Source organism: Andrographis paniculata, unplaced genomic scaffold, assembly GCF_009805555.1.
Source record: "Andrographis paniculata isolate CXL003 unplaced genomic scaffold, ASM980555v1 Contig98END, whole genome shotgun sequence".
NCBI lineage: Eukaryota > Viridiplantae > Streptophyta > Magnoliopsida > Lamiales > Acanthaceae > Andrographis > Andrographis paniculata.
Genome location: NW_026137637.1, coordinates 1,634,401 through 1,706,489, shown reverse-complemented (window position 1 = coordinate 1,706,489; position 72,089 = coordinate 1,634,401). Strand labels below are relative to the sequence as shown.

At 29.6% G+C, this 72,089-nt stretch overlaps 2 protein-coding genes across 2 annotated transcripts; both read left to right on the top strand.

Moving 5' to 3' along the window:
* Positions 1-44,451: 44,451 nt before the first annotated feature.
* LOC127243704 (acyltransferase GLAUCE) lies at positions 44,452-50,559 on the top strand. Its single transcript, XM_051263854.1, has 2 exons — positions 44,452-45,003; positions 49,500-50,559. Exons 1-2 carry the CDS (start codon positions 44,548-44,550, stop codon positions 50,394-50,396), a joined length of 1,353 nt encoding a protein of 450 aa, XP_051119811.1. The 5' UTR covers positions 44,452-44,547; the 3' UTR covers positions 50,397-50,559.
* Positions 50,560-66,616: 16,057 nt separating this feature from the next.
* LOC127243879 (protein HEADING DATE 3A-like) lies at positions 66,617-69,107 on the top strand. The gene is made up of 3 exons (XM_051264101.1): positions 66,617-66,916; positions 67,163-67,224; positions 68,592-69,107. Exons 1-3 carry the CDS (start codon positions 66,716-66,718, stop codon positions 68,854-68,856), a joined length of 528 nt encoding a protein of 175 aa, XP_051120058.1. The 5' UTR covers positions 66,617-66,715; the 3' UTR covers positions 68,857-69,107.
* Positions 69,108-72,089: the final 2,982 nt, after the last annotated feature.

The following is a 72,089-nucleotide window of genomic DNA, read 5'->3' as shown; positions in this document are numbered from 1 at the left end:
GGAGGGATTTGGTGCTCCATAATGCTTTTGGCGGCGTGTCCCTTTGACTTTTGGATCGAAGAGGGCCTGGTTTGCGCCTTTTATGAAGAACGCGACGAACATCTTCAAGCTTTGGGAGCGACTTTGGAGGCTCTTCCTTGGCTTTGATGGATTCCTCGATAGCTTTGAGAGATTTGATCCTTCCTCCGGCTCGGACATACGACGAAGAACGTTAACTTCATCGATTCGTCAACCAATATTGGATCATTTGTCCAAATCGGTGACTTTTCGACGAAGAACGCTTCGAAGGACACGAAGAACAATGAAGAACATTGCAGAGAGTCTAGAGAGACTTACCCTTGCGCGAGTCTTCAAATGAACTTCGGTGTCTAAATGAATTGGCCAAGGCTCCTATTTATAGGGGAGGGTGGCCTTGGCTTCCTTTTCGGATGGTGCCACGTGGATGGAAAGATTTTATAATCTTTCCTTTTCCCTCGGATGCCGTTTTCCATTTTTGGCGGATTTGATTATGCACCTTCCTTTCTCGTCAAAATCTTTATATCATTGCCTTTTTTGGAAGATATTAATTTATATACTTCCTTTATTGACAAGATCTTTATATCATTGCCTTGTTTGGAAGATATTAATTTATATACTTCCTTTATTGAAAAGATTAATTTATTTTGCTGCCAAATTTATTATGGCTCTATTTATGCACGTAATATTTGTACGATATCTTCCATTTTAAGCAGATTTTGCACTAATGGTTGATATTTATTGTACAAAAATTAACATATGTGCATAATTAAATACCATATATTTATTTTATTGAAATTTTATTTTCTTCCAAAATACATGATATTTAATTGATTTTAGACATATATTTTTAGTGTCTACAAAATGCCCCCTCGAGACTTGTTTAAGCCGACACAAAATATTTAAGGCGTGAACGAGTCTCGAAACATAGAAAAAGAATTTTTTTTTCTTTTTTTTTTTAAATGGCCCTTTTTTTTTTTGCCATTCTTTTTTTTTTTTTGTTTTGCATTTTTTTTTTGTAAATGGCGTTTTTGCCATTTTTTTATGCAAGTTTTTTTTTTTTTTTTTTTTTGCAAAATTCTTTTTTTTCTCTTTTTTTTTTAATAATGGCGTTTTTGCCATTTTTTTTTTTTTTTTTTGCAAAATTGACATTTTTTTTTTGCAATTTTTTTATTTTTTTTTTTATTTTTTTTTTGCAAAATTCTCTCTGTTTTTTTTTTTTTTAATGGCGTTTTTGCCATTTTTTTTTTTTGCAAAATTGACATTTTTTTTTTGCAAAATTCTCTTTTTTTTTTTTTTTTTTTTCATCTTTTGATCTTTGCTTATATATATATATTTTTTTTGTAGGCGAGATGGCTTACTTCAAGGATGTCTCCTCCCCCTCTGGAAACGCCGAGTTGGTGATTTGCGAGTTTGAAGGTCAACCGCTGGACAAGGCGACTCGTCTATTGGTGCATCCACCACTCATAGGACGCGGAGCTGCTCGCCCTCGCTTGGAGGTCCCAAATTTTCCAAAGACGTGGTCTCGGAATGTTGCTGGCGGAAAGCATACTTTGCAATCCTCACTTCATCAACACGTGTCAAACGATGTTCTTCCACTTCCAACCTTGGGGCGGCGGATCATGGATGGGGCGTGCGTTTGGAATGGTCTTCCTTCTTTTGATGGCAACTTTTCGTACGTGGCCGGCTATTGGGAATGGGCGGAGGATGTGCTGGATCGATGCGAGATTCCACTAAAGAGAGGATGCATTTACGATGCGGTCTATGCTTCCTTGTTCTCCTACGACTATTCTCCGGAGATCGTCAAGGCCGTTTGCGAGGCGTGGTGTCCCAAAACCAACACCCTTTTGACTGCCGCCGGTGAAGTGTCGATCTCTCTCCGTGACTTGGCGTCCTTGGCGGGCCTCCCCATACTCGGCTCATTTTACGAGGAGGTGGTACCAAGCGCAAAGGAGCTATATGGCAGTAAAGAGGATAGGAAGCTGGTTCCCCGTTCGTGCCGATACCTGTTGCATGCCTATCACCTTCTTCGGAGGCGTGACAAAGGTCGACGTGGCGTCCGCGCAACCGACTGGATTTCTTTTTGGTGCGAAAAGACCGTCAAATACGAGCGTCCTCAAATTCGTCGTGGCATGGAGTCTACTCGTTCTTCTCGGCCTGATGCGACTTACAATCCTACCGGAGAGATTGGTGCCCACGAGCCATGGTCGAAGGCGCAAGAGTCATCTTTTGCCAAACTCAAAGTTGGACGGGAGCACCTTGAGGAGACTTTTCTCGCAGCGTTCCTTTCTTGTTGGCTTTGCATCTTTGTGCTTCCGCTCGACGATGTTGGTTTGATACGTCCTTCTACTTTCAAGATGGCAAGTGTCCTAGCGTCGGGATTTCCAGTAAGCTTGGCCATTCCAGTCTTAACCAGTATTTATAGAGGGCTAAACCAGATCGCGGATTCATCATGTCCTGGGAAAGTTCGGTCGACAATTCCTCTCCACTTTTTGACCGGATGGATCGCTGAGTATTTTCAGACCCACTACGGCGTATGGAAGGGAATCCGTGGTCCGGGGATGGTGAAGTACTCCGGGGCTATTAGTGCTCGTGCTTATAGAGCAGATGTTGCATGCCGAAAGATCTTGCGCGGTGACTACTTTCGTTGGGCTTGCACCATGATCACGAAAGATTTCGATGTACGGTTTGTTGATGACGGGAAGCGCGAAGACTACGAGCAAGAATACTTCATCTCCATTCGCTCTTGTTTTCTGACTTTGCGGGATGGATTTCGATGCTTCGTGGAGCCGTATAGTCCCCACCGTTTTTGCCGTCAATTTGGTTTTTTCCAAGAGATTCCCGGAGTTCTTTTGAAAGACATCCGTTGCTGCGCTTTTGAGGAAGGCTATCAACATTGGCACCAAAGTACTTACTTGAAATCTTCAGCCGAAGTTATTCTTCCACGCATTCCTGCGATTCCGAGGGGATTTTCTTCCGACGTATACAAGAAGTGGTGGACTCAAGTTTGCGGGTCTTTCTTGGATAAGTATATCCCGCCGGTACAAAAGACCACCGATCAGACCAAGCCATCGGATAAAGCTCGAAAAATGCCGCTACTTATCTCGGGTGTTCCTGAGAGGAACAATGGAAATTCAAGTACTCACAATGTCGGTTCTTCAAAGCGGACGGTACCCTCGGTCTCTGAACGAAGCAGTAGTGAGCATGATGTTCATTGGAAGCGAGCTCGTCGAGATCCTCATATCATCAACCCGTCAAGTCCTCGTTCGAGCCGACACCATTCTTCGAGCGATTTCGCGAGAGAGGTAACTTCTATCTCTTTTTTTTTTTTTTAACATGATCCGTTTTTTTTATCCCCTTTTTCAGTTGGAGCAAAGAATCCCGAGTATGGATGAAAAGATGGCGAGCCGAGATTCTATTGTTGAGGTGATTGGAGAAACTAGAGGTGTTTGCAATAAGCAAGTAAAGGATGCTCCAACCAAGCCAATAGTTGTTCATTCCGTTGTGCCCGCGGTTTCAGAATTCTGTGGCGCGAATTTTGTGAAAGAGATCCAACGCGAATATATAGGAAAAGTATGGTCGGATCTTCGGGGTAAGCTTTTGAGGACACCAGCTCGTTTGCTTTCCTCGATTAAGGACGAGGTTGATGTAGTGCTCCAATCAATGAAAAGCTTTCAGTATTCTGACATTTCTCATATTGAGGGCCGAGTCAAGGCCCTTTTTGATGATGCTGCATCTTTTGATGAGGCATGTTCTGACTCGATCGACGCCGTATCCTTAGCTGCTCGTAACCAACAGATTTCCGAGATCAAAGATCGACTGTCGCACCTTGAGACGAGGCATGTTGAGGAGTGCGAAGCTATTAAGGAGTTAGAGGGGTGTGTGGAGAATATTGACGTGAAGCTTCGCTCTTTACAAGAGCAAAAAAGAGAGAATGTTTCCCTTATTAAGCGACGTCAAGGAGTTAATGAGAATATCACCATTCAAATTGCTGAAGTCAAGGATGAACTCGCCGCTGTAGAGAATGTCCCCGCGCAAGACGAAGAATACTTAAAAAGCTTAGAAGAGTTGTTGGATATTAGCAAAGAAGAGTTGTATAATCTTAATGTTTAAGATCAATTTGTACTCTTCATTTTGATTGCCAATCAATAAATTTAAATTCTCTCTTTTTTTTTTTATATATATATATTTTTTTTTTGAGCATTTTTTTTTTCACCCAAATCCTTTATCACTTATTTATTTATTTCTTTATTTATTTGACTGAACTTGAAGGTATATCTCAAGCTGCCTACGTACCCGGTAAAGGGATCAAGTCATAACGTAGTTCAAAGCAACTTGAATTTGCTTTTATTGTTATTTTGCAGTTTATCCTCATGCTAAGGAGTCTTGATTTGATTTGAAGGTCTCACGCATAATATCTTTTGAGGAACCTCCCGTTGATTGGCCCTATCCGGAGTCCGTCTTGAGATGTCAACTTGTATGCACCATTCGTGTAAACCTGAGTGACAACGTAGGGTCCATCCCACTTGGATAAAAATTTATTTCCCGAACGAAAGTTGATCACAATGGGCCTTCTCACAGCAAGAACCAAGTCCCCAATTTGAAAGGATCGTGATTTGACTTTTTTATTGTAAGCTCGAGACAATCGTGCTTGATAACACTCCAGTCTTTGTTGAGCTTGTAGTCTTTTCTCGTCGAGAGCCTCTAGCTCTTCGAGTCTTAATCTGACATTTTCTTCAGTCGTCAATTCTTCCTGGAGAGCAATCCTTAGTGAAGGAATTTGTCTTTCCAATGGGAGGACAGCTTCGACCCCATATACAAGTGAGTATGGTGTCGCTTGTGTTGGAGTGCGGAATGTAGTACGATAGGCCCACAAAGCTTCACCGATGCGGTCATGCCAATCTCTTTTTGATTTGGAGACAACCTTTTTCAGCAAGTTACAAAGTGTTTTATTGAATGCCTCTGCGAGTCCATTTGCCGGTGCATAATACATCGAGGACTTCTTTTGTTGAAAGCCAAACTTTTCACAAAGCTTGTCGATGTGAGTATTGGCAAAAGATCTTCCATTATCAGTGATGATACACCGAGGAACCCCATAACGGTAAATGATGTTGACTCGTATGAAGTCAGCTACCGTCTCCTTTTTGACTTCTTTCAAAGGAACTGCTTCTGCCCATTTGGAGAAGTAGTCTGTTGCGGCCAAGATATAGAGATGTCCAGCGGACGACTTTGTGAGTGGTCCTACAACGTCCATGCCCCAGGTATCGAATGGCCACGAAGCAATAGTTGGGTGCAATGGTTCCGGTGGTTGATTGATAAAGTTAGCATGAAATTGACACGGTTGGCAGCTCCGTGCGAATTCTATACAGTCTTTAACCATGGTTGGCCAATAATACCCCATCCTCTTTATTCGGAAGTGTAACTTTGGGCCAGCTTGATGAGCTCCACAGATTCCGGCATGAGTTTCCTCCATAGCTTGTTTGGCTTGATGATTGCCGAGGCATCGAAGGAACATGTTCTCGAACGACCGACGATAGAGTATGCCGTTGAAGTAGGCGTAGCGTGCAGCTCTTTTCGGATATCTGCTCGTCTGCGCGGGTCACTCGGGAGCTTGTCATATTTTAAGAAATCTAATATTGGTTGCCGCCAATCTTCTTCTTCTTCTTCAATTTCAAACACCTCGATGAGGTGATTTACTTCTTTTTCAACACATTCTTCTTCTTCATACTTGCAGGAATCCACCCAAACTTTGCGTATCGGAATATACACCTGTTGATCCGGGATGGATAGAGTCGATGCCAATTTAGCCAGGGCGTCAGCTTGCCCATTCTCTTTCCTTGGGACATATTCAATAGAGACATCCCCGAGCAACTCAATGAGTGCCTTAGCATACTTTAAGTAAGGCATTAGTTCTGGTTTCTTCACTTCAAACTCTCCAGTGATTTGATTTACAACCAGCTTGGAATCCCCGTATACTTGAAGTTGGCGTTGCTTGATATCTACCGCCATTTTTAGGCCGAGGATGAGTGCTTGATACTCAGCCACATTATTTGAACACTTTTCTTTTAAGGCAAAAGAGTATGGAAGGACTTCTCCTTGTGATGTGACAAATATTACTCCGGCTCCAGCTCCATTTTTGTGTGATGAGCCGTCAAAATACATTTTCCATGGTGGGGTGATTTCGAGAAAAAGCGCGTCTTCATCAGGGAAGTCGTCAGACAACTCCCATTCAGCGGGGATGGGATGATCAGCAAGGAAGTCAGCCAATATTTGTCCTTTTACAGCTTTCTGTGGTACATATATGATTTCGAATTGTTGCAGCTGCAGGTACCACCTCGCAAGTCGATCAGAAAGGACAGGCTTTGACATGACATATTTCAAGGGATTTGCTTTGGACACCAACCGGATAGTGTGCGCTTGGAAGTAATGCTTCAACTTTTTTATGGCGAAGATGAGCGCCAAGCATATCTTTTCCACCGGTGAATAATTTAGTTCATTTGGTGTCATCATTCTGCTGAGGTAGTAGAGGGCATTTTCTTTCCCTTTATTGGCTTCCTGTGCTAACAAGGCTCCAACTGAACGCTCTTGTGCAGCGATGTAAAGCGTCAACGGATGTCCAGGAATTGGGGCTGTCAGCACTGGTGGTTTTGTCAAGTAGTCTTTGATACTTTGGAATGCCTTCTTGCATGCTTCATCCCAATGGAAAGGCACTCCCTTCTTCATGATTCGGCTGAAAGGTTGACATCGTCCAGCGAGGTTAGAGATAAATCTTCTTATATATGCTAATTTTCCTTGTAAGCTTTTTAGCTCGTGGATGTTACGAGGCTCAGGCATTTTTGTGATGGCATCTATCTTTGCCTGTTCAATCTCAATTCCACGACTATGGACAATGAATCCGAGGAATTTTCCGGAGGTGACTCCAAAAGCGCATTTGAGAGGATTCATTTTTAATTGGTAGCGCCTCAACCTTTCAAAAACCTTTCTTAAGTCTTGCAGGTGATCTTCTTTTCTCTTGGATTTGACAACCAAGTCGTCAACATAGCACTCTACATTTTTGTGTAGCATGTCATCAAAGATCTTTTGCATTGCTCTTTGGTAGGTTGCCCCAGCATTTTTCAATCCGAAAGGCATAACTTTGTAACAGTAGATACCTTTCGGTGTACGAAAGGCGGTTAACTCTTCGTCTTCAGGTGCCATACGAATTTGGTTATATCCAGATGATCCATCCATAAAAGAAAGCGCTTCATGTCCTGTCGTTGCATCAATCATCAATTCAGTTATGGGTAAAGGAAAATCATCTTTTGGGCATGCTTCGTTTAAATCTCGGAAATCCACACAAACTCGGATTTGTCCATTCTTTTTCTTTACAGGCACGATGTTGGAAATCCATTGGGGGTATTTGACTTCCCGGATGAACCCCACTTCAATGAGTTTGTTGACTTCATTTTCTATTTGAGGGATGAGTTCAGGACGGAATCTTCGTTGTGCTTGCTTCACAGAGCGAGCTCCTTTCTTCACACCTAGATGGTGGACCGCAACTTTCGGGTCTAAGCCGGGCATTTCTTTATATGACCAAGCGAAGACATCTTGGAATTCGTTGAGAAGTCGGATGTAGGCATTCATATCATCCTCACCCAGCTCTTTGTTGACATAGACAGGTCTTGGGTGATCTTCATTTCCCAAGTTGACTTCTTCTAACTCGTCCACTGCAGCTTTGATACCTTCTTCGAGCGCGGCGGGTGCATTTCCTGCATCTTCTTCAATCATTGTTTCTTCTCCCCCTTCAGTGATGTAGCAGGATGATGCAACACTTTCTTCATTATCTTCTTTGGGTTTGGTGAAGACAACGGTTTGCCATTTAGCCTTTAAAACTTTACCGCAATGTATCGTCATTTTTGTTTGACGCGTCATGCGGGATGGAAAGCGGCTCTTGATTTCTTCATCCATCTCCACATATTTTGTTGATGTGGAATTCGTCTTGTTTTTCTCTTTATTGATCTTTGGTCCTAACCTTGTGAAGACAGAAGGTTTTAGCCTCTCGAAAACCGATACTCTTGCATTCTTCCCCTTTTGAGGTGAATTGGAAGACAATGTCTCGCTTTCGGTGATATGATGATTTGCAGCCCTTTTGATAGCGATGCGTACGGGAGCTTGTGGCATGTACCCAAGACCAGCCCTCGAACCTTGGGTTGTCTGTGGTGGTAACCTTCCCAGCAGTGATTCCTCATTTGGATTATATCCAGCTTTTGTGAGAAGTTTGTAGGCTTTTGGGCCAAAGCTTTTGTCCTTTTGCAATCGCATAGCCTCTATTTTTTCTTCTTTTCCATTCCTTGTCTGTGATGGGGAGATTGGGTTGAGTGGGGTCTTCGGAAGAGTCAAATCTTTCAGAGGCTCAATTAATGAGTCTGCAGAACCTGAGGCAGGTGTTTTTTCTTTATCTCTTAAGTTTGCCCCCAAGTTTGGTTGTGGTGCTTTGACATCTTCATGTACCTTGGATTTTTTTGCTTCTGTAGAGAAATATTTGGCGTCCGCAAAGTGTGACTCGGCTTCTTCATATGGCTTTGTGTCTCCAAGAACTTTCTTTGTCACTCCATTTTGAGTGTATTTGAAGCATTGGTGCCACGTTGATGGAACTACACCATTCTCATGTATCCATGGTCTTCCCAAAAGAACGTTGAAAGATGTCTTTGCGTCTATCACGTAGAACAAAGGGTTAGTTTCCATTTCATCGATTAAGAGTCTCAATCTTATGGTGCCAAGTGCTCTTTGCCCCTCTTGATTGTATCCATGTATTGTCATACGACTCTCAAACAACTGATCTACTGGTATTCCCAATTTTTGCAATGTGTATAGAGGAAGGACATTGACTGCAGCTCCTCCGTCTAAGAATATCCGGTTAATCCTTTGTTCATGGATATAACCCACGACCAGTAATGGACGATTATGGGGTTTGGATCCTAACACCAAATCTTCATCAGTGAAAGTTATCGTGGCACATTCTTCACTCGATTTGTCTCTGATCGCCTTGCCACCTTTCTCGGTAGTGAGACAATATGATTCTTTGTCTTTTATGTCAACTTCGAGAGACCCGAACATGATTGAAGTGACATTAACAGAAGCAGAATCGTCTTCAAGGGTGATCTTTCCTTCATGAGCCAACTCCATGACTTTGTCTTTAAAGATGAAACAGTTATGGATGGGATGTCCTACGACACGATGGTATTTGCAATATCTTGGGTCATCAACCTTTCCAGCTTCCTCCGGTCTTTTTGAATTCGGAAGTTCAATGAGGTTTTCTCTGAGTAGATCGTCAAAGATTCCCGAGACGTCAGAATCCAGGAAAGGATAAGTTTTGGATTGCAACTCTTTAAGGGTTGGCCTTGGCGGTCTTTCTGTCTGAGTTGATTGTCTTTTCCTTGCAACTTCCTTTTCTTTACTTTGGATCTTCATAGGTGCTTTGGTCGTCGCTTTTATGGCCAAGGCTTCTTTTCCAAAAGACTTGATAGGGGCGTTGTTCCCCTTCTTTGCGGCATCATATCTTTCGTATCTTTTTGCTTTTGAAGATTCTTGAACTGGTGGTCCGTGCATCCCGCTTGAAGCCATACTTAACTCCATGTCATGAGCGCGGGTAGCAAGTTCTTCGAAAGTGTGGGGTCGGATCCCTTGCAGGATGTATTTCAAACCCCAGTGCATTCCTTGGACGCACATCTCTATACCGGAGGCCTCAGACAACCGGTCTTTGCAGTTCAAGCTCAAACTCCTCCAGCGGTTGATGTAGTCGATTGCTGGTTCATCTTTCCATTGACGAGTATTGGTGAGTTCTGTCATACTGACGGTCCTTTTTGTGCTGTAGAACCGGTTCAAGAACTCGTACTCCAACTGCTCCCAACTGTCGATGGAACCAGCCTCCAGGTCGATATACCAGTCGAAGGCGTTGCCTTTTAATGACCGTACGAACTGCTTTACCAAGAGATCGCCGTATGTCCCAGCGTTGTTGCATGTTTCCATGAAGTGTGCCACATGCTGCTTTGGGTTGCCTTTGCCATCAAATTGTTGGAACTTTGGTGGTTGATATCCCAACGGCATCTTGAGGGCGTCGATCCTTGAAGTGTAAGGCTTGGCATACATATTTGTTGGCCTTGAACTTCCTTCAAACTCCCTTTTGAGAGCTCCTTTGATATACTCGTCAAGTTGGGATAGATGGATGAAAGAGTCAGATGATGTTTGAAACGGCATTGGTCCCGCCATTTTTTCTTTACCGTGGCGTTGATCCATGGATGTTTCTGCTTCATTTTGGGCCTCCGAAGCATTCTGGTTGGTTGGTTCCGGCTTGTCCAATTTTGCAAGCAGTTTTGCGATGACATTGTCTTGTTGCTGCATGTGTTGAGACATCCCTTCAACAACTTTGGCCAGTGCAACAAGTTGGTCTTCTATGTTTGAAGCGTTCGTGGTCATCACCGGGGCATAACTCGATGCGGTCGAACGAGTTGCAACTTCTTGAGGGGTGCCCGGTGCGGAGGTACTCTTGAAGCTTTCGTCCTCCTCATAGAGTGAGTTTTGCTCTGTGATTTTCGGATGTGCATCCTCGGAAAATGACAGTACTCTTTTAGCCATACTTCGTGTCATCACTCCAGCATTCATTGAAGCACTTGAGGTTCTTGATGTAGTAGCAGCGACTCCTTTGGCGGTGGCGGCTAGAGCAGCAGCTTTCGACACAGCATTGGAAGTCTTGATTTTGTAGGAAGCCATTGATCGTTTGAGAATTCGACGGAAAGAGAGATGAAAGGTAGAGATGTCCCACTGGGCGTGCCAAAAATCTGTAGACAAAAAAACTGTGTTATATTTTTATAAACACAAAATTTGTACAAATTATATTTGTATTTAAATTTAATGCGGGTCCTATTCTCTATTCGGATCCTTTGATTCTCTCTCCGGGTCGATCCATTTTTCCAATTTGGATTTGGATGGCTTCTTTGATCCGAAGGGATTTTGGTCTTCGGTTTGACTTCGCCGGCTTTTGAAGGACTTTGGTATCCACGTGGCGATTTTGATCGTCGGCTTTGGATTGATGCCTCCTTTGGATGATCCGACGGAATTTGATCTTTGAGGGAGGGATTTGGTGCTCCATAATGCTTTTGGCGGCGTGTCCCTTTGACTTTTGGATCGAAGAGGGCCTGGTTTGCGCCTTTTATGAAGAACGCGACGAACATCTTCAAGCTTTGGGAGCGACTTTGGAGGCTCTTCCTTGGCTTTGATGGATTCCTCGATAGCTTTGAGAGATTTGATCCTTCCTCCGGCTCGGACATACGACGAAGAACGTTAACTTCATCGATTCGTCAACCAATATTGGATCATTTGTCCAAATCGGTGACTTTTCGACGAAGAACGCTTCGAAGGACACGAAGAACAATGAAGAACATTGCAGAGAGTCTAGAGAGACTTACCCTTGCGCGAGTCTTCAAATGAACTTCGGTGTCTAAATGAATTGGCCAAGGCTCCTATTTATAGGGGAGGGTGGCCTTGGCTTCCTTTTCGGATGGTGCCACGTGGATGGAAAGATTTTATAATCTTTCCTTTTCCCTCGGATGCCGTTTTCCATTTTTGGCGGATTTGATTATGCACCTTCCTTTCTCGTCAAAATCTTTATATCATTGCCTTTTTTGGAAGATATTAATTTATATACTTCCTTTATTGACAAGATCTTTATATCATTGCCTTGTTTGGAAGATATTAATTTATATACTTCCTTTATTGACAAGATTAATTTATTTTGCTGCCAAATTTATTATGGCTCTATTTATGCACGTAATATTTGTACGATATCTTCCATTTTAAGCAGATTTTGCACTAATGGTTGATATTTATTGTACAAAAATTAACATATGTGCATAATTAAATACCATATATTTATTTTATTGGAATTTTATTTTCTTCCAAAATACATGATATTTAATTGATTTTAGACATATATTTTTAGTGTCTACAACATATATTAATATACACTTCATTTTATTTCATCACATCATTTAAATAAAAAAAATAAATAATAATTTCTCTTTTCAATCATATAACTTAATATCCAAATTATCTCAAATTACAATACTTAATACTCTCCATCTAAATTTTCGTGCTAAACACAAATGTTGCACGGTATTTGGAACGGAGGGAGTATCTTTTTATAATATTTATTGGGAATTGTACTAGTATGTGAGATATAGTCAACAATTCTCATTCGAGATGATATAATCTCGAAATCCAAATATGATTAATACTCAATATGGGCAGCATAGCTTTGTTTTTATAATATTTTTATTATATTAATATTTTGTTGTACTCTTATAATTAATATTTTGTTTTTATAATATTATTATTGTTGTAGGAAGTGAACGGTACGAAGCACAATAATCCATTAATATTATTGTTGTGTTTTTATGTAATTAATATTTTGCTTTTATAATATTATTATTGTGCTTTTCTGTAATTAATATTGTATTTTTATGATATTATTATTGTGCTTTTGTGATATAATTAGTGTGCTGTTCATATAAATTTTTAAGTTTTTTTTTTATTTGTTTTTCTTTAATAATATATTATATTTATATTCTTCTATTTTTTATTTTTATTTTATTCTTTTTAAATCTCAATTGCTTCTTAAATTCCAATCTCTTTCTATTTTTGAATTGATCCTCGTCGGTATGTCTACTGTTTATTTTTAAAATATTATTACTGTCCAATTCTAGAATTAATATTGTGTTTTCGGATGTAATTATTGTGCTTTCGCGATATAATCATTATACTTTTGTGCTATAATAATTGTGTTCTTGTGATGTAATTATTGTGCTATTATGATATAATTATTGTGTTTTTCATATCAGTTCTTGAATTTCTTTCTTTTTCTTTTTCTGTTATGTTTTGTTTTGTTTTGTTCATTCCCAAACTACCAAACTAGTGTGAATCAATGTCCAAATATGTAGGTGATTTATACGTTGAAATCTAACTTATTGTGTTCTTTTAAAGTACTCTTTGTACTTTTTAAATATTATTATTGTATTTTTTCATAATTAATATTGTGCTCTTATGATATAATCACTGTGTTTTCATGATATAATCATTGTGCCCTCCTATAATTTGTTTTTATATTATTATTGGTGTAGTTATTGTTGTAGGAAGAGAACTGTACAAAGCACAATAATTCATTAATATTATTGTTGTGTTTTTCTGTAATTAATAATGTGGTTTCATAATATTATTATTGTGTTTTTCTGTAACTAATATTGTGCTTTTGTGATATAATAAGTGTGTTCTTCGTATCAGTTTTAAGTTTTTTTTTTTTTAATAATATATTATATTCTTCTATTTCTATTTTTATTTTTATTATTTTTTTAAAATCTCAGTTGTTTCTTAAATTTAAGTCTTTCTCTATTTTTGAATTGATCCTCATATGTATGTCTATTGTTATTTTTTTAAATATTATTGTTATCCTATTTTAGAATTAATATTGTGCTTTCGCGATATAATTATTATGCTTTCGTGCTATAATAATTATGTTCTTATGTAATTATTATGTTATTGTGACATAATGATTGTGCTCTTTCACAGTTAATATTTTGCTTTCTTGATATAATCATTTTATTTTTCAAAAATTTCAATAAAAATATATATTGTGTCATAAATATAATTTGATTCATTGATTAGAACTTATTAGAGCTTTGAATTAATTCTTTTTGTATTTACAATTGCAGTTAGAAAAACAAAAAATATATATATATTGTAAGAAATCAAATATAATTTAATTAAAAGCACTGCTATTAAATAACGAGAGCATATAATACATTAATTAATAAAAAGCAGTAATGTGTTGTGTCTGGAGGATGATATTGTGTTGCTGTAGAAGCGTCTTTGCTGTTTCACTGTTCAAAATTATTGGGTAAACTGATTTTTTCTCCGTAAATAAACGTTTTATTATTTTAATCTCGTAAGTGGAGGCTGTCTTAAAATAGTTTTATAAGTGAAATTTTCTCAATTTAGTCTTCAATGCATAGGTGACATCTGGATGGTAGACTGGCGGACACGTGTCGGCCAGATCAATGTGACACGTGACGTGGATTATTTTTATATTTATTTCTTAAAATATAAAAAAATTACAATTATAAAAACAAAAATAAAAATATAATATAAAAATATAAAAATAAAATTTAAAATTTAAAATAAATAAAATAAAAAATAAAATAATTTATATATTAATATATTTTTTATATTTTACTTTTTATTTTTAATATAAAAAATATAAATTATCCACATAGCCGACACGTGTCTGTCACGCAAATGCCATAACTAAATTGAGAAAAAAATTTATAAAAAAATTCAGTTACGAAACTAAAAAATAGTTTACCCCAAGATATTTTATCTTTCGAGAGTATATAACAAAATTATAAAATTAACCTTATTTAATATTGATTATTAGATGCCAAATTAAATAAATCTGACATTGCATATTTAATCAGCACCTACTGATTCTTTAGACATCTAACACCATAACTGATCACAACTAAAATACTTAACAAACACAGTATTAAGAACAAATGTTGCTATATATATATATATATATTTTAATAAATGGTAACATCATAGTCATATGATTTCTAATTTGTTGTTGTGTGTCTATGAATGGTTATTACGATATTTTGTGAAAAAAAAAAAAAATATGATACTTTTATTTACGATATTTTGTGAAAAAAAATTGATATGATATTGTTAAAATAAATTAAATATTAATGAATAAGGAGTTGAATAAATCAAAGTCACGCCCCTATATACTTCATACTTAAATGTAATATGCAGTGTGTGGTTGGGAGTCTTATTTTAATTATGGAAATATACTGATGGGACTCCACTAACCCCCTCCACCCCCACCCCCACCCCCACCCCCACCCCAAGTAGTAATGGTTGTTCAATTTGGAAGGTCCAATTTTTATTTTTATATTTTAAAAAATAATAATAATAAAATTATCATTATTAAGCTATTAAATAAAAAGATATTATTTGCTATCATAGAATATAAAATAAATATATTATCTAAATAAAAAATTAGAATAAAAAATTCAAATAAACTATATAAAATACTTATAATATGTAAAAAAAATGAATAATAAAAAAAAAAAACCATCAAAACCTCCAAAAATATACATATAATCATAACTACAAGGCATTGGAAAATGACAAATTTCAAAATATTGGTGATTTAATAGAGACTAGATGAAAATGCATTGAAGAATTTTTGTGGAATTGTGAGACCAATGTGATAAAATAAAATTATTTATTTATTTAATTCAAAAAAAACTATTTAATATATTTGCCTATTTGTATAAAACTTATATAATTATTCTTGGAAGTCGCGGAGAGAGGCGCGTAAGAGGTCCAATGCCTCCGACTACCTTGCACAGAGGAACTGTGAAACGTTCGACGTAATCACAGCTTTACAATGTAGTTGTCTCGTGGTTATAACAGAGGTGTGTGTTAATGCACAAATTGATGGTTGAATAAGTGCAGAAAGAAAAACAACTCACCAAGTTTGTTTATCCAGTTCGGTTTTCCAATCTACTTCTGGGGGATTCCAATCCAGGAGTCTTAACTAAACCAAACACTTGGTTTACACCATATAAGACACCAAACCGAACTACCCAACCTATCTTTTACCCAAATTTTATTTAGTTTTACAAACTCTCATGGACTGACTGTTACTCTACCGCAACAACTCCAGCAGGCCAACGACCAAACTAAGAATAAGATTGTTTACCGGATGAATATCTTCTTCGGCTTCGACTCCAAGAATCCTTCTTCTCGTCTTCAATCGTCCATGGATGAGCTCTCTCAACACTCTAACAGGTGGAGAGAATACTTATTCTCTAAGTTCTGGTTGCTCACCCACGAAAACAAACAAACATCCATACAAAATATATACACACTACACAAAGGACAAAAGTTGACTATGACAACTTTTGGGGTAGTGTGTTCAAAGTCATTTAATGTCATTCAGTATGAGAGGACAATACATGTAGTATCTTCTACACTTCTGTCAAATGCATATTCATTTGTCCTATTTCATTGAGTGTATGACACACAAGATGCATCCAAAACCTGTAACTCCGTCAATTCTGCAGTTGGCAGATTTCCCGAACTGGTGTCAAACAAAAGCTACATCCTGCATACTTGCTCGTATACCAAAAATAGAAATAAAAGGGTTTGACAATTTTGAATATGCCAACAATTATTTTTGTTTTTACACCAAAATATCAGATTTGAACAAAAATAGTGTTTTGTGCAAATTTTAATATAACACAATGAAATTTCACGTAATAAATAAAACATGCGATGTTTTGTGGATTTTTATTAAAACTGTGTCATAAAATTTACCCTATTTTTTATTTAAACATCATATGTAAAGTTTAATTTGCATTCAAAATATGGCATTTAATATTTATTTTTGGAACAAATTTCATTCTTTGGATTACTCATATACGATAGATCAAATTTCATTTTTGGTAACAAATTTCATTCTTTTTTAAACCTACAAAACAGTTATGTTGAACAGAAGTAGCAATGGCAGAATTAGGGTTTATTTTGTTTTCATTTGAATTTAAATTTTTTATTTAAATATTATTTTGATATAATACTTTCTCTGTATTTTTTATTTAAATATTATTATAATACTTTCTCTGTCCCGGTCAAGATGACTCTTTACTTAAAGGATAAAGGATACCGTATTTTAGATAGTGTAGATTAATAAGTTATTAATAATAAGTTATGATATTATTTTATATTTTTATATAAGTAGTGTTATTGGCATTTTAAATATTTTTAGCATTATAAATCAATAAAATATATACAATATGGATATCATTTTGTAGAGAATAGAATTTTATATAATACAAATAAATAAAATATTTATTTATTTATTTATAATTAACTTAAAACTAATTTTATTAAAAATAAAAAGTTTTAAATATAGATAAAAATATTTATTTATTAAAGAAAGAGATGGAAATAAAAGGATTTTAAATGAGTCTTACCTATAAAATGTTAGAAATTTAATTAAATTGATTTATATTTGTTAAATATATTTAAGATAAATAAATTTACCAAAAATAGAAATGAATCATCTTTAATGAGACGGATAAAAAAAAAAAATGGATCGTATATCTTGTCACGGGACGGATGGAGTATATTATAACAACTAATAATACATTTCTATTACAAATCAATTGATTTGTATTTGAAACGCAAACCAAATACATGCTAATTAATCTTTCGTCGCCTGATTTGCATACATAGTAAGACACGGAGGGCTTGTTTGTTTAGTATTTATTTATTTGATTTTATTTTATTTTATGTGAAATATAAATAATAGTATAAAAGAAATAGTTTCAATAGTGCTATGTTTAATATTATTATTATTATTATTATTATTATTATTTTTTTAATATTTAAAAATCTGTGTTTGGTTGGTGTTTTTTAAAATTTTTTATTATTCTCTAATTATTTTCTCCAAAAATATTAAATTAAATTATTATTATTATTATTTTTAATATTATATAAAAATTAATTTTACATTTAAAATATTGGATGAATATATATTTATATCTTATTAAATAACTATCCAAATTTTGAAATCTTTTCTATTAAAATTTTAAGATAAGATTCAAATGTCCACGTTAATCTTAAAAGGAATTATCATTTTTTTTCCCCAATATTTAGATTTTTATTTATTAAATGAAAATTCATATGACATCGCACATGTGTAAATTTAGATCCCTCGAAATCGGTTAGTGGGGCGGATTGGCCACAATCTATCATAACTCGCAAATAAGCGGATTGATTACGGGCCAACCCGCGGCGGGGCGGATCAAAATTTTATCGGTCCGACCCAACCCACCGGTGGGTGGCGAGCTAAGCGGACTAGCCTACAGATTTTTTAAAAATATTAAAAGAATATTAATATTATATATTTTCGTAACTAATATTTAAAAATAGCTAAAAATAATTTTATTGTAGAATTTAAATAATAAATATTTTAAAATAAATAACAAATATAAAAATTCTCAATTCTAAATATTATTAATTGTTGTATTTAAAAATAATAATAATAAGAAATACTTCATTTTAAAAATAAATCATAATTAATTTTATGAATTTGTAATATTATAAAATAATAAAATAAAATACGAACAAAACAGATGATAAAAAAATCGAAACAAATAACAATGTCATGAATAACATAGTTAGAGAAGAAAAACAACCGTGTAGACAATATTGATAATTTATTTAAACTAATGATAATACAAATTTTATTTCATTCATCTTAACTTATTTATAATGGTATGTTTGTAATTTATAAAAATATAAAATATATTCTTATATTAATATTTGATTAGTTTTACTATAATTTTTATTATGACAATAAAAAATGGTAAAAAAATATATTTAGTTAGACAAGTGACTTGACCCGCGGGCTAATCCGCCCCACTGCGGACTAATCCACTCTCAACTTGCGGCCCATGCGGGATGGCCCATTTAGGCCCGCATTTTAATGGGCTTAAAAAATTACAATCCAACCCTCCTTAAAAGTAAGGCGGGGCAGGCCAATCCGACAGGTTCAACCCATTTTGATCCAATGTCAAGAAACTAGGCTCAGTTTATATACCCAATTTTTTTTTTTCATTTTTACTTATTTTTTTATAAAATGTCATATTAATATATTTTTTTCTATAAGATATTAAATTAAGATTAATTTTTTTTCTTTTAAATTATTAAAAAACTTCATAAACCAAAAAAAAAAAATTTCAAAGTTGTGAGAGTAATTTTATACAAGCCATATAAAATGACATATATATTAATTATATTTTTTTTATTAAAATACCCTCTTTCTCCATACCACAACAAATCTTTTTTTTTTATTTGTCTCATAGAAGATATTTCTTTTTATTTTTATTTTTATTTTTACTAAATTTATTCATCTTAAACATACTTAATAAATATAAATAATATAATTAAATTTCTAATCTCAATAAATAAATATTTTTATCTATATTTAAAATTTATTATTTTTTATAAAATTAGTTTTGAATTAACTATAAATATATATATTTATTTATTTGTATTATATAAACGCTTTGTTTTTCTGGCACCAATTTTCAATTACGATCCCCAGAAAATAGTAATAAAAAATAAAAAATATCTTATACAAAAGTAAAAAAGTGAAATAAAAAACTTCACATACTCATATAAAAAATAAAAAAGCTATTACAAAAAGTCAAAAACTCAAATATAGAACATAATATATTATATTTATATTTTTAACACAATTCTCTGTATATAAAAAAAAATCATTTTATTTAAAAATATTGAATGTATGGAGACAATTTTATTATCTACAAAAGGATATCCAAATTATATATATTATTAAGATATAATGCTAAAAATATTTAAAATACCAGCAACACTACTCATATAAAAAAATATAAAATTATTAATAATTTATTAATTTTACTGTGTAAAATACATTGTCTTTTAAGTAAAGAGATCATCTTACCTGACCAAAGGAAATAAAGAGTATATAATATACACATTTAAGTAATTTTGCATCAAATGTAATGAAATAATTAATTTTTATTTTCACATCATCAATCAATATCATAATTATTACTTCATCGATATTCAAATTTATACTCACTTTCTTTTTAGGATTGTCATAAAAAAATACTTTCGTTTCTTTTTTAAGTAAAAAATGATTACACTCTTGTACTTTTTTTTTTACTATAAAAGAAAAAAAGTAACAGTTATTACTCACTTTTATTAAAATTCGTATCCGATCAAATGAACACACATTTACATGACGGAGGGAGTATAATCTTAAACATTTCTACGATATACTCTCTATGTCCCACATAAATTATAAAGTATCCAATATTTTTGTTTTGGGTGTGTTTCATTTGGTTAAGTTTGTGAAAATTTGGTTTGAATTTGATATTAAAATAGTGTTTAATAAGATATAATATAAGAGAAAAAAAAATATTTTTTTCGAAAAATACATAATTTAAATAATAAAATTTGAAAAAATTTGGATAAAAAAGCATACCATATAATTTGTTCTTTTTTCTTTAAATAATAAATATGTTTTAATTACATCTAAAATCTTACTCCTATAATCTATTAATTTTCTCAATTTAATTTAATCTATTAATTAGTGTATTTTTAATTTATAATTAGTTATATTATATCGTAAGTAATTTTATTAATATATATTTTTAATTACTTACTATTTATAATCTTTTTAAATTTTAGTATTTATAATAATCTGAATACATCGAGGATAAAGAAAAATCTAAATACATTCCAAATTTAAAATGATCGACAATATTACATCTGTCTCAATTTAATCTACTATTTATTTATTTTTTATTTTTTTGTAGTAGCAGTAGATTAAAAAGTAATATTACATTCGTCCCATAAAATCAGCATAATTTATTGTTTTATATAATTTTTTTAATATCAGTATTATATTAGTTTATAATAAAAAAAAAACAAAAATATTTTTATTAAATTGTGTGATATAAAAATAATAGCATTTGTGTAACATTTTAGAAGTGGTAAGAGTATTCATTATATTAGCACAATTAAATGATACCCTTGTTTTGGGACAAATAAATATAAAAAATGATATCTTCTTATGGGACAGAGTAGAAGTGTGTAAAATAATTTTGATATTTTTTTATGTTGAAAATAAAAAATATATATATAATTTTGTAAAAGTTATAAGTATTTTAATAGTTAAATATAATTATTTTTACTATAACTAAAAAGAGATATTTTTAAATAAGACCGACGATGAGTTAATATTGTGTTTGGTACAGAGAAATGTGAGACCAGAGATATGGAAATAATATCATTTCTCTTATTTGTTTGAGTCAGAGAAATGGAACTTGAGAAATAAATCATTTCATTTCCCTGTTTTTATTTCTCTCTCATATGCAGAGAAATTGAAAGAAAATGATGTTGCAATATATATTTTTTTTTTATTTTATTTTTGTTCTATTTACTTTATATATATATTTTTAAAAAAATTATATTATTTCAATTTTACAAAAATCAAATTTAATTTATTGTTAAAAGTATTTAATTTTTAAGATCTTTTAAGAATTTGTACTAAAATATAATTTTAAAAAACATCGTATATAATTTATGATTTTTTTAAAAAAATGTCACCAAAAATATTTTTCATAAAAATTATCATTCGTTAAAAATTTTTTTTATCTGATTAATCATTTATTCTTATTTGATTGTTCATATAGCTGTATTTTTTTTATTTTTTTTTATAGTTTTCAACTGAATTATCTATTTTATCGAACAAAAGAAATAATTCTCATTCTATATTCAATTTTATTTTCCTTCAATTCTATTTTGTACTCTAATTTATCTGCAATTCAATTCGGGAGGGAGTATTATTTTCCAAATGTCTTTGAAATTTCAAGTATCCTCCAAAATATATATAAAAGCCTTATTTTATATAAATTCTATTTAAATTAAAACAACAATTTTACAACATGATGTGTGTGTGTTTTTTTTTTTTTTTTTTTTTTATTTCTTAAAAAAATTATTATTAATTTTATTTTCTTTTCTAAAAAATCAAATCAAATAATTATACTCTCTCCATCCCATAACAAAGTATCTATTTTTTCATTTTAGTCCGTCTCATCACAAAGTATCTATTTCCAATTGTACTATCTATCTAACATTACAAATACCCTTACAACTTACAATATATTACACAAATATCATTATCTTTATATCACACAATACTAATAAGATTATTTTAGTTATTTCTACTTTATTATTACTATATCCCAATATAATACTAATATTTTTAAAACTTCGTGCAAAAAGCAAATAAATACATAGTTATAAAACGAAGAGAATATATTTTTATTATTTTTATTATACTAAAAATTTAATATTTTCAAATTTTACTATTCAAAAAATTCAAACTAAAAATAAATAAACAATGGTGTCGGAGTTAGCTTGTAAGATTTAATGATGTCCAACTACCTCTACATCTCCATGCCTTTATTTATTACACTTGCAGTAGTTTCAGCCTTGCCCTTGTCAACATTTTAAATAAATAAGGCTCAACTTTTGGTGTTATTTATTATTTTTTGACAATTTGATACTATAATTTATAAAACAATATATATTTAATATAATTTTCTTTCTAAAAAATATTACTCCCTTCGTCCAGTTGAAAGGTACATTTGCTTTTTGCACGTAGATTTTTTAATATTAATATTATATCGGATTGTGGTAAAAAAAAATAAAAATATCCTTATTAGTACGGTGTAATATAAAAGTAATGACATTTGTGTAATATATTGTAAGTTGAAAGGGTAGTTATTATGTGAGTAGGTAGGACAATTATTAAATTAGAAAATAATAATATTGTTTTGGGACGGACGAAAATGAAAAATTATAACCTTTCAATAGGACGGAGGAGTATTATAAATAAATAGTATCAAGAGAGTAGGTACCATTTAAATTTTCAGAAATTTATTGTTCTAACAAATGCGGCAATTTTATATATGCAGACACGTTGCCAAATTCAGACCAAATTTGGACTCCTCTTAATTTAATATAATAATTTTTTAATAAATTTTTTAAAAAAATTATATATATATATATATATATTTTGCAATTTTCTTTATGCATACGCAATTGTGGGCATCTTTAAATATATTTTGGAAATATTACAAAAATTGAGGGTAATTGTCAGAAAATATACAGTTATTTTTTTATATAATATTAATTATTATATCGAAATATATTATAAATTAAAAAAAGATAACAAAAATACTTTAGTAAAAATGATATTTGTAAAATAAATTATACAAAATAAATATTTTTAATATTAAATATAATAACACAAAAATAATTATATATTTTGACTTGACGAAGAAAATATTGAATAAGTAACAAAATAATAGGATAAAGAGTATAATTTATTAATAAACACCTAATCACTATTTTCATATAGTTCACTTTTAATTATGATGTAAAAAATAAATACGGTCCGAAAATTTAATCCATCGTTACAAATAAAAATTTAAGCCTAAAAATTAAACCAAAAAATTTATGGATCGAGCCAAAAAAAAAAAAAAAAACTTTTTAAATATATCAATAAATATATAATAAAAATAAAAATCAATTATACATAACTATCAAATGTTTATTATCAATATAAGTATTATTTTATTATAATTATATCTATTAAATGTATATAATTTATTATTTTAATAAAAATTGTTCAAAATATAATTACAATTAATATATTTTAAAATTTTGGGCTGCCCCGAACCCGACATAGATTGAAATTGGATTGTGTCATAACTTGAAAAGTATAAGATGGATCCGGTGTTATATTACATAATTAATTATTAAATTAAGACATCAGCACAGGTGTTGAATTTTTTTTAAAAAATATTGCATTTTAAATAATACTTGGTAAATATTTTGCGCGTAAATATTTTTTTTGTTATTGTATTTTAATTTCATGTAATGATATTAATATAACTAAATTTAAATTTAAAGGATATTTGTAATGTATAATGAAGTCTACATTTCGTAAATACGAATTATATATTTTGTGTGTAAACAGACAAAAATAACAAAATATTTAAGGTGTATAGATGGAGTATTATGTTTAGGGAGAGTTTGACAATTTGTGGTGAAAAAAATTATCGATTTATAATAAATAATTTTTTTATTAATTAAATTTATGCATAATTCATTTATAAGTAATAATTTTATTATTTTCAATTTAACGAATAATAATTAATTTTTCATTACTTTTTTAACTTATTAAATTATTTTCTTTTTAATTTTTTAATAAATTCCTATAATTTTTCATTTTACTTTTTACTTATTTCATTTTTACATTAATATATTATTATTTTTTAATCTCCAAACTTAAATAAAATAATATAATTAGTCCGGACAAAAAGAAATATCATTCATATTGTAACGAAAAGTATTAAAATATTCTATAAAATAACTTATTCCATATTTTTTGTTATATCGAATATTGGTTCAATTATGTATAGTATCAAGGGTATGTTTTTTTTAATAAGTTTGGGAAAATTTTTGTTTGAGTTTGATATTAAAATAATGTATGATAAAACGTTTTGTGATAAAAAAAAATTATATTTTTTTCAGAAAACACATAGTCCAAATAATAAAAATATAGAGTTTGATGACTAAATAAATTAAACCCTAAGGTAACATAGAGTTTGATGACTAAATAAATAAACTATAAGGTTATGTTTGGTACAGAGAAATGAGGCCAGATAAATGAAAATTGTATCATTTCTCTTATTTGTTTGAGTCAGAGAAACGAAACTTGAGAAATAAATCATTTCCATTTCTTTATTTTTATTTCTCTCTCATATGCAGAGAAATAGAGAAAAATGATGTTGTAGTATATATTTTTTTTAAATTTTTAAATTTTTTTTGTACTATTTAATTTTTATAATTTTTTTAAAATTATATTATTTCAATTTTACAAAAAACAAACTTAATTTATTTTAAAAGTATTTAATTTTTACGATATTTTAAGAAATTGTACTAAAATATAATTTTTAAAAAACATCATATATAATTTATAATTTTTTAAAAGAAATTTATCAAAAATATTTTTCATGAATTCTCATTCGTTAAAACACCCGTTTATCCGGTTAATCATTTATTCTTATTTGATCATTCATATATCTGTATATATATATATATTTTTATACTTCTCAAGTGAATTCTCTGTTTTATCGAATAAGAGAATTAATTCTCATTCTCTATTCAATTTTATTTCTCTCTAATTTCATTCTCTACTCTCATTTTTCTCTGTAATTTCATTCTTGTACCAAACGCCGGTAAGTATAATTTTTCCGTAGTGATATTGATTGATGGTTGAATTAAACCACTTCTTACAGCCTCGTTAGTTAATGGCTATTAATTAATTAACTCCATATGATAATTAATTTTGGCCCACTTTATTCTCCCTCTTTTTCTGACAATGTAATTATTTTTGTGCATTAACTTGAAATAGACATGCAATTAGGGAACAATATAAGTATTTAATATATAATGTGGTCACCCCTCGAATTATAGCAATCTCAATATGCTGCTTAATTGTGTGGTTATGCCACTATATATATAAATAAATAAATAAATGGCGAGACGTAAGGTTCTGATATCATATTTGAATGCGCAAAATGACCATTTCACCTAAAAGTTCAAACGGTTAAAGAAACGCATCATTAATATATTTATTCGCAATCAGAAGTTCCAATTCATATAAAATTTTAGAGCATCTATAATGTATAATGAAATCTACACTTACTAAAAACGAACATGATATTTATGTTTGAGTGACCGAAAGATAAAAGTTATATATATATTTGATGTGAGAATTCACAGTTGTGGGTAAATTTTTGACTGAATCTAATAGCTTACAAATTAGATCTGACATACAAAATTTGAAGACGTCGAAAGTTTTAACTCATGATCTTACGGGTATGAATCCATCCCCACATCATTAGATCATTCTTTACGGGACCAAAAAGATTATATTTTGAGGGGACGGCGGTGTGATATTTTCGAGAATTCACTTGAGAAAACTTAAGATTTAAAATGCTTACCCTATGATAATTTTAAAATAGGTGACTTTCTGGAAAGTCTCTCGGAGTGCGCCTGAATTAAGACAAAGTGTACGGAAAGGATTTGTATTGATATGTGATCCAATTTACGTACAATTCTAACACACTCGACTTGCATGGCTTGCTGACCGGAGTGTCGGTATTACAAGAAGAATAGATTTTACATAGTTTTTAAATTGTATTATATAAATATAAATAGGATATTTTGAGTTTGATTTTGGAGATGTATTAAAAAAAAAAAATAGATGAAATAGATGTTAGGATAATATATATTTTTTAATGACGTGGAAATTTTATAGTTGTGGTTCTTCGAGTGCGTTATGAAAAAATATCTGATCGAATCTAATAACCTGCAAATTGCATCATAAGTTCACCTCACATCACCACGAATGACTAGACTATTCTTTATTGGACATAGTCTCTTTTTTGGATAAAAATACCCTGTAAACTGGACCCGACAAATTACTGTAAGATAAAGCTTTAGAAAGCGACATGAACAAAGGGTTCTTCATTTTTATTTCCATTTTTAGATAAATAAAATTTCAATATAAAATAGTATCATATTTAGAACTAATTTACCTAACAAAATAAAAACATTAATACAAAAATCATGAAAAGAAAACAACAAAATATAAGAGGCTTTATATTTCATTATACACGTTATATATATATATATATTAGAACACGCTCTTGCGCGGTATACCGCGCGACTATTCTATATTGTAATGTAGTGAAACATTATTTATTTGAAATATAAACTGTAAAACAAAAATACAAATGAATTATTTGCGCTCAGGTCGGTTGGTCAGGTCGGTTGGTCCTCGGTCGGTTGGTCAGGTGGGTTGGTTAGCTGTCGGATAGGCAGGTCGGAAGGTCCTCGGTCAGTTGGTTAGCGGTGGGATAGACAGGTCGGAAGGTCCTCGGTCGGTTGGTCTGATCGGATGGTTAGCGGTCGGACAGACAAGTCTGATGGTCAGCAGGTCGGACAGACAGGTCTGATGGTCTGCGGTCGGATAAAGTAGATCGGCTGGCCTGCGGTCGGATAGGCAAGTTAGCTGGTCCGCAGGCAGATAGATTGAGATAAGAAGGGTGACCCTCCATCTTTATGAGTTTTGAAATGTCAAAAATAGCAAGGATATTTCAACTTTGATAATTGTTACGCACAAAAAATAATAATAATAATAAAAATAAGGATAGCAGGATCTTAAAGGAAGTTAGATACAAAGTCGGGTGGAAATGGAGAAAAATTTGCGCTCAGGTCGGTTGGTCAGGTTGGTTGGTCGGATGGTCAGGTGGGTTGGTTAGCGGTCGGATAGGCAGGTCGGAAGGTCCTCGGTCGGTTGGTCTGGTCGGTTGGTTAGCGGTGGGATAGGCAGGTCGGAAGGTCCTCGGTCGGTTGGTTAGCGGTCGGACATACAGGTTTGATGATCTGCGGTCGGATAAAGTAGGTCGGCTGGTCTGCGGTCGGATAAGCAAGTCAGCTGGTCCGCAGAAGGATAGGAAGGGTGACCCTGCATCTCTTTATGAGTTTTGAAATGTCAAAAATAGCAAGGATATTTTAACTCTGATAATTGTTACGCATAAAAAATAATAATAATAATAAAAATAAGGATAGCAGGATCTTAAAGGAAGTTAGACATGAAGTCGGATGAAAAAGGAGAAAAATTTGTGCTTAAGTCGGTTGGTCTGGTCGGTTGGTCGGATGGTCAGATGGGTTGGTTAGCGGTCGGATAGGCAGGTCGGAAGGTCCTTGGTCAGTTGGTCATCGGTCGGATGGTTAGCGGTCGGACAGATAGGTCTCATGGTCTGCGGTCGGATAAAGTAGGTCAGCTGGTCTGCGATCGGATAGGCAAGTCAGCTGGTCCGTAGGCAGATAGACTGAGATAAGAAGGGTGACCCTGCATTTCTTTATGAGTTTTGAAATGTCAAAAATAGCAAGGATATTTCAACTTTGATAATTGTTACGCACAAAAAATAATAATAATAAAAATAAAAATAAGGATAGTAGGATCTTAAAGGAAGTTAGACACGAAGTCGGGTGGAAAAGGAGAAAAATTTGCGCTCAGGTCGGAAGGTCCTCGGTCGGATGATCAGGTCGGTTGGTTAGCGGTCGGATAGGCAGGTCGGAAGGTCCTCGGTCGGTTGGTCTGGTCGGCTGGTCCTCGGTAGGATGGTTAGCGGTCGGACAGACAGGTCTGATGGTGGTCTGCAGTCGGATAGGCAAGTCAGCTGGTCCGCAGGCGGATAGACAGGTCGCTTGGTGGGTGCGGCCAATGAGTCTTTTGGTCTCTGGATTGGTCGGTTGGGCTATTTGAGTTCTGGAACTGGTGGAGGCGTTTGGCGAGGCGGTTGATGTAACCGACCAGACGACGTTCCAAAACGTTTCGTCTTGGGCGGTTGACGGCGGTTGCTGACGACGGTTCCAAAACGTCTTTTCAAGCCAGTACAAGGGTAGGTTAAGGGCTAAATTATCATTTTTGAAATGAGGGGCAAGATAGACTTTTCAAGTGGCAGAACCGTACAAACTCGTATTTATAAGATATAATATGTAGCTTTCAATTTAACAAGTAGTTTTGGTACCTATGGATTTTTGTTTTTCGTTTTCAAGAAATGATATCCAAAAAATTGAAAAAAAAAAAAAAAATTAAATATCATCTATTAAAACAAGAAAAATAAAAAATAAAAAATTAAATATCATCTATTAAAACAAGACAAATAAAAAATAAAATTGAAAAATTCTGTAAGTAATTTTTTTTTTTTTTTTTTTTTTAAATGAAACTATACTTGGTGCTGATACTGCTTATGTATTATCATACGTGGTCAGCTTCGCATTCCACGTTCTTGTCACGTGTATAAATCTGTGCTGAAAGACTAATTATGCTGTACTTTTGAAATTGTGTGACTAATAATATAATCCCTCAAGTCTCAATATAATAATTTTGTTTATCATTTTTTATCAATTCTAAAATAATAGTCTTATTTTTATAAATAATCATATCACCATAAAATTATTCCTATTTTTTTTATTATTGCACAATTATCACTGTTTTTTATACTAATATACTCACAAGGACAAAAAAATTATTTATCCTTACTTTTTACCAAGTACCTATATAATATTAATATTTTTTAAATCTCGTGTCGAACCCAATAAGACTATACTTTTAGGACCTGTTAGGGCGGAGGGAATACTAATTTTACACCTACTTAACAAATATAAATCAATATAATCAACTTAATAACATATATCATCACTTAGGACCCACTAAAAATCCCTTTATTTATATTTCTCTCTTCAATAAAAAAATATTTATCTACATTTAAAACTTTTAGGATGTATTCTTTTGTAAGTTTTACCACAAAATTTTTATTATTTAGATTATTTTTTTTAGAAAAATATCACATCAAACAATTACTTTTTAACTTTTTATATTATATTACAAATTTATTTTATATTCAAAACATCATATCAACCTCTATTTATATCACATCAAACAACTATTCAATTTCAACGTTTTATTATTAAAATATTAAAACCCACATACAAACGCACACCTACTTTTTTTTATAAAATTAATTTTATCTTAATTATAAATTAATATGTTTATTTATTTTTATGATTTAAAACTTTATTTCTATAAAATGATATTTATTTTATGTATATTTTTATTAAGATATAATACTTAAAATATTTAAAAATATATAAATTTATTTTAATCATATATATTAAAACTACTAATAATGTATTACTAGTATAAAAATATAATAAAATAATACTCCTTCCGTCTCAATACAATAGTCCTGTTTACCATTTTTGTTCGTCCCAAAATAATAGTCTCAGTTCCATGAATAACCATATTACTATAAAACTACCAATATTTTTTCATTATTATTATATAATTGTCACTACTTTTTACACTAATACACTCACAAGGGCAAAAAAATCTTTTACATGTATTTTTTACCCACTACCAACATACTATCAATATTTCTTAAATTTAGGGGTGAGCATTCGGATTTTCGGTTCGGATTTTGCCAAATCTGAACCGATCCGAAAATCCAAAATTTTTGAAAAAACCAATCCGAACCTAACCGAAATAACCGAAATCCTAAAATCCGTAATCCGAACTAAAATATCCGAACCATATCGAAAAATCTAAAATTCTAAATATTTTTATTATTTTACTTAAAAATTTTAAATTCTTTTAAATTTTATTATTATTTTATAATATTAAATATATATAATATATAAAAATTAAATATATTAAAATATAATTAATAAATTTGAGTTTTTATATTAAAATATTAAATATATATAATAAAAAAATATATTAAAATATTATATTTCGGATTTCGGATTGGTTCGGATTTTAAGTATACCGATCCAATCCGATCCGAAAATTCAAAATTTGTTAAAAATTCAATCCGAACCAAATTTTAAATTTCGGTTTGGTTCAAATTGAATTTTCGAATTTCGAATATTTTGCTCACTCCTACTTAAATCCGTGTCAAACACAACCCAGCCAGACTATAATTTTAGAACAAATAGAGTATCAAAATTTAATATTATTAACTAATTAAACTTTTTACCTCAACTCAAATTTGGGACTGAGAGAGCACATATCAATTAAAATTATAAAAATATAAAATAATTACCATTTATTTTATTATTATTATTATTATTATTATTATATTAATGTATTTGGAAACAATGGTCCATGAAACCTTGTTGAAAAGAAAGAAACATGTGGCCGTGATTTAATTTAATTTAATTATTACAATATTTAATATATATATATATATAAATAAATTTAAATTTAAACTTGTAATAAATATTCCTAACTTGAAGGCATAATCAATGGCAGAAAGATCCACATACACAATAATCTATCCAACTAATTTCTCAATCAATTAATGCAAATCCTTTGGAATTCAATTTCAATTAAAAAAAAATAAATTAAATTAAATTAAAATATACTTAATGATAAAATGTAAAATATGAGACGGAAGAAGTATTATTTACTAAAAATGAGAACAAAGATAAATTTTGATGAAACCAAAAAAAAAAAAAATTTAAATGACAGATAGAATATTATTTGAATCAAAATTTAAATAAAAAAATTATAATACAAACACAAACATACTACTAAAATTTTATGTTTTTATTTGAATAATATACGAATACAATATTTTATAAAAATATATATTCTCTCCCTTTTGTATTATTTTCAACAATTTTTTCATCTATCTTATTTAAAAGTATCAATTTTCTATTAATAAAAATAATCGCATATTAATATAGAAATATCTTTAATTTTTATATAAATTACAAACATATATTTATATATATAAATATAAAGTACAAAAAATAAAAAACATCAAAGTTATCTTATATATTTCCATTAACAAATAAAATATTATTTCATCCGTCCCATTTTTTTTCGTCCATTATTTCTATTCCACTTTATTTGTCCTTTACTTGTTAGAAGATATAAGTATACATTTTAATCACATTTTAAATTTTGATAATTTTTTAATTTTAACTATATTATTTAATTATCTTAATTTTTTATTATATAATACTATCTCCGTCTAAATCTAACGGTCTCGTTTACTTTTTGCGGTTGATATTTGAATATTAATATTATATAAAAACCTAGTCCAAATGAAGAGAAAAAGAAAATACTTCTATTAGTATTTTATAATACTATTATAATGATATTTATGCAAAAATTTATACAAATATAAATATATTTTCAAATATTAAGTATTGGGTATTTTTGTTTGTAAAAAAAATTAAAACAAAGATAAATATACTCTTTTTTTATATATATAAAATAAAAATGATAAAGTATATTCTTCTTATTCACAATGTACTCCTATCGTTCCTTTACAATAGTCTCGTTTATCATTTTTGTTCGTCCTAAAATAATAGTCTTATTTACATAAATAAACATATTACCGTAAAACTACACATATTTTTTATTTTTATTACACAATTGTAAGTACCTTTTACACTAATACACTCACAAGGACAAAAAGTCTTTTACTATATTTTTTACCAACTACAAATATAATATCAATATTTCTTAAATATCGAGCACTAAGACTATATTTATGTGACGAATAGAGTAATAAATACACGGCATAGGGATTCGACATTATTGCAAATATTTTTTTTTGTTGATTGACATGACTTTTGCCAATCAACATGGCTCTTGTTTTACCTTATATCTACTTTGGGATATTAAAAAAAAAAATATTATCATGATATAAATAAATGAATAAATAAATTTTTTTATTCAATTATTTTATTTTAACATGAAATTAAAATATTGTACTATTTATTTGCTATTTTAAAATTTTAGAACTAAAAATAAATAAATATGAAAAATTTAGGGTTTGTTCTATTTTTATTTTAATTTGAATTTGATTTGAAATAAAATTTTCATTTTCATTTTCATTTATGAAAAAAGATATTAATTGAAACAATGCAAATTGAATACTTATATTTTTATTTGAAATAAAGGATATACACACCTTAGTAAACGAAATACGGAAACTTACAAAAATTTATAATTGCTAATTATGTAAGGATATAATTTTGCAATTCTCTATAAAAATAAAAATAAATTTTACATTTTTAGTAGATATAATTTTAATACAATAATTTTAAAATTCTTATATACTACATTTCCTTAAAAATTATCTATGTATTATTAATATTTTATTTTACAATTTATCTATATTGTCATACATACATACATACATTAAGGCTAAGCTAAAATCAACAATAGTACTCCGTAGTATAGCTGTTAAATGAATTGAGCCGTTCGTGAACTCGGCTCGGTTAAACCTCGTTCGCGAACGTTAACAAGCCGAGCCTAGCCGAACAACATAAACAGACTCGTTTAATTAACGAACGAGTCCGAACTTTGTTCGCGAACATTCGCAAACGATTTGTTTAAATAATATATTTATTATAAATATTATATATACATATAAAATTATAATTTATAAATAAATAAAATATTAATTTAAAATATATAAATAAAATAATTTTAAATTTTCTTTCTAATTTATATATATGAATTTTAAAAAAATAAGACAAACGAGCTCGAACGAACTTAATCGAGCCTAAACGAGCCGAACACGAACATGAGCTCAAACAACAAAAATTCTTAATGAGCGGAGCTTGAACACTACGAACGAGCTCGAAAGCTTAACGAACGAACACGAGCCTTGTACGCGAACGTTAACGAACACTTAAAAAATTTAGTTTGGCTCGGCTCGGCTCGGATCGTTAACAGCTCTACTCCCTAAGTCTAAATATTTATTTATTTTTTTTTACAAAATTTTATGTATATTAGTATTATATTGATATGTAGTAAGATTAAAGTAAAAATTATTAAAATAATCTTATTAATATAGTGTAATATAATTATAATAATATTTGTGTAATATATTGTAAAATGTAAGGGTATTTGTAATGTTAGACAGGTAGTACAGTTGCTAAAAGAAAAATAGATAGTTTGTTATGAGACGACCAAAATGGAAAAATAAATAATTTGTTAAGGGACGGAGGAAGTATGTAATTTCCAGTAAAAAAATAAATGAGATTTTTATAAAATTTTAAATAAAAATATTATTTAAATATACATTAAATTTAAAGTTTAAATTCAAATTAAAATCAAATAAATCATAATATTTAAAATTTGGGAAAAAAATTAATTTTGGTCTCAATATAATCAAAATTTATCAATTTTGGTCCCAATATAAAAACCTTATCAATTGTAGTCTAATTAGAAACAATTTCAATCAATTTGGGTCCCACCGTTAAAAAATTAACGGAAATTGCTGACGTGGACATAATGGAGCTGATGTGGCAGCTGACGTAAACACTATACGGCCATGTTATCACGCGACCATGTATATTTCAGTGTATAATTATACATGGTCGTGTAATGTTGTTACACGACCATGTATAATTTTATATGGCCGTCTACCTTTCTATTTTGGTCTAAAATTTTATTTTTTTGTTATTTTTTTTTTTAAAAAAAAATATATATATTTTGAATTTAGAATAGTTGATATATCTAAAATGAAAAGAAAAATCAATATTAATCTTGATATAATTAAAATGTATCAAATTTAATTCAAATATATAAATTTATAAATATATGCTTTTGAAAGATTTTGTCTAAATATTATATTATTCATCAAAAACTTCTCTTAAAAACATCTCATTACACAACTATTTTTTATTTTTGTATATTACGGTAGTATTAAAGATTAATCTATTATTTCAATATTATATCTTATAAACACGAGTTTGTACGGCCACTTGAAAAGTCTATCCTGCCCCTCATTTTGAAAATGACAATTTAGTCCTTAACCTATCTTTGTACTGGCTTGAAAAGACGAGATTGTACGGATCTGCCACTTGAAAAGTCTATCCAGCCCCTCATTTTGAAAATGACAATTTAGCTCTTAATCTACCTTTGTACTGGCTTGAAAAGACGTTTTGGAACCGTCGCCAGCAACCACCGTCAACCGCCCAAGACGAAACGTTTTGAAACATCGTCTGGTCGGTTACATCAACCGCCTCGCCAAATGCCTCCATCAGTTCCACAACTCAAATAGCCCAACCGACCAATCCAGAGACCAATCGCTACACCAAAAGACTTCTTGGCCGCACCAACCAAGCGACATGTCTATCCGCTTGCGGACCAGCTGACTTGCCTATCCGACCGCAGACCAGCCGACCTACTTTATCCGACCGCAGACCATCAGACCTGTCTGTCCGACCTGCTAACCATCAGACCTGTCTGTCCGACCGCTAACTATCCGACCGAGGACCAACCGACCATACCAACCGACCGAGGACCTTCCGACCTGCCAATCCGATCGCTAACCAACCGACCTGATCATCCGACCGAGGACCAACCAACCAGACCAACCGACCGAGGATCTTCCGACCTGCCTATCTGACTGCTAACCAACGCACCTGACCATCCGACCGAGGACCAACCGACCTGTTCAACCGACCTGACCGCAATTTTTTTTTCCTTTTCCACCCAACTTCGTGTCTATCTTCCTTTAAGATCCTACTATCCTTATTATTATTATTATTATTATTATTATTATTATTATTATTATTTGTGCGTAACAATTATCAAAGTTGAAATATCCTTACTATTTTTGACATTTCAAAACTATATTTTATTTTTTATCTCAAACATTTCATCTACATTCTCCTATATTTTATTTTTTATTGTTGTTGATGCAATTTTTCAACAATAAAAAGTAAAATATGAAAATAAAGTGTTGATGTATTTTTTCAACAGACAAAAAGTAAAATTCAAAGATATGGAAAATATCCTTAAATTTGATTAATTAGCGCCTGAGATTAGGAATCTCTAATTCCTCCTTTATTGACACGTGCCTTGCACCGTCTCGCCAAACGCTTCCACCAGTTCCCAAACTCAACTTGCCCGACCGACCATTCCAGAGACCAATTGCTAGACCAGCCGACCTACTTTATCCGACCTGCTGACCATCAGACCTGTCTGTCCGACCTGCTGACCATCCGTCTGTCCGACCTGCTGACCATCAGACCTGCAGACTTCCCGACCTAAGGACATCCCGACCTGACCACTTTTCGTCTTGACGACCTCCCGACCTGAGGACTTCCCGACCTGACCACTTTCCGTCTTGAGGGACTCCCGACCTGAGGACGTCCCGACCTGACCAACCGACCTGAGCGCAAATTTTTCTACTTTTCTGCCCGACTTCGGGTCCTACCTTCGTTCAAGACCCTGCTACCATTATTTTTATTATTATTATTATTTTTGTACGTAACACCTTAAATTTGATTTTTTAGCGTCTGAGATTAGGAATCTCTAAACACTGTACGGTACATAAAAGGAAATTGATTGGAAAATTAAAATGCTGAAAATTTAAAGTGGTGATCCCCAAATCTGACTTTGCTTTGTTGAAGTTGATTGAAGATGCTTGAAAATAAAAAATCTAAATCCTTAAATATTACTTGAAAAGACGTTTTGGAACCGTCGCCAGCAACCGCCGTCAACCGCCCAAGACGAAACGCTTTGAAACGTCGTCTGGTCGGTTACATCAACTGCCCACTAATTCCTCCTTTATTGACACGTGTCTTGCACCGTCTCGCCAAACGCTTCCACGAGTTCCAGAACTCAACTGGCCCGACCGACCATTCAAGAGACCAATTGCTAGACCAGCCGACCTACTTTATCCGACCGCAGACCATCAGACTTGTTTGTCCGACCTGCTGACCATCACACCTGTCTGTCCGACTTGCTGACCATCAAACCTGTCTGTCCGACCTGCTGACCATCCGACCTGTCTGTCCGACCTGCTGACCATCAGACCTGCAGACTTTCCGATCTATGGACCATCCGACCCGCTAACCAACCGACCTGACTACCCGACCGCAAACCTTCCGACTTGTCTGTCCGACCTGCTGACCATCAGACCTACAGACTTTCCGACCCGCTAACCAACCGACCTGACTTTCCTTCCTGATGACTTTCCATCTTGAGGACCTCCCGACCTGACCAACCGACCTGAGCGCAAATTTTTCTACTTTTCTACCCGACTTCGGGTCCTACCTTCCTTCAAGACACTGCTACCATTATTATTATTATTATTATTATTATTATTTTTGTACGTAACAAGACCTTATGTATTAGTTGATTTGGGTATTAAAACTTTTATGTTGTTATACACGAGATTGTATGGATTTGTCACTTGAAAAGTCTATCATGCCCCTCATTTCGAAAATGACAATTTAGCTCTTACCCTACCTTTGTACTGGCTTGAAAAGACGTTTTGGAACCGTCGCCAGCAACCGCCGTCAACCGCCCAAGACGAAACATTTTGAAACGTCGTCTGGTCGGTTACATCAACCGCCTCGCCAAACGCCTCCACCAGTTCCAGAACTCAAATAGCCCAACCGACCAATCCAGAGACCAATCGCTAGACCAAAAGACTCCTTGGCCGCACCCACCAAGCAACCTGTCTATTCACCTGCGGACCAGCTGACTTGCCTATCCGACCGCAGACCAGCCGACCTACTTTATCCGACCGCAGACCATCAGACCTGTCTGTCCGATCTGGTGACCATCAGACCTGTCTGTCCGACCGCTAACCATCCGACTGAGGACCAACCGACCAGACCAACCGACCGAGGACCTTCCGACCTGCCCATCCATTCGCTAACCAACCGACCTGATCATCCGGCCGAGGACCAACCGACCAGACCAACCGACCGAGGACCTTCCGACCTGCCTATCCGAGCGCTAACCAACCGACCAGACCAACCGACCAAACCAAACGACCTGACCCACCGACCTGAGCGCAAATAATTCGATTACATTTTTGTTTTACAGTTTATATTTCAAATAAATAATGTTTCACTACATTACATTATAGAATAGTCGCGCGGTATACCGCGCAAGAGCGTGTTCTAGTATTTATATATGTATATGTTGAAATTATTTGAAATTGTATTGAAATGTAAAATTATTTTTTAATACTATAATATACAAAAAAAAAATAGTTGTGTAATTGAATGTTTTTGAAAGAACTAAAATTGATACATTTTAATTATATTATGATTATTATTAATTTTTTATATATATTTTAACTCTATCAACTATTATAAATTCAAAATATTTTTTTTTAAAAAAATTATATACTCCCTTCGTCCCACTTCTCATGTCCATCTTTCCATTTTGATCCGTCCCACTTATTTTGTCACTTTTAGTTTTTGGAAAATAATTATACACTTTAATCTTATTTTTAAAATTTTAATTTATAATTGAAATTTTAATTATACTAATCAATTATCTTAATCTTAATCTATAATTATTTTTATTATACGATATTTATTTTCACTAATACATTTTTAATTATTTACTAATTATACCCCTCCTAAATTCTCGTGTCTACAGTAACGTGGACAAAATATCCGGGATGGAGGGAGTAATAAAAAAATAAAATTTTAGAACAAAACATAAATGTACACGGCCGTGTAGAATTATACATGATCGTGTATAATTATACACTAAAATATACATGACCGTGTGTCAATATGTTCGTATATAATTTTACATGGCCGTGTAGTTTCCTGGTCAGCTGCTATGTCAGCTATGTTCCGTTCATATCAACAACTTCCGTTAGTTTTTTAATGGCGGGACCAAAATCGATTGAACTTGTTTATAATGGGATCAAAATTGATTGAAATTGTTTATAATGTAACTAAAATTGATGAATTTTTTATATTGAAACCAAAATTAATAAATTTTAATTATATTGAACCAAAATTAATTTTTTTTCTAAAAAATAATAGATTATATATATATCTATAACACAAGAAAATTTCTCTTCAAACAAATTATTGCACTACAAGAAAAATTATTTTTGTAACAAATTTTTTCTGTCTCTAAATTTACTTTTTCCGTTACTAATGACATTAGAGACGAAATTAGGAATGAAATTACCTTACCTACGCGAACTTTAGGGACAAAATTCCGTTACAAATATATATATATTTTTTTAGTGAATTGTAACACTGTGAGACACATTATAAAAAAACCCAAATTAAATATCGTACGCTTATATATACAGGTGCACCCTATATTAACACTATTAAAAATACACATGATTGTAACAAAATCCCCAAAAGTAAATTAAAATAATAATAATAACAATAAATAAAGTTGTATGTATTTGTAGGTGTGTCTAATAATATAAATTGGGGGAAGTGCATTTATACTGTACTCCCTAGTAACTAACACGTGGACACAAAAGAAATTTAAATTATTAGAATATATGTTATTTATTTATTTACAAACGAAAGTCAATCAATAATATATATTAAAAATTTATTTTATATTAGAAATATCACAGCAGATTTGATGCTGATTCTATAAAGTTAATATGATGTTGATTTGATCGGATTAGCATATGTGATATAGATGACAATATATATTTATACATATTTTAGTATATGGTTTGTTATAAGACGACACACGTTTAGTCATATGGTACCAAATGAAAGAAGTTATTTGAAGTTTTGTAATAAATTTAAAAATAATAATATTTTATAAGTCAGTGAAAATGTGAAATTTTTTTGACATTTTTGCATTTTACTTTATGTACAAGTAATTGTACGTGTAATGATATGTTTGTAATTTAAGTAAAAATTAAGGGTATTTTGATATTAGTGTGTGATAGAGCTGACAAAAACTGATCCGACACGACAATCCAACACGACCCGACACGAAATAATTGGGTTTGGGTCAAAGATTTCAACCCCATTATGTATACGAGTTGACACGAATCCGACACGATAGTAAACGGGTTGGGTTAGGGTTAAGGCTCTCAACTCGAACCCGACGCGACAATCCGATTATAATATATTAATATTGATTAATATATTTATTATATATGTAAAATAATCATAATTTAATAATTTTCTCATAAATTAATTTAAACTAAGTTCAATTTTAAATAATTCAACCTAATTTAAGCTCAAACCAATAAAAATTAACATAACAAAAAATTATTTAATTTGAATCAAAAAATTCGACTTAATTATATATATCGGTCAACACGAGTCAACCCGAACCCGACACGACAATAAACGAGTCAACACGAACCCGATATGATCATAAACGGGTCGGGTTAGAGCTGAGTAATTTAACCCGTTTAAAGTATTCAACCCGACACGAATCGACCAATTGCCAGCTCTAGTGTATAATTAATTTTGTTTAAAATAGAAAATGAATACTTTGAAATGAGACAAATGAAATTGATAAAAATAGTTGGGATGAACGGGAATAATATATATTATATTATAAGTATGCTGAAATATATTTAAATATATATTTGTCACCTCTGTAATATATATTGATCCAATCAAATCAATAACATACTGACTTGATTGTAGCTGATTCATGCCCTTAAAATATAATAGTATCAAATAATTATTTATATTGCATCAAAATTTTATTTCGATTTAATTTTTTTCTATTACCAAACCACAAAACCCCTTTCATTTTTTTTTTTTTTTTGTTTTTTGTTTTTGTTTTTTTTTTTTTTTTTTATGTCAAAAAAGACTAAACGGCTTGAGCTACACCTTGGCTCTACACTTTGTAGTTTTATCTACACTTTGTAGTTTTATAACTTCTTGCTTAATTAATAAAAGATGTGTTTGTTTAGTATTTTAATTTGAAGTATTTTTATGTGATGTATAAAAAATTGTATCAGCAAAAAATTATTTCGATTAACAATGCCAAAATGTTCCATTTCTTTTTAATTTAGTTAAAAAAATTCTATTCAGCAACTGCGATTTCTATAAAAATATATATATATATATATTTTTCATTCCGACTCAAAGTGTCTATATATTTATAGTAGATTAACAATAATTTATTAATTAGTCGGTGAAAGTGTGTAAGATAATTTATATAAAAGTTAAAAGTATTTTAATATTAATATATAATTATTTTTATAAAAAAAAACAAATAATTTGAAATAAAACGAACAAAAATAATAAAAATAGATACTTTCAGTTAAGACGAATAGAATAATATATTAAAAAAAAAAAAAAAAAAATCCATTAACATTGGTAGAGTGATTTAATAGTCAAAATGATAAATCATTATTTATAGGGTTAATTAGGATGTTGAAAAACAACAAGAAACAAGATATAAATGATTTTGTAGGTGGACATTTCTTTTTATTTGGTATGATTTTTTTTTTATTTGATACTAAAATAGTATTTGATGTGATGTATATATTTTTTTATATATAAAAATATGAATTTTATATTTAAATAGTGATCGAATATAATATATTTTTATAAAATATTGTAAGTATTACATAATAAATAAAATGATTAAAAAAGGGAAAAAAATTACTATTTGAACATAATACTTTATTAAGAGGGTGTTTTGAGAAAGAGCTTTTTGAAAAGCTTTTAGTTAAACAACTTTTAGCGGTTTGACCAGTCAAAAAACTAATTTAGGTTTTTGGCAAATTAGCTTTTTAAAGAGCTTTTTTGGGTTCAAAAAACTAATTTCTCAAAAGCTCATTTATCCAGCATTTTGAAAAAAATTTTTTATTTTAATTTTGGTTATTCTTTATTTACCCTTAAAACTTAATTATTTATTTTATACATATAAATATATTTTTATAGCAGTATTTACTAATTATTTTTAATATATTTAATTTATTAAATTATATTTTTATTTTTGTAACTTTAAAATAATAATTATTATTAATTATTACATATAAATTATTTTATTTGCAAAATATATAAACTTTTAAAACTAAATCAAATAGAAAAACAAAGGTTATTAATTTATTTATACATATTAAAATAATAATTAACATTATAAAAATATATATACGAAAGATTTATTATTTTATATTTTATAAAATTTTAATAAAAAATTATTATTTTTTAGTAAAAATATTTTTCTCAGATCTAAATAATAAAAATAAAAATAATTTTTTTTATAATTTTCAATAATTAATAACAAAAATTTTCATAAATTTCAAATCAAAATGAACAAAATTAAATATTTTTTTAAAAAAAACATATCAATGTCCTTAATAGTCATTTTATGTATAAACAGCTAATGTCAAACAGTTGTTTTACCAAACACGTTAATACAAATCGCTAATTGAATCAGCTAGTCAAACTAGCTAATTAAATCAACTAACAGCTAAAAGCTATCAGCTAATTGCCAAATGCACCCTTAACGTGACTAGTCATTTCCACATTATATATAATCTATAATAAAATATGTTCTTGCTGAAAAATATATTTCATATTTATTTATTTATTTATTATTAAAAAAACAACATAAAACATTCAAACCAATTAAAGCACTCTTATATGTATAATAAAAAAAAATATATATTAAAAACTAAATTGGATAACATGAGAAGGAGATTGAAACAGCTACAAACATACCACAGGAAAAGAAATAGAGAAAAACACACTCATACACAAACTCTCTTTTAAGGTGTGGTTTTTTCTGATATTGTTTATTTAGTTTTTTTTTTTTAAATAAAATTATCCAATTAAATATTTATTTTTTATTTTATAATTTTATAAAAATCAAAATTTTATTTAAAATACCAAATTAAATATTTATTTATACATCATCAAATATAACATATGAACTCACGATACAAAATATGTTAATATACACTACAAAAAAATATCAATTTTGTAACAAAATTTTTTTGTCTCTAAATCCCCTTTTTCCGTTACTAAAGACATTAGATACGGAATTAGAGAGGGAATTGCGTTAACTACACACACTTTAGGAACGGAATTCCGTTACTAATATGCTATTTTTTTGTAGTGATAATACGAAATATAACAAATGAATTAGAAATACATTTCGATAGTTCACATATCACAACTATGATTTTAATACAAAAAGATATGCTAAAACAATATACGTAAAAATATGAACTGGAAACGCATGTAACCTATACATCGCGTATTGTATTAATTCAAACTATGTACTAAAAATTATATTTCATTTGCTGTCAGCATAACATAATACTAATTTGACACCGTAATTATTCTTTGGTGAAAGATGTTATAGTTCCAACAACACACATTTTTAACATAAAACCGTGAAGTATAAATAAACAACACAATATATATTAATATAATATAATATAAATATAACATATAAACTAACCATTGATATCAATAGTCTTTACAATATATACTAACATTAATTTCAGCACAAAAATATGTCCACGTATCAAGAAATAAAATATAAAATGAACAACAGATATCAAATAGTTCATGCAACATATACTATTCTTGACATCGATAAAAGATATGTCCATATAATACACTTTATAATACTTTTATTATATATGGACGACATGTTATTGATAGGACCTTGTGCTTGAGAAGTTGTGAAGTTGAAGCAGCAAATGGCGAAAATATTTTCGTTAAAGGATCTCGGAGAGACGAAATAGATTTTGGGTATACAAATAATTCGAGACCTAGATAGTAGGAGATTGAGTCTCTTGCAGACAAAATACGTGAAGAAGGTCTTGATGAGATTCAACATGCAGTATTGAAAGCCTGTGAGCACACATTTGGGAAGTCATATTAAGTTGTCTAGCAATGACTCAATAAAGATGAAACGGAACGTGTTGAGACGATGAGTGTTCCCTATGCATCTGCCATATGGAGCTTGATGTACACCATGATAGGTACAAGATCGGATGTAGCACATACAGTGGGAGTAGTGAGCCAATTTATGAGCAATTCTATCAGACAACATTGAGAATGAGTGAAATGGATATTGAGGTACTTGTGAGACACTACTGATAAGACACTGATCTCGAGAAAATGAAGTCTTGATTAGCTGGATTTGTGAATGCCGACTTGACAAAAAGTATCTACGATAAGAGAAAGAACATATCTGGATATGTGTTCACTTATAGAGGAACAATAATATCATGAAATTTGAAGTTGCAAAATGTGGTTGCTTTGTCGATGACAAAAGTTGAGTACATTGCAGTAACAGAGACTATTATGGAGATGATTTGGATGAAGAACTTCAATTGAGAGATTGATATGTTGTAGAGCCCAATTTGAAATCAGTTTTGATTTTATTGGTACTTTGTTGACTTGTACGGGATCTTATTGTCTGGTCAGCGAGTGGGGTCCAAGGACAACGTCTGCCGGTCGATCATCCTGATTGAATTGGTCACTAAATTCTTTTGTTGTTGTTAAGATTGAGTCAACTCACCGCTAGTATAATATTGTCCGTTTTGGGCTGAGTTTACACATATTTATTCTGGGATTTTCTCTAAAAGAATTCAATATGAGATTTGAGTTTAGACCCCAATAAACTTATCACCACTGGCTCATCTATTGAAAGTTGTCCTTGTGGTTATTTCTCGGCCATTTGCTAAATATAAAACACGAAAGAATTCCACAAATTTAAGGTTAGTAGCGAAGAAGAAACTCAAACAAAAAAAAAAAAAAAGCTTTTTTGCTTATAAGTTGAAATCAAGAGGAGAAATAGAATACTACGATGAAGAAAAGATAAATTTTAAAAAATTTAAAAAATTTAAAAATAATAGAAATTTAATATTTGATAATTTTTAATTAAAAAAATTTAAAGTTCCGCAACAACAATCAATGTACTAATATAATAATATATTTATTAAAATATGTATTTAGCTCAAAATGAGCACAAATTTTGTAAACGAAGATAATATTATTAGCCAATAATCTATGTATTGTTATCACACCACACTAAATGAAATAAAATACTCTTTCGTCCAATTGAAAGGTTATTATTTTCTATTTTCGTCAGTAATAAATACTCTTATAATTTACAATATATTATATTGCTAAAAAAAACTTAGATATATTTTTATCTTTTTTATTACAATCTAATATAAAAAAATCACCCTAACCCACGAGTTAAGACAACATATAATTAATAAATCCAACAGTTCAAAATTCACATCCCATCAACAACAACCCCACAAACTTTTCAACCTCCCCATTAAATACAGTACACCCTTCTTTTTCTTCTTCTTCTTCATTTCATCTGTATATAAATACCCAAACCCACCAACAAAAAACATTTAAATAGTATTTATCAAAATTTATCTTACCAATTTCCAAAAAATAAAATAAAATAAAAAATAATAATAATAACAAAAATATCAAGACAGCATGGGAACCCTCGACGACGTCGTACCGTCGATCCAAGACCTGAAAGTATCGATCCAAGATTCAACCCTAGTTTATCCTCTTCAATGGCGGAATCACGACAGCCCCATGTTCCTGTCCAACATAGATCAGGTCCTCAATTTTCATGTCCAAACTCTGCACTTCTTTCCGGCCAACCCGAGCTACCCGCCGGAGACGGCCGCGGCGGCGCTCAGAACTGCGCTGCAGAAAGTGATGGAGGAGCCGTACGATTTCGTGGCCGGCCGGTTCAAGACGAACCCGGAAACCGGCCGGCTGGAGATCGACCTGAGCAGAGCCGCCGGCGCCGGATTCGTGGTGGCGGCGACGGAATATTCCCTTGATGAGATCGGGAATCTGGTGTATCCGAATCCTGGGTTTATGCAGCTCATTGTTCCTGGAATTGAGAAGTTCGATGATCAGCCACTTTGTGTTATTCAGGTTTGTCTCAAATTAATTTCAAGATTCCTTAATTATTAATTAAGTTATTTAAAACACACACTTTGATCCATTTATCTTTTTTTCTAGTTTGGGTATGTGATTTTGATATTTTTAAGGTTTAAATGATAAAAAATAAAATAAAAAATATATTTATATTAGTGTCTTGTAATATAATATTTGTAAAAAAAAATTATATAAATATATTTTTAATGTTAATTACAATAAGTCAAAACATAAATGTAATTTTTTTTTTTTTTTTTCCGAAAACATCACATTATTGAAACAAAAATCCGATACTAAAATATAAGACCAAACTCCAAAATACAGAAACCTTTTGTAGGTTTTGTTGTTAGTTATTGGAAATAAATATAATTAAACTATTTGTTATTCTTTAAATATTTTGTAAAAAAATATTTATATTTTTATTTATATCAATACGTGGTATCTTGTGAAAGCAACAAAGTGAAGGTTTGTAAAAAAAAATTGTGGGATTTATTTTTTTTAATTTAAATTAAATTTTACTATTCATTAATTTTTTTTTTCTCCAAAAAACATACCAAATTAAATTTATATTTTATGCTTTTATATTAAATTAAAAATTATTTTTTTATTCACAAGATTATGATCCAACCGTCCCATAATTGTTTGACATTAAAAATATTCTTAAATTTGTACTATAATTTACTCCACAAATGTCATCGTATTTGTATTATAAAAGACTATTAAATATATTTTTGTCATTTTTTTTATTTGTACTACTTATTAATATAATAATTAATATTTAAATATCTAAATTTGTGTTTTTCTACTATAACGATTAAATTTTTATTATTTTCAAGATTATAATTCAAATCCAAACTTTAAAGAACCCGGATTTTTTAAAGTTATGAGCTAGAATATATAGAGAATTTCTTTGCGAAAAAAAAGATTAAAATCTACTATCATTAGAGATGTCAAATGGGGCGGGTTAGCCCCGGACCCGCTCTTAATGGGGTGAGTTTGAGTCTAAATAATATGTTTTGGGGCGGGTTGTGGATTTAAAATTTTAAACCCGGCCGGGTTCGGGGCGGGTTACGGATTTTACTAAAAACTCACCCTAACCCGGACCCGGACTCGAACCCGGATATTTTTTTAAATTATTATAACTAATATATATGTACAGTTATATAAAAAGAATATATTATTTATTTACTTAAATAATTTTAAATATAAAATTCAATTAATCGTCTGCTCCAAATAATTTTTGAAAATTATTATACCTAATATATTTATATTTATATAATAAAAATATATTATTTATTTATTTATCTTATTTTTATGGATCAATATTTGATTATTTTTAGATTTTTTTTTTTTTACTTTTAATGCTATTTGTTTTAGTATTCGATTGTTAAAAAAATATTTATTATTATATATTTTAAAAAAACGAGTTTGCAAGGGTTGGCCCCGAACCCTGCGGGACGTGTCCTGGGGCCGGGTGGAAGCGGGGCGGGGCGGGTCTCGGGGCCTGCAGAACCCGTCCCGAACCCGCCCCATTGACATCCCGAACCATCATCATTGATTTCAACTACTATTCGAGTAGCAATAAATTCGATAATAAATGAATTAGTTCGGCAATGGATGACACCATTTCATCTTTTCACCTGTTGTGCATATCCAATTTTCATCAATCATGTTTCTCGATTCTTTCCCATATGTTTATACACGTATTTTTGGAAGTTTTGATCTTTTTCATATTGATAACAACCCTTTTAAAAAACATCGAATTAAATACTTAAAACTTTTATTATATCATTTTTTTTTGGGTCAAAAAATATGTATTTAAACACAAGATAGACTATTATTTGCACTACCTTGTTATAGAGGGGATAATTATAGTGATTAGTTGAAAGTTTCCATCCCTATAACTTTCAATTTGAAAAGGGCTACTAATTATTGTAGAACTTCATTATATGTTTGTACATTTATGGTTGTATACATTAAATAAATATATAATACTTATTTTATTTGAAAATAGGGAACCCTTTATTTGATGATGGAGGGGAAAAAACATAATAATAACAATAATGGAGGGTTAATGATTTTATTGAGAAATTGAGTAGCAAAATAAAGCAAAGTAGATAAGCCCTAATTAGGGTTTTGCCCTTTTGTAGTTCTTCTACCTATAATACTCCCTCAGTCCCGTTGGAAGGGTGACCGTTTGCTTTTTGCACGTAGATTTTTTAATATTAGTATTATATTGGATTGTAGTAAAAAAAGACAAAAATACCCCTATTAGTATGGTGTAATATAAAAGTAATGGCATATGTGTAATATATTGTAAGTTGAAAGGATATTTATTATGTGAAAGAAGTAGTACAATTACTAAATTAGGAAATAGTAATCTTGTTTTGAGACGAACGAAAATGGAAAATGATAACCTTTTAATGGGATGGATGGAGAATATATATATACACACATTAAATAAATATATAATACTTATTTTATTTGAGAAGAGGGGACCCTTTATTTGATGGAGGGGGAAAAAACATAATAATAACATAACAATAATGGAGGGTTAATGATTTTATTGAGTAGCAAATTAAAGCAAAGTAGATGAACCCTAATTAGGGTTTTGCCCTTTTGTAGTTCTTCTACCTATAATATATATATATATCAATAAAGTTATAAATAATGTCTACTTATAGCCCACTAATCATATATATATATATATAGATATATAATACATCTCACTTATAATTCAAACTTCAACTAACCAAAAATGATAATAATAATTTACTCATTAGTATTTTGATTTTTCTTAAAAAAATAAATTTTGAAGTAATGATTTTATTCTCCATCTGTCTCGTAACAAACTATCAATTTTCCATTTTAGTCCGTTCCATAACAAAGTATTTATTTCATTTCTTTAGTAACTGTATTATCTAGTTAACATTACAAGTACCCTTATAACTTACAATATATTACACAAATGTCATTACTTTTATATCGCACAATATTAATAAGGTTATTTTAGTCATTTTTATTTTATTCCTACTAAGTCTCAATATAATACTAATATTTATAAAATTCTGTGCAAAAAGTAAACGGGTATCTAGTTATGGGACGGAGGGAGTATAAAAGAAACTCCACTATTTTTTTATTTTTTATTTTTAACCAAACCTTAGGCATGTGGTAGCTCTTTAGAGGAAAAAAGCATTTTATTATACGTTGCATGTAGGGCGAAAATAAGGGTTTTGTTTATCCAACACTAATCTTTAATTGTGATTCTAAAAAAATAATAATAAATAATACAAAATAATTTTTATAAAAATAAAAAAGTAAAAATAAAAAATTAAAATACTTATTACATAAAGTTAAAATATTCAACTTTAAAAATAATATTTTTATATTTTTGACACAATTATCAGCACCACACATAAAAAAAAATAATAAAATTAATTTATCTGAAAACGCTTTGAACGATGGCGCTGTTTTATTCTTTATGAAGTTTGATTTTGATTTTATTTTATTATTCAATTTTCGTGATTAATATAAAAATATATTATTATTATTATTATTATTATTATTTCACAAAATTACATCCAACTTACTGTTTTTATTTTTTTTTAGAAAAAAAAAAATCAAAAGAATACACTTCTCATTGCAATGGTTAATGTATTCACTTATATATATATATGAAAGTTTTTGGTATTTTGAGTTGTTTTCAATTTCAATTTTTTAGAGTGAAAATTAGTGGTTTAATGTCATATATGTATATAAATGATTGGTCATGAAAATTATACTTCCCTCCGTCTCATAACAAAGTATCTATTTTCTTTTTTAGCAACTGTTTATCTACCTAATATTAGAAATACCCTTACAACTTACAATATATTACACAAATGTCATTACCTTTATATCACACATACTAATAAGGTTATTTTAGTCATTTCTACTTTATTCTTACTATATCCCAATATAATACTAATATTTCTAAAATTACGTGCAAAAAGAAAATAGATATTTACTTATGGGCCGGAGGGAGTATAAGATTTTATTTGAATGATGTTTTTCAACTATATTTTTAACTATGCTAACTATAAGTAGCAATGCTTATTTGTGTGTTTTTTCTTTTATTATAAAAATATTTAGTAAAATATCTATATTTTAAATAAAATAATTAATATACGATACAATACTTTTAGAAAAAATTTATTAAATTGAATAATAAAAGACTGACAAAAATCACAAGGAAACACATGTTTTACGTTTGTTTGGTTTATATTTAAATAATTATTTCATTACGATATTTCATTAGAAAAAATAATTTCTTAAGAAAAAAATCATTAGAATTAAATAGTAAAAAAAAGTTAAAATCCCCAATTTTTATTTATTTTCCAAAATTATCGTATTATATTAAAAATTAATTTTTTATTCAAAATTTTTATTATTTTACTCCGTTCGTTATATTAAAAATTAATTTTTTATTCAAATTTTTTACTATTTTGTCGCAGCTGACGTCGTTCAAATGTGGCGGCTTCGTAATGGGATTGTCGACGAACCACGGATTATTCGACGGACTTAGCTCGAAAACTTTCCTCCAAAACTTAGCCTCCCAAGCATTTCCCGACAAGCCCCTCGCCGTCGTCCCGTGCAACGACCGCCGCCTCCTCGCCGCCCGATCGCCGCCTCAAGTGGCCTTCCCGCACCCGGAGCTCCTCAAACTAAAGCTCCCGATCGGCCAAGAAGCTCCGCCGTCTCCATCGGACCCCGACCAAGACGACCTCGATTTCAAAATCTTCAACTTGAGCGCCGCCGACATCGGATTTCTAAAAGAAAAGGCGAAATCCGATGGCGGCGCTGCCAAAATCACCGGCTTCAACGTCGTCACCGCCCACATTTGGCGCTGCAAGGCCCTCTGCTCCGGGACCGGCGAAGGCCCCAACCGCGAATCCATGGTCCTCTTCGCCGTTGACATCCGGTCGAGGCTCCGGCCGCCGTTGCCGTTGTCATTTTGCGGAAACGCCGTCCTCTCAGCCTACGCCGCCGCGAATTGCGGCGAGCTCGAGGCCGGGCCGTTCGGGAAATTGGTCGGCATGGTTGCGGAAGGGTCGACCCGGATGACCGACGAGTACGCGCGGTCGGCGATCGATTGGGGCGAGGTGTACAAAGGTTTTCCGAACGGCGAGTTTTTGCTGTCGTCGTGGTGGCGGTTAGGGTTCGACGAGGTCGATTATCCGTGGGGGACGCCGCGGTATAGCTGCCCGGTCGTCTACCGCCGGAAGGACATAATATTGCTCTTCCCGGAGATCGGCGGCGCCGCCGCCGGCAACGGCGTCAATGTGTTGGTGGCATTGGCTCCTAAGGAGATGGCTAAGTTTCAGTCTTTGTTCTACAAGTTCTTGGCATGATCAAATGCTGATTATTAATGATCTATTTATTTATATAATCTATATATATATATATTATTGAAATTTGTGTGTGTATTATTGGTGAAAATATTTGGTGATTATTGATTTATAATTATGGTTGATGAAAACATGTGTGGTTATGATCATTGCATGCAATTATTTGATGCAAATGAAAATTTTTTTTAGTAATAATTCAATAATAGTAATACCTACCTAATATTTAGAACTTACAATATATTACATAAATATCATTATTTTTTTATTACACAATACTACCAGGAACATTTTTATCATTCAATCAGGACCTAACCCTCAAGTAAGAGATGTCTCATCGCTATATTTACAAGGGTGGCGCGATTTAAATCGAATCTGAAAACATAGGCCCAAGCATGGCCCGATTGGAAATCATGACGGGCCGAGTAAGCCCTTTTGATTTTTGTTTTTTTATTTTTATAAAATTACTATAGTTTAATGAAATTTTATTTCGGACTTATCCAATTATACTTTGTGCAATTTTTTTGAAAAATAAATTATAGGAGTATTAATTTAAATAAATAGAATTAGAATAAACTATATATATTTGATAATCAATAATTTAAAAATATATTTCTATTTTAATTTCTTCTTTTTTTTTTATCTAATGCTTTGTGTGTATATATATATTATATTATGAAAATATATGAGAATTTATAAATAAAAAAAATATGATAATTTTGAGATAAGGGACTTCTTACAAATATTTCTAAATTAAATACTATTGAATTATTTTATAAAATTATATATATATATATTGTCGTTATTTTGGAAGTTATATTTTAGTGTAAGAATATGAAAATTGAATATAACTCTTTTGCTTTCAAGGTTCATTGTGTCTGTCAATGTCATACAGAAGAATATACTAAACACATAAACAAATTATCCCTCCGTCCCAAATACCGTATCTGCAACAGCGTAGACACGGTATTTTAGGAAGGATATAATTAGTAGATAATTAAGAATGTATTAGTGAAAATAATTATCCTGTAATATAAATAATTATAAATTAAGATTAAGATAACTAATTAGTTTAATTAAAATTAAAAAAAAAATTAAAAAATTTAAAATGAGATTAAAGTGTGTAATCATTTTCCAAAAAATTAAGTGACATGGTATGTGAAACGAAGAAAAACGGCAACGTGGACATGGTATCTGGGACGGAGAGAGTAATATTTTATATTTTTAAAAGAACTATTTTGAATTTATACATACAAATAATAATAATAATAATAATAATAATAATAATAATAAATGAAACTGATGTAATAAATCATGCATATCTTCTCGAAATTAATTATCTCACATATTTGCTAATATTTATTTATTTATTTTTAAAACTAGACCCATTTATAATTTTATATTATTAAATATTTATATATATTTATACACATTATAAGTTATTATTATTATTATTTATAATTGACTTATGTTAGTCATATGTTATGGAAGATATATAATTCTCCATCAATAATGTTTATATTAGTATATTTATATTGAAATATAATTTTTAAATAATTTAATTATATTTTAAAATTATTTTTGTTAAAAATATATATATATTATTGCATTCCAAAAATTATCCAACAAATAATATCCAAAATTCATAATTTGCTTAAAAAATTATAAATGATTAATTAAATATTTTAAAAGAATGAAAAAATGTACTGGACCATTATAAGTTTTAAAATTTATATTGTAATTGAATTTCATTAAATTTGTAGCTCAATTTAAAATATCATATATATATATATTTATATTTAAATAGTAAATATTTGATATAATGTATTTTAAATGAAAAAAATTATGAAATTATCAGGTAACAATATTAAATTGATTTTTTTTTTTTTTTAGAAAAAAACAAACTTCAAATGAAAATATGTTTGTAATAATTAAATTAACTGGGTATTTATTATATCTGAATATTTTTATTATATAACTGCATGCAATGGGTGAGAATTTGGATTTTCAGTTCGGATCAATCCGAAATTTTTGAAAAAGGTAATTTGAACCGAACTGAATTAACTGAAATCCGAATTAGAAAATCCGAACCAATCTGAAAAATAAAAAAATAAAAAAAATCTAAATTTCAAAATTCGGATGAAAAATTCTGAACCAAACCAAAAAATTCTTTTTAAAAAAAAAATTAATATTTAAAAAAAAAACAAAATCAGATTTTTATACATAATATTTAATAAATCTACATAATAAAATAATAAATAATAATGAAGTATATTAATATGTAATTAGTAATTAGTAATTTTTATATTTATAATAAAATATTATATTTTTATTATAATATTAAATACATAATATAAAATATTAATAAATTATAATTCGGATTTCGGATTGGATCGAATTTTTAGTATACCAATCCGATCCGATCCGATCCGAAAATCCGAAAAATTCGAACTAAATTTTAAATTTCGATTTGATTCGGATCAGATATTCGGATTCCGGACATTTTGCTGAACCCAACCCCCAACTGATACAAGTATATTGAAATTGGCTTCTTCTTTTTCAAATTAGTTAATTTTATTTTATTTTGCAAAATGTCAATTTCTATTATAATAATGTTTTGAATTTAAAGATGAATGTTTTCCTTTTATGTCATCTCTTTAATTATATTCCATTCCCTTTATATTATTTTTGTTGTTTGGTAAATACTTCAATTCAAACATATTATTCCTCTTTACACCTTTTCATGCATATTCACTCAAATTTTCAATATTTTTATATAATTTTTTAATATAGAAATTTATAAGTTATCATTTATAATATGATATGGATGAAATTGTGTGTTTTTGTTGGTTGTATTTTATATTTTAATAGTAATTTTATGTAAAAAAATAATACTTTATCAATCCGTCAGTTTTATACTTACGGAAAGAATAAGAAAGTTGACGTAAAATTGACAGATGAAAAATGTATATTTTTATAAGAAATAGTAATGATTGTATAGGAAAAAATTGAAAATTAAAATCAAAGTAAAGAATATAGTCGAAATGTTGCTATTATTATATAAGTACTCTTTTTGTCCCATAACAAAGTATTTATTTTTTCATTTTAGTTCGTCTTATAACAAAGTATTCATTTCTTTTTCTTTTTCTTTTTTTTTTTAGTAATTGTACTATTTATCTAACATTGCAAATATCTTTTCAACTTACAATATATTACACAAATGTCATTACCTTTATATCACACAATACTAATAAGGTTATTTTAGTCATTTCTACTTTATTCATACTACATTTCAATATAATACTAATATTTCTAAAATTCCGTGCAAAAAATAAATGGATACATAGTTATGGGACGTAGGGAGTATAATAAATTATTAAGGGTGTGTTTGTTTGGGAGTTTGAATTTTGAGTTGGGATTTGAATAGTAAAATTTTTTAATTTGAATAGTTATATGATGTGATATTTTGAATGTAAAATTGATTTTTAGTATAATATTAAAAATAAAAAATAAATGTTTGATTTAATATTTTTTGATAAAAAGAATAGAATGAATAGTATATTTAAAATCCAATTCCTCGAACAAACACACCCTTAAATAGAATAAACAAGATGTGGTTATAAATGAACCAAAAAAAAGCATCATTTGTATTATTCTTATAAAATAAATAAATAAATTATTCGACGTTGACGGTCTTTAGAGTTGACCCACCTCGACTTTGTCGAGGTCTGATTATTCTCAGGCAAGTCCAAAAATATAAAAATTTGGCTGCAATTTTTGTTACAAGAATCTGACGGTTTTTTAAATAAAGAAAGATTTGATAATAAAAAATTATTCTATGGTTTAAAATAATCTTTTAGACAATGAAATACTCCCTTCGTTCGTTCGCTAATGTCCTATTTGATATTTATACGTATTTTTAGGTAATTAGGGTTTTTGTTATAAAATGATAAATTTGTCTTTAATCTTGTGTATAGAAAATGAAAGAGTAAATAGAGTAAATAAAGAAAGGGTAAAAAGAGTAAATTTTGTATATAAAAAGGGAAAGAAGACAATAATTATTGAACATTCCAAATAGGAAAATAGGACGTTAGTTTGTGGACGGAGGGAGTATAAATTTTGATAAGAAATGTACGCCTTTTGAAAAATTACTCTTGATATACAATAATTTTTTAAACAGTGGAATATTAATTTGATGAGCCCATAAAATAATTAAATTTTGAAATAAATCAATTTGATCTCTGTTTGCATTTTAAAATTACTATAACAATATATATATATATTTTTTTATTAATTTATATTGATGATATAATGTTAATTAGCTCTAATTTGAAAAATCATAGGTCATGTTAACAAGTATTTGAACGAATAGGTCCGTAAGGGATGGCCTGATGGTATAAGGGTTGGATTCACCTGCCCCGTATCATTTTGAGGATGAATATTATCAGGGGCGGCTCATAGCAGGAGCAGGGGGAACAACTGCTCAGGGCCTATATTATCTATTATTATTATTAAATTTTAACTTTTAATTTATATATATTTTTCTTCGTAATTATCATATTTAATTTTAAAATTAAATTTTAATTTCTAATCATATATATATATATTTTATTTATTTCTAATCGTCTACGCTTCTTTACCTTACACCTACCCCAGCAACTCGATCAAAACTGCCTCACTTTTTCTTCACCCTCCTTCAGTCCTTCTTACTTTTCGAACTTTCAGACAAACCGTCTTTTATCTTTTTTCTCAAATTTACATTGTTCAAACGGTCACGTTCAACCTCTTGTCTAATCAAAGTCAATCAACAATATTATTAAAAATATATTTTAATAATGTATTTGTAGAGCCTATAATTTATTTTAGCTCAGGGCCTAAAAAAACTCCGAGACGGCCCTGAATATTATTAAAATAATTGAATTTTTATTGTTTTGAAGCAATTTTCTTATATTTAAAAAAGTAGTGAAAGAAGTTTTGCATGTATGATTATAAATTTTTTTAATTGGATTTGTAATAATCATGATAAAACTCTATAAATTGTAAATAAATAAATAAATAAAATCAATTGGGTTGAGTTAGATATGAACCAAAATAGATGAAAAAATATGCATATGTATATATTAGATATTTTGGTTATTTTATGGTCTAACCTAATTTATTTTTGGGTTTAATTATTCTTGTCCATTTAATAGCTTGGCCCATAAGCCCGCTATATTTCCAAACTAACTTATTTGAATCGAACTCTAATATAAGTTATTAGAACTTAGCCAATTTAAAACTAACATGATATTGTTTGTTTTAGATCGAGAGCCTGTACATATTTATTTTTGGACTTCTTCAAAAGAAATGTGAAATTACATATGTGACATGATAGAAATAGAATGTTCTCAATAATTGATTATTGTTCACAATATATATTTTTATGTATTTAACTCAGGTAAAATAAATTTATATTAAAATTATTTATTTAAATAGAACTTATTAACATATTTAATTAACCATGACAAAAATAAAATAAAATTATAGCATAGATATATCATATTTAATCTGTAATAATTATAACAAAACCTTTAAAAATGTACTCATTCAATAATATAAGAATAAAACTCATACAAATGAATGAAATGTATTGTGAGAATTTATTGAATAATTTGCTCACAAATTAGTTTTTTTTTTTTTTTTAAAGGTGCAATTTATCTGCATTTTATATACATATATAAATTTTGTTTTTGGGTGTACAATTTTTCATAAATATTATAAAAAATATATAATATATATACATTGACATAATATATAAAATATACAAAGTTTATTCACTCACAAAAAAAAAAAAATTTACAATTCAATACAATTCTTTTTTCTTATATTACCGATACCAATTTTTTATATAAAAAATAAAATTACATTCATAAAAAATACAACACCCAAACATTTCATACCATATTTTAACTAACGCTGAATATAAAGATGAATATAGAATATTTTATATATATTATAATTTAAATGGTCGATTTGGCTCCGAAGAAAAGTTTTAAGTTGGGAGGTGGAAAGGTGGGTGGATTTTATGACTCTTATTAACTCTTCATGTCCGAGGCAGGGCCTTGAGGATAGAGTGATTTGGACAGGGACATCTAATGGTATCTTTACGACAAGGGCAGGAAGTCGAGCAATTCAAAGAAATCTTCCCATTGACCTTACAGCAGACTTTATTTGGAAGAGCTCTGCTCCACACAAAGCACAGGTATTATTGTGGAGAATATTAAAAAAAGGGTACCTGTTTGAATGGAATTGACAAGGAGGGGTTTGTTGATTGTTGGGGGAGTGGTGTAAGATATGACCTCGTGTCATTTATTAGTTATGGATGATTTAAATAAAATAAAATAAATAAATGATAATATTAAGTAGAATTGGTCTAGTCAAATTAATAGTGGTTTAATACCACTTTATCATTATCCCACGTTGATAGAACGTGGGATAATAATTTTAACACAAAGGATTCTGGTCCTCCCTCTGCCTATAAAATGCCAGAACAGATCTATTCTATCACATACAAAAATTTAAACTTAAGCGTTTTGACATTGAGGCTAAGAGGGAGAAACCAGAGGATCCAAATCATCGCCTAAAGAAGAGGATCCAACTCATCGTCTAAATTAGAGTATCCAATTCATTGTCTCAACCTCGTTCTGAGAGAATGGCTTCCAACCAAGGTCAGTATATATATACGCATTTATATGATTTTGTGAGAATCATAAAGTTCAAGATTTGCAAATCCAAATCGATTATATTTTGTTTTAAAACTTACAAGTGGAATGCCCATTGTGTGGTACAGTGGAAGAAGAATCTGATCACCTATTTATTTATTGTAAGTTCGCATCCCATTTATGGGGAACAGTAGCGGGGTGGTTTGGAATTTATGGTCAATCCCAAAGGATGTCAAGGGTCTGGTTCTGTATTGGAAATATCAACAGAGGAATAGATCATTAGATGCTATCTGGGAAATTCTTTGTTTTTCAGTAGTTTGGTGCATTTGGATCTCAAGGAATGAATCAGTCTTCCAAGGAAAATCAATAATCCGAATATGAAATGGTAGAGATGGTGAAATGGATTTCATGAAAATGGTTTAATGCATTGTATCCTGGTTCGTTCAGTCCTACAGTGTTATTTAATGATAATTTGGAGCATTTTCAAGTAATTTCTAAGGAAATTACGGTGGAAAGCAAAGCCAATTTACTTTGGATTATTCCGTTAAGAGGTTGGTGGAAAATTAATGTAGATGGCTCAGCTTTGGGGCGTCCTGGGGTTGCAGCAATTGGAGCAGTGGTCCGAGATAATATAGGTGTGATTATTCTGATGATGTCAAAATATATTAGTGTAATTGAGTCGTTAAATGCGGAGTTTGAGGCAGTGTGGCAAGTGCTTGAGGAGATTTGGGTGTCAGTGGGATTTCCGGTTCCAAAACTGAGCTTGGAAAGTGACTCTTCAACGGTTGTTTCGTGGCTCCAAAGAAAATCCCAATATCCGTGGAGATTTGATGCCAAAGTCCAGGTAATTTTTAGCTTTCTTGCGCATTGTTCTGTTGAAGTTGCTCACATTTTTAGAGAAAGAAATAACTTTGCTGATGGATTGACAAAGAGAGGAGCTAGGAGAGACTCAGACTTGGTAGTTTGGTTATGACCGGGTATAGTTGGTTGTATTCATATGTGATGGGTTATTATGTGAACGGACATAAGTTGGTCGGAGAAATTACAAAAGATGATTATAAAGGAAGAATATATATAGGAGTGACATATGGTTATCGAATTATAGAGGGTGATGGCTACTACTGATTTTTTTTTTTTTTTTTTTATGCAGTGTATTGGATGTTAAACATTAAATTTGAGGCATTAGTGTTGATTCAACTTTGGCTGGCTGAAGGATTGGTGAGGAGGACAATATTGGAAAATATGTTAAATGAGATATGCAGATAATGACAGGTTTACTGTGATCAGAAGACTTTTTCTTTTACTTTTATGTTGATCATGTTTTTTGATTAATTGGAAGATTGATAGCAGTCTAACAGTCATTATTGATAGTATACAAGAGTGAAGGTTCTTGTAGTCGATTACCAGCCTAGAGTATGCAGATAGCACATTTGTGAAGGTTTTGTTTGCTTTAGTATGTATGTATGTTGCCTTACTCATTAATATATATGTTTTGCTTTAAAAATATATATATATATATATGAAAAATTACAAATTTTTTCATGTAACTATATTTATTTACCACTACTTTGCATTTTGTTAGAATATATTTTGATCATGTATCTCACTAGAAATTATGTTTGTTTTTTATTTTTATTTTTGTTGCTTTCTAAATAAAATAATAATAATGATATTTCATGTACAAAATGAGTGTATATTTTTATTTGAAATGAATAAAAAATTAAAAACAACATAATCAAACCATTTATTATTATTATTATTATTATTATTATTATTATTCACAAAATGAAACTCACAATTATATGACTAAATTTATATTGTTCATAGATATGTTAAATTTACTGTAGAAATATTATATTTAAAGAGTTAAGTCTTTTCTTCACCAAATATTTTTTCTGGGCACAATTCTTGATAAATGTGTTGCTCGTAAGTTGTTTATATTTTTCATTTTTGTCCGTCTCACATATATTTTAATCACAATTTAAATTTTATAATTCTTTTAATATTAATTAAATTATTTAGTTATTTTAATTTTAATCTATAATTATTTTTACAAATATACTTTTTAAATACTTACTAATTATATTTTGTCCAAATTCTCGTATTACAGTAACTCTTGACAATTTATCTGAGAAGAAGTAAATATTTTTTTTTTTATATTATTGACACAATTTCTCATAAAGTAAACTGCCCGTTTATATCCCAATAAATATATATATATATATATTATAGATCCAATTGGCAAATTATAATGATGCCAAGTGCGATTTAGGGCCAAAAAGCAAGACAACAATATTATATGATAGACAATTGGATTAGTATATTCCAAATTAAATGCAATATTTATCTGTCACATATAAAAAGATATATTATCCAGTTGGCAAAATCTAATGGAGCCATTTGCAAATAAAGTTTGGTGGAAAAAAAATAAAAAAAATAAAAAAAATTAAAAGACAAATTTCTGAAGAATCTTTGAAATCTTTATTCAGAAAATCCAGTGGGCAAATTTTTGGCTGGCCAATAACATTGTATATATATTATCCATCCAATGGAAAACTTTAATTTCACAAGTCTTTCTCATCTTTTTAAAATATTCAAAGTAATAATACTTATAATTGTTAAAGTTGTATGACATATTAACTCATTTTATGCTTAATTCCAATAAGATAGGTGTGTTTGGTTTTTTTTACTTTTTTTTTTTTTAAAATATATATTGTATCAAATATACTCCCTCCGTCAGATAACAAAGTATTCATTCTCCATTTTAGTCCGTCTCATAACAAAATATCCATTTCATTTTTTTTTAATAACTGTACTATCTACCTCATTACAAATACCATTACAGCTTACAATATATTACACAAATGACATTACATTTATATCACACCTACTAATAAGGTTATTTTAGTCATTTATACTTTATTCCTACTATATCCTAATATAATACTAATATTTCTAAAACTACGTGCAAAAAATAAATGAATACTTACTTTTGGAATGGAGGGAGTATTTTTTTTTTCCTACTAAAAATTGAATACAATTTTTCATTGTGTTTTTTGTTAGATTTTGTATAAAATTTTGTTATTAGTTATTGAAATTGTAGATGTATTATTAGATCATTTTTGGGTTTTTTTTTTTTTTTTTTAAATTTATAACATCTCACATAATGTCCCATTTTGATTAATTCATTCTAAAATGTTTCCATGCTAAAGTGAGAAAAGAAAGCAAAGTTTATTGTGATTTTTATTTGAAACTATTTAATTTGATGATTTTCAATAAAAATATATTATTTTTTTATAAAATATTATATAATTATACTATTTTAACCAAAAACTCAAATTCAAGCCAAAATCAAACAAGATATTTGAACAAAAAAAGTCATTCATTAGAATTTTTACTAAGATATGATTAAATATGTAATCAAGTTATACAAAATATTTTGAATATTTATACTAAAATAAAATTGTTATATATATATATATATATTTGTGTGTGTGTGTGTTTCTTTTCCTTTTAATTTTAATGGGACAAATGAGTAAATATTTCAACCCAAAAAGAAAAGATTCATTTTTTTGTTTGTTTTGAGTAACAAAGGCATAAGAAGATGAGAGAAAAAAAAATTCTAACTTTTTTTGAAAACATCTTTTTTCTTACTTTGCAATATTATTATTATTATTATTATTATTATTATTAAAAAAAATAGCCCGTATAATTTTCTTTACATAAATAACACATGATGGCATATTAGTTAGTGTTCATTTTTTTTGTTTTTTTAAATGATTATATAAATATATGTCGAATTCATATGTGCATGATAATAGTAACTTTAAAATATTCATTTATATTAGAAGACGATATAATACATACTTAATTATGTATTTTCTTATTAGATTAAATTTTTAAATAAAATAATATATTTTACATTAAAATAAAAGATATATTTTTTTTTATCGGAAATATTAAATTTTTATTTATATATATATATATATATGAGATGTGGACAAAAGATGTACATATATTGGTGTATATATCATTAGGGATGGGGTTTGAGATGCCCTTGGCCCCAAAACTTTTTTTTGGATGTTCTATTCTCTGCCTTTCTATGGTCCACATCCCTGTTATTATTATTATTATTTTATTATTATTATTATTATTATTATTATTATTATTATTATTATTGCTTTTACAATTTCAAAGATATGCGGATAGATTTTGGCCAAATAAAGCTTAAGAATGGATGTTTTACAATGACATACACATGGCTGTGGTTTCGGTGTTAAATCAACTTTTTCGTTGGAGCAATAACAACACATGAAATATATGAAAATATTAATTTTATATTAATACAATACAAGTATAATGTATAAATAATTAAAAATATATAACAATAGTTTACAGTGACACGTTACTATTAATTTCAGCATATGAAATATATAAAAACAAAAGTACTTTGTACGAAAATTTTAACGTATAGAATCTATGGTATGTTTGGCTAATAAAATGCAGAAATAGAAAGAATGAAACTAACTAGTTATAACTAGGCCTGATCTAAAGTCGAGAAAGAAAAAATGACATGTGTAGCATAGATCGAATTAATTTTGTAACGACTAGGGTTTAATTTGTCATTAAATATATACTGTGTAATACTATATTATTTTCGCCATAACATCAACTATTTTTGTTTAATCCATTTGTATGTTTATAGTTTTAAAGGGTTTTTAAAGTCTCTTATGTCACTTTTTTGAATTTTTTTTTTCTACATTACTATGTTAACTTATGTTTTCAATTTTAGTTTTGCATTAGTGATCATATTTATTTAACATGTAGTTTAATTATACATCATCAATATTTATTTTATACTTCATATTTTATTATTATCAAAATAATCCAATGCACCAAAATAATTTCAAAATATATTTAAACATAATTGTTGTACTATATACACATTTTATACTTTTCAAGAAATGATATATAGATGCATAGTGTATTTATTAGGGTTTTTTTTTCTTTTTAATTAGCTAGTGTGTAGACAACATATATATCATAAATATGTAGCAAATAATTTATACCAATATAATATAAACGTGACAAATGCAATAACACATGACAATAATCCATTACGAGATATGTTTACACAAGAGATAAGTAAAATATGAACTATTACTTACTATCGGTCTCTCTTTTATATATTGATTGGGCTAATTATCATAATGATAATTACTCATAATAAGCATCATAATAGATATTGTTGTGATTTTACTAATATGTGAAATAACAAAATCAACATCAACTAGAATGTGTTCCAAACAAAAACAACAGACAAGCACTAGATATTATACAACTTTGTATTCAACTCATAGAACACAATTTATTGTTTAAAAAGAAAACAAGATTGAAAGCAAAAACACTTCTCTATTTCTTCTAACTCCGGACAGCGGCAATAACTAGGCATCAGCGATCACAGGCGCAAGGTGGCATACAACAAGAACGGCTCCCTTCTCCGGCAACTAATGGCAGCGGACGAACAACGGCAAGGATCTTCTTTCGGCGATTTCAGCGACTCAACAAACAATTAAGGAAATTATTTTGAAGTCTCAATCTACAACCTAATGACTCACACTTAAGGACTAACCCAACCGCCTCCAAACAAAACCCCAAACCAACGGACTCGATCTTAGAACCCTAAACTCTAATTGACCGATTTCCTCCAAAACCTCACAAAGAACATCCAGATGAACAACTTACCGAAGGAATCGAACTAGAACGACTGCAATTTCGGCGAAGAAGAAAACCCCCAAACTTACCGAGAAGAATGGCGATGGAGATGAACCAGAGAGAAAACTGAATCGTGATATACACACATTGTCTCTAACGAGAAGGAAAGGGAATGGGGAGTTATAAGGTATGGGTCGGGTCAGAAAACCAGGTCGGGTTAAAGGGTTTTGGGTTGCGGGTTGGACTTGGTATTGGGTTGGGCCAAAAAGTATCAACATTCTCCACCCTTTTTGCCCAAGTCATTTACCGATGGTTGCTCCCGTAGGAATGCATCACAGCCTAGTGACCTTTTTCGCCTAATCAAGTCGCATGGAAATTTCCCGAGAAGATTCACTCATATACAATGAATCTACACTCACAACAAACGTTAAGTAAACACTGCACTCACGAGCAAACATTAATCCTGCAGAAACTAATAGCTCATTCAAAAAAAGGACAACTTAATGCAAAAAATGAGGCAACATGCGAACTCCACCTTGGAACTAATCACAAAGTATATACATGTCATGACACCATAAAGAAAGACATAGCCTACCCTTATACTAAAGGATCCTATCACATGCTTAAACACATAGAAACACAAAGACAAGCATATATCATACCAAGAAATTCCACGTCGATCACAAAGTAGCTAAGAATATAGGTTTTCTCTATATTTCTTTTTATTGTTATTCGATGATTGATTATCTCTATTGTTGTTGTTTTTGTTATTCCTATTGAAAACTCGACCTTTTATATGCAAAACTTCGCCACTTGAATTTCCAATTGATTTATTAGCTACTAAATCTAATTCATTGCTTTTTAAACCATTTATTACTATATATAAAGTAATGTTATCTCTACCATTTTTAATTGCGGATTTAACATCACTATAGGAATCGAGAATGACATTCAAAAGCACAATCGATGAATATTCATCAATATATTGATCTCCACTTAACTTTATATCTTGAATTAGTTTAGTAAAAATATCTATATTATCATCAACACTCTTCTTACTGTCTAGTTTGAATTGGAAAAAATTTTCAAGCAAAAACAACTTATTTGACAAAGTTACTTCCGTGTACAAAATATCTAACCTCTCCAACAATTGTTTTGCACTAAAAAACTTACCTACTTTCCTAAGCACATTGTCAGTTAAATGCACCACAATACACGCACATGCACATTCATCCATTTTAACACGTTTTTACATAGGTGTATCATCATCAAACGTACAATCTATTGCTCGAGAAAGTTTTTGAGTAATCAAAACACTTTTCATTCTTTGTTTCCAAATAGTAAAATCTATTTTTCCATCAAACTGCTGCATATTGAAAAAAGTACCCATAGGAGCAGTCATTTAAAAGAAAAATTTGTCCACAAATGAAATCACTCAAAAACACAATTCAAGCAATTAATTACCAATCAATCACAAGATTTGCAACAACAACAATCTAGAGCAACAAAGAAAACAAGATTTTCAAGATTACACAATCAATCTATGCAATAAGCAGATTCACCAAAATTCTAATCTAATCTGCAATCAACAGTTTCACTGAGAATTAAAAAATGAAGGGTTTAGCTTTTTACCAAAATCGATCTATTAACAACGATCGATTTACCCGAAGATTCTGCCTTGCAACAACAACAATCTAGAGCAACAAAGAAAACAAGATTTTCAAGATTACACAATCAATCTCTGCAATCAGCATATTCACCAAAATCCTAATTTATGGGGTGTTTGGCAAATAGCTTTTTGAAGAACTTTTAGCTTATTGAACAGCTTTTAGCTGTTTGACCAGTCAAAAAACTAATTTAAGTGTTTGGTAAATTAGCTTTTTGGAATAGCTTTTTGGATCCAAAAAGCTAATTTCTGAAAAGCTAACTTACCCAGCGTTTTGAAATAGCTTTTTCTGTAAAAAAAAATTTATTCCTTATATGCCCTTAAAAATTTATTATACATTTTATACAAATAAATATATTTTGATTATTTATTAATTATATTAGAATATTTTATTATATTATAGTTTTACTTTTATAAATTTAAAATAATTAATTGTTATATAAAAATTATTTTAATTGTAAAATATATAAATTTATTTAAATCAACATAAAATAAAAAAATATAAATATTAATAATTTATTTTTTTATTAAAATTACATTATATAAATTTTATACTAAAAATAAATTAAATAAATTAAATTTATTGAAAATTATAAATATAATGAACTAATCGATAACTAACATAATAAATATATACACGAAAAATTTATTATTTTATATTAATCATTTTCAATAAAAAAAACTATTTATATATTTTAATAAAAATATATTATTTTTAAAATTTAACTTTAATAAAAATAAATCTTTTTATAACACTTTTACAATTTTCAATAACTAATAACAAAAAATTTTAAACATTCTAAATTCAAAAGAACATAATTGAATATATTAGAAATAAGAATAAAATAGAAATGGCTTCAATTGTCATTTTACGTATAAGCAACTAATATCAAACAGTTGTTATACCAAACATTTTAATACAAACAGTTAATCGAATCAGCTAGTCAAATCAGCTAATTGAATCAGCTAATTGTCAAACACGCCCCTAATCTGCAATCAACAGTTTCACCAAGAATTAAAAAATGAAGGGTTTAGCCTTTTACCAAAATCGATCTATTACCAACGATCGATTTACCCGAAGATTCTGTCGAACTTAATGGTTTGACAGATTTGGCTCTGATACCACTGTTGTAATTTTACTAATCTATGAAATAACAGAATCAACATCAACTAGAATGTGTTCCAAACAAAAATAATTTTACTAATCTCTGATATTGATTCAACTTTGTATTCAACTCATAGAACACAATTTATTGTTTAAAAAGAAAATAAGATTGAAAGCAAAAACACTTCCCTATATCTTCTAACTCCGGACAGCGGCAATGACCAGGCATCAGCGATCACAGGCGCAAGGGTGGCGTACAACAAGAACGGCTCCCTTCTCCGGCGACTAATGGCAGCGGACGAACAACAGCAAGGATCCTCTTTCGGCGATTTCCAAGCGACTCGACAAACGATTGGGGAAACTATTTTGAAGGCTCAGTCTACAACCTAATGACTCACACTTAAGGACTAACCCAACCGTCTCCAAACAAAACCCCAAACCAACGGACTCGATCTTAGAACCCTAAACTCTAATCGACCGATTTTTCCCAAAACCCCAAAAAGAACACCCAGATAAACAACTTACCAAAGGAATCGAACTAAAACGACTGCAATTTCGACGAAGAAAAAAACCCCCAAACTTACCGAGAAGAATGGCAATGAAGATAAACCAGAGAGAAAACTGAATCGCGATACACACACTGTCTCTAATGAGAAGGGAAGGGAAGGGAGAGTTATAAGGTGTGGGTCGGATCGGGTCAGAAAACTAGATCGAGTTAAAAAGTTTTGAATTGCGGGTTGAGCTTGGCATGGGGTTGGCCCAAAAAGTATCAATATATATATATGGATTCTTGATCCCCCCAAATATATTTATCAATTATATACTTTCAAAACTTAAAAAAATAAAAAATCTGAAAAGGATAGGAGAATCTTGTTTCTCGTATCATCATGACCATATCACATAATTTAAGATATCTTTTTTATAGAGGACAACATCGTCTATATAATATATATATGCATATATATATACATATAACTTTTTTGGATGTCTGTGTGCCCACCATAAATGGCCACTCTCAAAACCCTATTTATACATCCCTTCTATCCGTCCACACTTGTATTTCTTTCGATCCATTGGATAATATCGAACGATATATGTATATATTGTGATTGAATTGAAACATATCATACATATATTGATGCCAATTAGGGATAGAGATCCATTGGTGGTGGGAAGAGTGATAGGAGATGTTTTGGATCCGTTCATTCGATCGATCCCTCTTAGAGTTGTTTACAACAACCGAGAGGTTAACAATGGCGGAGAGCTTAGCCCTTCCATGGTCGCAAACCCTCCTAGGGTTGATATCGGGGGACACGATCTAAGAACCTTCTACACTTTGGTAATATATACATACATATATATATATATGCATACGCTAATTGTCAGAGCCTTGATTTAGGGTTTACGAGAACATGAAAAATCAAATAGGCAATGTTAATTGAAATTATATACTTCTTATGTTGAGTTCTCGATGGTAGAATGAGATCTGAATTTATTGTCATGTAGTGTCAGTTTATGTATTGTATTTGTATTGTATCGATATAAATTTTTGTAATGTTGATTTATATTTTATGTATGAATATAGGTTATGGTGGATCCTGATGCTCCAAGCCCTAGTGATCCTAGTCTTAGAGAATACTTGCATTGGTACGTACCTACTCCATGTATTTTCATATTTATATATATATTATTATTCCAACTTTGCCCCTCTCTCTCTATTCTCTCTCTCTCTCTCTCTAAATATTTATATATATAGTGTTTTTGTTTGTGGGTGGGATTGTCACTTTTTGTCATGTGATCTTGGTTGGGTTTTGGTTTATAAGTCTTTTGTAGGGTTTTATTTTGGTTGTGTTATATATATATATATATATATATATATAGATATATGTGTGAAATAGTGATTGAATGTAATGTTTTGTATAAACAAATAAAAGTAGTTATGTTTACATGCATAATTTTGAAAGTTTTATTGTATTATCTATATTATAAATATCTATATCACTTTAAATACTTATTATCTCTCATTAAACATTACATAAAAGGTTTCAAAATTCTAAAATATAATTTATATCACAAATATCATATTAAATACTGATTTTTTAAATTTTCTAAAACTCTGAAAACCTATATCTAAATAAAATTTATTTTATTCAAAAGGAAAAAACTTTGTAGTAAAAATGAAGAGAGAAAATTAGGGTTTATTTGATCATTTTTTGTGTTTTATAAGTGAAATTATTTTTAAAATGTAATTTTTTATATATTAAAAAAAATTAGTGTTCAATATAATATTTTTGGAAAGAAATTCAAAAATCAAATTATTAAATAATTAAAGAAAAAATACGAAGAAAACAAACCCTATTACCTAATATTGAATTTTATATATAAAAAAAAAAAAATTAGTGTTCAATATATATTTCCGAAAAAAAAAAGTTCAAAAATCAAATAACTAACTAAAGACAAAAAATACAAAGAAAACAAACCCTATTGACCCGATATTGAATACGTTGTTTTTGTCTTGTAATTTATTTATTTATTTATTTTCAATCGTGAAACCTCACATACAATATAATTTCCCTAAATATGGACAATTTTATTTATTCTATATCGTGAAAATTCACCATTTTTAATTTTTCTATACTTACTTTATTTGGATAATATTATTTTTATTTTATAATGTAAAAATTCACAGTCTTTATTATTTGTAATATTTATACCTTCTGTCTCACTTTTTTTACTATCTATTCTAGTATTATTTCTAGTATTTATATAGCTTTTCTATTTTATAAAAAGTAATAATATATTAATACCAAAATATCTATAACTTTTATCTAAATTACAAATTTACACGTAAAATTACTTCATACAACAAATCAAATGACAAAATTGTCAAAATCTCTTATATACTTCCATTGACCAATAAAATATTATTATTTCTCAATCTACTATAAAATTCAAAATGACCCATTTGATAAGTAACAGAGGCAGTATTTTATTTGGATATGATTTTTGTGTAGGTTGGTGACGGATATTCCGGCAACGACGGGCGCAAGCTTCGGGCACGAGATCATGTGCTACGAGAGCCCACGGCCGTCGATGGGAATCCACCGCTTCATCTTCGTACTTTTCCAGCAGTTGGGTCGGCAGACGGTTTACGCTCCGGCGTGGCGGCAGAATTTCAACACCAAGAACTTTGCCGAGCTCTACAATCTCGGGTCCCCCGTCGCCGTCGTTTATTTCAATTGTCAGAGAGAGACGGGCACCGGCGGGAGAAGACGATGAGGTCGTCTTTTCTGGCCCCGTCGGTGTAATAACTTATAATGTCTTGAAAATTAGACCCGAACTCGGACTCATACCACACCGCCTAATTCAAGGTTGTATGAAAACTAGTTAGTCCCACACACAATATGCTTGTTATTATTTATTTTGCATGTAATGTTATGAAATAAAACATATGTATGTGAGAAATAATAATACATTTATATGGAGGCAAGTATGGTGTTATAATTGAATAACAAAAATATTACATATTATGAGTGAAATCAATGGCCTATTATACATATATAAACATATATTAATATATATTTTTAAAATTAATATTAATTAGTTCAATCAATTTTTATTAATAGAGGCAAACTCATATTGAAGCCTTTAAGAAAAATTACAAGGAATTGTAACTTAAGTGGTTAAGCTACCTTAGACTGAGGTTCAAAATAATAATAATAATAATAATAAGGGTTTAGGAATAATTAGTGAAAAAATAAAAAATAAAATATAGTTCTAATCAAATACTCCCTCCGTCCCACGGAATATGGGTGGATTACCGCAGACACGTGAATTTAGGTAAAGTATAATTAGTAAGTAATTAAGAAGTGTATTAGTAAAAATAATTATTATTTAGTAAAAATAATTATAGATTAAGATTAAGATAAGTAAATAGTTTAATTTAAATTAAGAAAATTATAAAGTTTAAAATTTAAAATGCGATTAAACTGTATAATTATATTTTCAAAAATAGAAAGGACAAGTTATGTGAGATGGATAAAAATAAAAAATAGAGATAAATGATGTGGGACGGATAGAGCATGAAAATATAAGTGAGAAAAGAGTTTTGAAAAAAAAAAATCATTAAATAGTGCATTTGGTTGGGGATTTGGGTTTTTTTTTTATTAGTACCTCTCTTTTAGGGAAAAAAAAAAAGAAGTAACATTTACTTTTTACATGTATATTTTTTAATATTAGTATTATATTAATTTATAGTGAAAAAGATAAGAATATTTTTATTAGATTGTGTGATATAAAAGTAATGATATTTGTATAATTTATTAAAAATTCTAAGAGTATTAATTATGTTAGATAGATAGTACGAATATTAAATTAAGAATACTGCATTCTTATTTTGGAACGGACAAAAATAGAAAATAATATTCTTGTTTTGAGACAAACAATAGAAAAATATATCCTTTCTTACGAGACAAATGAAATATTATTTTTTTAGTAACGTAAAATCGAAATCCTTTATTAATAAGGGATTCCCCAATATTTTTATTTATGTGGGATACTTAAAAATAATTTAATATATGTTGGATTAAAAATAAATTTTAAATTTATATATACTTCGATAAAGTTTATTCTATATACATATTATATAATAGAAAATAAATAAAATTATACAAATTAATTTATAAAATATAAGAAATTTTAAATGTATATAAATATATTTATTTATTTAAAAAGGATAGTATTATAAATATGCTTTTAAAAAATTAAAAAAAAAATGAGATTAAAATAATTAAGTAAATAGAATCAGTGTAACTAGTTCCAATTGCAAAACAAAAAAGACCCTAAAACTTGTAGCAATAACATATTACTATTACAAAAATGCTATTATTCCACTCTTCTCGAGTACGATGTCCCTTTTACAGTAAACACGAAAATTTAGGTATAATATAAATAGTAAATAATTAAAAATATATTTGTAAAAATAATTATTGTATAATAAAAAATAATTTTAGATTAAGACGAAGATATACGATTAGTCTAATTGAAGTTAAAAAAATTAAACATTAAAAAATTTAGAATGAGATTAAAATATCTAATTCTTTTTCAAAAAATGAAAGTAACATAATGAGCGGGACAGACGGAGATAGAAAAGTGGACACGGTAAGCGAGAAGTAGAGGGTACTATCTTTTGTTTACAAAAAAATGTGCTAATTTTTTTATATTTTTACAAATAAATGAATAAATTTGGTGAATAAAGAAAAAATTATATATCGATCATCGGCACACGATATATTTAATCACTAGAAAATATTATCTTGTAAAGAGTGATCGACTTGGTGTGAAAGCACTAGTCATTTTTTACTATACTTGTCAGGTTTTACACCTGATTTTACTATTCCACTTTTTTTCCATTCAAAAATATCAAATCAAACACTCAATTTTTATTTATTTTATTACACTAAAATCTAATTTTGTATTCAAAGTATCACATCAACACATATTTATATCATATCAAACAATTATTTCAATTCAAAATTTTACTATTCAAAATCAAAACCCAAAACTAAAATCTCACAAGTAAACAGCCAATATAAATTTATAAAACTAGTTTTGTTTTTTTATTATTGTTATACACATATTACTATTTTGTACACTTAAATTAACATACATATTTAGAAGGGTAAAAAATATTTTTAACCAATATTTTATACTCCCTAGTCTTGTTTACTATTTTTGTCCGTGAAACAATAGTCTCGTTTCCATAAATAACCATATTACTATAAAATTATCTTTATTTTTTCATTATTATTACATAATTGCCACTACTTTTTATACTAATACACTCACAAGGGCAAAAAAGTCTTTTACCCATACTTTTTACCCACTATTAATATAATATCAATATTCCTTAAATCCCTTGTCAAACACAACTCAAACTATAGCTCTAGAACAAATAGAGAATTTACTACAAGAAAATATCATTTTTGTAACGAGATTTTTTCGTCTTTAAATTCATTTTTTCCGTTACTAATGATATTAGAGACGGAATTAATAATGGAATTATGTTAGCTACGTGATCTTTAGGGACGGAATTCCGTTACAAATATACTATTTTTTTTTTGTAGTGATTTACTATCAATATAATATCAGTATTTTATTTATCCCTTATTCAAAAGTCATAAAACTATTCATCTAAGACGGATCGCTAAATAGCAAAATATACTTATTATTCAAAAACGAAAATAAAAAATATGTTATGTTTACATTGATATTTTTAAAACTTTTGATACTACCGATTCAAAATAATTTATTAATAAAAAATATTACATTAGATACTTAATTTTTTATTAGTTTATTTTTTTTCTTAAATTAAAAAACTTTTATTCAAACAAATTCATATATCTGACATATGCAATTCAAGAAATAAATAAATAAAACATTATATATATACTCATGGAAATCCACTTGAAGGAACATTTCCCTTTTCTTGAATAAACCTACTTGGGGGAATC

Excerpts from the sequence above, each read along its gene's own strand:
- LOC127243704 (XM_051263854.1), top strand. The coding sequence starts at position 44,548 with ATGGGAACCCTCGACGACGTCGTACCGTCGATCCAAGACCTGAAAGTA. Across the intron at positions 45,004-49,499 it reads AGCCACTTTGTGTTATTCAG|CTGACGTCGTTCAAATGTGG; the intron begins GTTTGTCTCAAA and ends ATTTTGTCGCAG.
- LOC127243879 (XM_051264101.1), top strand. The coding sequence starts at position 66,716 with ATGCCAATTAGGGATAGAGATCCATTGGTGGTGGGAAGAGTGATAGGA. Across the intron at positions 66,917-67,162 it reads TAAGAACCTTCTACACTTTG|GTTATGGTGGATCCTGATGC; the intron begins GTAATATATACA and ends GTATGAATATAG. Across the intron at positions 67,225-68,591 it reads CTTAGAGAATACTTGCATTG|GTTGGTGACGGATATTCCGG; the intron begins GTACGTACCTAC and ends ATTTTTGTGTAG.